The following is a 52,709-nucleotide window of genomic DNA, read 5'->3' as shown; positions in this document are numbered from 1 at the left end:
ATTTTTAGACATTTAAATATTTGTGTAATGGAAAATGATATGAAAATGAATGCATGAATATTTCAATTTTTCCTCTAAAAGATGAGAAACTTGGAAGTATAGAAGACTTGAACATAAAATATATATATATATATATATATTTATATATGGCCATAGATTTTTTAGACATTTAAATATTTGTGTAATGGAAAATAATATGAAATGAATGCATTAATATTCATTCCTCTAAAAGATGGGAAGAGTTGGAAGTATTAGAAGATTTGACCATTAAAAAAAATATGGTTATAGATTTTTTAGACATTTAAATGTTGTGTAATGGAAAATAATATGAAAATGAATGCATTAATATCCAATTTTTTTCTCTAAAAAATGGCAAGACTTGAAAGTATTAGAAGACTTGATCATAAAAAAATATGGTTATAGATTTTTAGACATTTAAATATTTGTGTAATGGAAAATGATATGAAAATGAATGCATGAATATTTCAATTTTTCCTCTAAAAGATGAGAAAATTGGAAGTATTAGAAGACTTGAACATAATATATATATATATATATATTATGGCCATAGATTTTTTAGACATTAAATATTTGTGTAATGGAAAATAATATGAAGATGAATGCATTAATATTCATTCCTCTAAAAGATGGAAGAGTTGGAAATATTAGAAGATTTGACCATTAAAAAAAAATATGGTTATAGATTTTTTAGACATTTAAATGTTGGTGTAATGGAAAATAATATGAAAATGAATGCATTAATATCCCAATTTTTTCTCTCTAAAAAATGGCAAGACTTGAAAAGTATTAGAGACTTGATCATAAAAAAATATGGTTATAGATTTTTAGACATTTAAATATTTGTGTAATGGAAAATGATATGAAAATGAATGCATGATATTTCAATTTTTCCTCTAAAAGATGAGAAAACTTGGAAGTATTAGAGACTTGAACATAAAATATATATATATATATATATATATATGGCCATAGATTTTTTAGACATTTAAATATTTGTGTAATGGAAAATAATATGAAGATGAATGCATTAATATTCATTCCTCTAAAAGATGGGAAGAGTTGGAAGTATTAGAAGATTTGACCATTAAAAAAAAATATGGTTATAGATTTTTTAGACATTTAAATGTTGGTGTAATGGAATAATATGAAATGAATGCATTAATATCCCAATTTTTTTCTCTAAAAATGGCAAGACTTGAAAGTATTAGAAGACTTGATCATAAAAAATATGGTTATAGATTTTAGACATTAAATATTTGTGTAATGGAAAATGATATGAAAATGAATACATTAATATTCTAATTTTTTTCTCTAAAGAAGGGAAGACTTGGAAGTATTAGAAGACTTGATCATAAAAAATATATGGTTATAGATTTTTTAGACATTTAAATGTTTGTGTACTTTTTGTTTTTCCAATATTTTCTAATAAACACTTTACTTGTAATCATTTTCATTTTTTTTTTTTTTTATTTGCCAACAATGATTTTTCATTTTTCACAACTTATGTACATTATGACCATGTAACCTAAATAATAAAGACTTGATTTCCCCTCAAACAAATAGTGATGACGTACGGTTTCATTTTGAAAATTTCTTTTTTGTTATATCAAATATAATATAATTTGAATTTGAGAGGAGGTATGATTTTGTGGTGTGTTTGGAGTAAATATAGTGAATGAATGCCACATTTCTACAATAGTGTGTTTTTGCCCACCTATGTTATATTCGTGTGTGTTTAAAATGTTTTTTCCAAGTGTTTAAAATGTATCGATTAAAGAAGAAAACATAAATATTAAATTAATACGTAGTTGCGCACTACGGATGAGTAAAATAACTTGATTTATGATCACTTATTATCATTAAGCACCTGTTTTAACTAGTAAAAGGGTTGCATCAGTTTAACTAGAAGTCACCTTCAATTGAGAATCTTAATTGAGAATCTCTTCTACCAAAGGAAACTGAAAGAGACGATAAGAATGGAAGCTTTATGTTGGGTTCCATTATAAGCTAAAAGATTGAAATATTGTCAATAACAGTGCAACCATTTGAGTACTCATCACAGTAGCTTAAGAAAGTTAGTTAAAAATTTGATTTAATTTAAAATATAAGATCCTAGTATACTTTGTCTCTAGTATTTATTTATTTTGCTCTCAAATAACCTTATAATCATTGCACATTTAAGGAATTTCTATCAAATTATAGTTCCAATGCATATATGATTAGTAATGATATTTAAGAAAAATAATATTTATTTATTACAAATAACTAAACTAATTTTCTTAATATTTATAAATTAATTATCTAACATTCTTATATTAAGAATATGAGGTAGTGTATTGATTTGATCATTCAAAGCTAAAATAAAAAATATATTTGTTTTATGTGTGAATTATTTGCAAACATTCTCGTTGGGAATTAAAACATCACCAAAACTTTAAAAAAAAACAGAGAGAGAGAGAAGAAATATCATCACCAAAATGATTGTTTTTCAAGATTTATATGATTGTGTGTAGTTTCTTGGGACACCACATGTCATTGATGTTGTTACCAATATATGAACTGAACATAAAGCTGAACATAAAGGTCTAAATAATAATTTATAGGATATTTTTCTTATTTTAAAAGCTAAAAGTTGTATTCACAGAAAAATCTCTTATTGAATTGGAAAAAAATTAATTTATTGCTTATGTGTCTGGTGTCTATTGAATGTGCTTAAACGATTTGTTGTGGCCAGAAATTGAAAAAATGATATGAAAATGAATATATTAACATTTCAAATTTTTCTCGATCAAAAAGATGGAAAGACTTTGGAAGTATTAGAAGACTTGTTTATATATGATTATAGATTTTTTAGCCATATAAATGTTTATGTACGTTTGATTTTTCCAATATTTTCATTAATTAGTGGAGACTGAACTTGAGTATGTTTTGGGAGAAGACTTTACATTAGCGTTTTGAATGGGCCAATGTCTTTATCAATTTGCGGGTCACCATAAAACATCACATGTCGTTTCAAGATTATTTGCAAACTAAACATCCTAAAATGGGTGTTTGGATGAAATCAAACCATGATTTTAAGAGTGATTTTATAATATATAAAATAAATATGTGGAGAAGTTTATCTCAATTTAAGAAAATGTGCTTTTAGAAAGCACTTTTAAACATGTTAAAACGCCTTGTTATAATATGAACTGAACACAAAAAGTTTAAATGATAATTTATAAGATATTTGTCTTAATTAAAAGCTAAAAGTTGCATTCCTAGAAAACATCTAATTGAATGAAAAAAAATCCTCTAATTTATTCCTTACAATTTGGTTGTAGAAATTGGAAAGAAGATAAGAATGGAAAATGATATGAAAATGAATGCTATTAATATTCAATTTTTCTTCTAAAAGATGTGAAGGCTTGGAAGTATTGGAAGACTTGACCATAAAAAAAATATATGGCTATAGATTTTTTAGACATTTAAATGATTGGGTAATGAAAAATGATATGAAAATGAATGCATTAATATTTCAATTTTCGCTAAAAGTTGGAAAGCTTGCAAGATTAGAAAATGACCATAAAAAAAAAAAGGTTATAGATTTTTAGACATTAAATGTTTGTGTAATGAAAAATGATATGAAAATGAATGTATTAATATTCTAATTTTTCTCTCTAAAAGATGAGAAGACTGGAAGTATTAGAAGACTTGACCATTAAAATATATATATATATATATATATATATATGGCTATAGATTTTTGAGACATTTAAATATTTTGTGTAATGAAAATGAATGCATTAATATTCATTCCTCTAAAAGATGGGAAGAGTTGGAAGTATTAGAAGACTTGACCATAAAAAAAAAATATATGGTTATAGATTTTTAGACATTTATGTGTTTGTGTAACAGAAAATAATATGAAAATGAATGCTTAAATGAGTTTTTAACGGGTGCGGACTAGCCCGTACCTGTTTAAAGTTAAATGGGTGGGCTACGGGATGACCCCTAGGCGCCCAACCCGCCGGTTACTCACCTTGACTAAAATTTTGTCCAAATTTTATTTATAAAAGTCAAATTTTGGAGCACAAATATTTATTGAAATTTCAATGATATGAATTAATTTATTCATTTCCGGACCAAAATAAAATTGAATAAAATTAGTTCACTCTGACTCAATACTTGGGTAAGTGTACTCCTTTATTAATTAAAAACAAAATTTATAATAATTCATTTTATTTTTAAGTCATAAAATAGTACTGATTATTCTATTAAGTTGCATGCCACTCATGGAGTCCATATAGGATTTGTTTTGTTTGCAAACATTTTTAAAATAAAAAAATACCGAGCCATTGGCCTTCAATATTTTCATACATAATTGTCTCCAGTTTTTCCCTAACACCTACTAACTTTAGAAGGATCTGAATATATGATAGATGATAAGAGATGATAAAAAAATCTTTTGCCAAAGAAAATTGAAAGAGATGATAAGAGTGAAAGCTCCGGTAAAATTATTAATGAGTAAAGGACTAAAACTGAGTATAATTTGAAGCGAAGACTTTTAAAAGTGTTATGTGGACAAGACAATCTCTTCAACATGTCACATACATTCTTTTTTTCTTTAATTTTTCAATCACCTTTTTACGGAGAAAAATGTTAAATAAAAGTAAAATACAATAACATCATCAGCAAACTGTAGGTTGAGGTGATAGTAGCCTCACCTCTGTAAGAAAAAGAACACAAGTTCAAATCTCGGGAAGCGCACTTGTTGAGAGGCCTATTCCTTAATCGCTTCAGGTCTGAAAGGGATTAGACTCAAGTTTAATGTGACTTGGAAATATCCTTATTTCATGGAGAAAAAAAATACAATGACATCCTTTCACTAATTTACTAAAGGTCACCTCTATTTTCAAAAGAAACACTCTCTAGTCCAATTTTTAATACCTTCAAGAATATTTCATTAAAAATTCCAAAATACTTAATTTCACCATTTGTCATAATGTAAACATTTTAAATTTATTAATCTAAACCTACAATCTTTTTTTTTTACGCATAAGTATCCTTTTATTAGATATAATCCTATTTAAGGCACTGTCTGCCACTAAATGTAGACCTTCTCTTAATAGATTTGAATATTAGTTTGTCACGTTTTGAAGGACTAGCCTCTTCCGCTAAACCCAGCCTATTGGATGACCTTATAATCTAATTGTGTCTTCTCTGTTGTATTTTTTTAAATCTTTGATGTTTGGAAAAGTTATATGCAATTTTTTTTTGAAAAGTAGACGTAAACTTAAATTTTAGGTCACACTCAAAGATTTGCAAATTTTCTATCCGCGTCTTAGCTCCAAAAACTTTCTACTTAAAATAGACTTTATGATGCAAAAACGAATATTTATTTCAAGATATTATATATATTTATATATATAGCTGAAATCAAGATATAGAGAATACATTAATTTGATCATTTTATAGCTAAAATAATAAAAAAAATTTGCCTTATGTGTGAATTATTTGCAAACACTCTTGTTTGAAATTAAAAACATCCCCAAAACAATCGTTTCAAGATTTATATGATTGTGTGCAGTTTCTCTATAACACCACATGTCACGTTGTTATGGTATGAATTGAACATAAAAGTCTAAATAATATTTATAGTATATTTTTCTTATTTTAAAGGCTCAAAGTTGCATTCGATGAAAACCCCTAATTGGATGGAAAAAATCGTGTAATTTATTGCTTAAGGGACTTTTATCTTTGAAATGTTCAAACAATTTGGTTGCGGAAATTGAATATGAATGGAAAATGATATGAAAATAGATGTATTAATATTCCATTTTTTTTTTAGAAAGATGGGAATACTTGAAAGTATTAGAAGACTTGACTAAAAAAAAATATGGTTGTAGATTTTTTATCCATTTTTATTTTTTTTTCAATATTTTCTCATAAACAATTTATTTGTGATGATTTTCATTTTTCACAACTTATATATGTACTTCGTGACCATGTAATCTAACTAAAGACTTAATTGAATTAATTCTGCTCAAATAAATCATGATGACAGGTTCATTTTGAAAATTTCATTTGCTTTGTTATTTCAACGTACAATGTAATTCGAATTTTAGAGCTCTGATTTTGTGGTGTGTTTGGAGTAAAGATAATGAATGAATGCAAACTTTCTACAGTATTTTTTCATGCAAACCTAAATTATACTCCTCCGGTCCTTAATATAAAACGTATTTAACTAATTTAATTAGATTAAAAAAGTTAAGTAAGTTAGTTAATTATAAAAAATATAACATTTTTTTCTAAAACACTGTAATAATCTTTCTTAATATCCTTCCTTCTTTTTTTACTTGATTATGGTTGAGAAAGTATCTATAGGGATAAATATGAGAAAAATGTCTAATATTTAGGATCAAAATCAACTTAATAATTAAGTCCTATATTAAGGACCAGAGGAGTATAACTATAATGTATTCAAATTAAACACAGTTCAAGAAAACATAAATGATAAAATCTAGACGCCAGTCAAATGTTTTGCATATAGGATCAATTTTTAATTGAACCTATTAAAGCCTGAATTTATATTAAATTTTGGCTAAGGCATTTAGTTTTGTTATGAATGTACGTGTCGTGTATTTGGAAGGCATGTGAATAGGAAGGAAAGGAGTAATCAGCAAGCAATAAATAAGCTAAATAGAATTACGGCAAAAAAAAAAAAGAAGCTAAAAAGAATAAAAAGGAAAAGTTGGAGTCCGAACGGAATTATTATGATTTTTTGGGTTATATTAAATTTTATAAGAAAAGGTTTATCATTTTCCGGTCATACTAAAATTTTGTCGAATTTTTTATCCAAGAAAATCAAACTTCAGAGCAAAATATTTATTCAAATTTTGATTATCTGAATTAATTTATTCACTTCTGGACTAAAACAAAAATAAATAAAATTAATTCGCTTTGAGTTCATTACGTGAGTGCGTGTTTGTATACTCCTTATACTCCTTTTATAATTAATAATAATATAAAATGCAAAATTTGTCATAAGTTATTTTATTTATAAGTCATAAAATAGTGATGATGATTCTTTAATCTCCATGTGGAGCCCATGTAGGATTTGTTTTGTTTTCAAACATTTTAAAAATAAAATAAAATCATTGAGCTATTAGCCTTCAATATTTTTGCGCATAATTTTCTCCAGTTTTTCCCTAACGCCTGCTAACTTTAAAAGGATCTAAATATGTCATATATTATATCTGTGGTATTTTCTTATTCATGACACGATTTTGTATTGAAAAGACGGGAAGACTTAAAAATATTAGTAGACTTGATAATAAGAAATATCATGTGGTTATCAATTTTTTAAGGCATTTAAGTTTTTGTTTACTTTAGATTTTCCAGTATACGCGTGTGTGTCTATAAACATTCACACACACACACAAAATGTAAAGACTTCATTGAGGCCATCATACTCGAACTCACTTACCACAATGGCGAGCTTCGCTTCACAAATATCTTTTCTTTTGTTGTTTCTGTTATTTGCAACAACATTCAACAGGGTGATCAGTTGCAATAAAAATGATGAAAGGCTGCTTTTAATCTTCAAACAAGGAGTGGTTGGTCCAAACAACAAACTCCCTTCTTGGACTGCCAAAGAAGATTGCTGTTTATGGGAGGGAGTTCACTGCGACAACATCACCGGAAGAGTCACAGAGCTTTCTCTTTCCGGCAATGGTTTAGAAGGTGAGATTAATCTGTGTGCGCTTCAACTTGAATTTCTCAACCACTTGGACTTGAGCTACAATGTCTTCAAAACTGTGAGTATGCCACCATGCCAAATCTCCAAACCTCCCTTTGATGCTCACAAATTTCACAACCAATCACTTGCTACTCCTTCCAATCACTCAGCAAGTTTCTCTGTTGCTCTGCTTTATCTTGACTTTTCATATAATTATGATTTAGTCATAAATGACCTTCATTGGCTTTCCCAACTTTCTTCTTTAAAATATCTTAACCTTAGTCGCAGTGACATTGGAAATGATACCAAATGGCTCCAGCATATAGCCATGCTTCCTTCACTCTCTAAGTTACACTTGAGTGGTTGTGGATTAAGAGATTTTCCTTCCCTCGATTATGCCAATTTTACGTCACTTGAAGTTCTTGATCTTGCTCACAACTGTGACATGATGAAGTCAAAATTACCTGATTCATTCTTTAATATCACCAATCACATCTATCATCTTGACCTTTATGAATGCAATTTCTACGGACAATTGCCGAAGTCTTTGCTCAATCTTCAAAATCTCAAGTATTTAGATTTAGGGTATAATAATTTCGAAGGATCAATTCTAGATTGGTTAGGCCAATTTGAACAGTTGCAACACTTTGACATCCATCACAATTTGTTCCATGGCATAATTCCATCGTCTCTTGGAAATATTTCTTCCTTGCTCTACTTAGACTTGTCCGACAATCAATTGAACGGCAATATTCCAGTAACCTTGGGACAACTCCATAATCTAATTGTTTTAGACATTGGGCACAATTTCTTGGTTGGTGTTCTTATAGAAAATTTTTTTGCCGGTCTCTCAAGTTTAAAATCAATGGACTTAAGGTCAAATAGTTTCAAATTTCACTTTGATCCTAAATGGGTACCATCATTTCAACTTGAGAGATTGAATATGGCTAACACAAGCATAGGTCCTAATGTTCCGCCATGGCTATATACACAACAGTCTTTAAGGTTACTATATATTTCTAAATCAGGGATTTCAACAATTGATAAGGATATATTTTGGAACTTTGTAGCAGGAATAGAAGATGTTGATATCTCAGATAACTTAATTAGTGATGACATATCCGGTGTCACACTATCAACAAATGTCTCTTATTTTTATGCATCACATAACTCCTTATCGGGATCTATTTTCTCATTATTGTACCAATTAGAGGGTAACGGAGAAAGCAACTTGGTTGAATTGTACTTGTCAAATAATCATTTGAGTGGAGCACTTCCTGATTGTTGGACCAATCGGAAATCATTGGAATTCCTTAGTTTGGGGAGTAACAAGCTAATAGGTAAAGTTCCTCCCTCATTTGCTTCATTGGGACTTCAATTGTTGGATTTGAGTGATAATAGTTTCTCTGACGAATTTTCATCAGGCATGCTTAATTGGACAAATTTGCAAATCCTCATTTTAGAGAAAAATAATTTTTCTGGAAGTTTGCCAAATCCGTATATGGCACGATCTTTGGAAGTTCTTAAAGTAAGGACCGACCAATTTATGGGTAATATTCCACTAGGAATATGCATGCTCTCTTCTTTGCGGATACTAGATCTTGCTGATAATAAGCTTTTTGGATCTATACCTTCTTGCTTATGCAACATCACAAATCCAAATAACACCACCCTATATTTGTTTCTTCGTGAAATGATGCGCATATTTACTAAGGGAAGAGAGTTAGACTACCAACCTTATCCATATTTTAGACGTGGTGTTATCGATCTTTCTGCTAATAGCTTATCTGGAGAAATTCCTGAAGAATTATTCAGTATTACTCTATTGTGGTCCTTAAACCTGTCTCAAAACCATTTGATTGGAAAGATTTCTAAAGAAATTGGAGCCCTGGAAAACTTAGAATCTCTGGATCTCAGCTACAACAGACTTTCTGGAGAAATTCCTTCTACCATATCTAATTTGTCTTTTCTTGCTTGTTTGAACCTCTCATACAACAATCTCATCGGACAAATTCCACTGGGAACCCAAATTCAAAGTTTTGATTCCTGGAGTTTTGTTGGCAATCGTGAACTTTGTGGAGATCCTCTTCCAAAGAAGTGCAACCAAAAAGAAGAAATTCATGACGACTCAAAGCCAGCTGAAAGAGATGAAGACGACGGCTTTCTGAAGTCATTGTATCTTGGCATGGGGGTTGGATTTGCGGCGGGCTTCTGGGGAATTTGTGGTTCTCTCTTCCTCATCAGAGCATGGAGACACAGATTTTTCCGATGGTTTGATCACTTGAAAGATCAACTTTATGTTGCCTTCACCCTCTGGCTCAAAAGATTCGGTCGAATATTAAAAACAGATCTCCCTTGAGGTAATAAATTAGCTACGCCTTAACTTTTCAAATATTGTTAGTATTTTCCTTTTTCCTTTTAATTTCTTCTATTTCCTAAAAAAATTCTGTTCTTAGCTGATTATGTTTTATCTTGTTTGTTTTTCAATATGGGATGCAAGTGAAATAGCAGCTTTGCCTACTCTGATCGTTCCTCTGATTCAAATACTGAGTTCTGCCTCAAGGAATAAGGAGCTTTGCTGCTGTTTCGCATGGTCAAGGACTCCGATAGCGTGGCCTACTGAATGCCCTTTTGTTATCTTAGATTTAGTGAATTGTGAGAAGAGAACATTTTGTAATAATAGTTACTTGTGTGTCTGGGTGTCTCATGTTGTTAAGGAACCTTTGATGAAAATAGTCTTGAATGTGATATATGATTGTTACTCTAAAGTTCGATCATGAGTTTGAACCAAATAAAAAGATATTATGCGTCTGTATTTGAGATTTCAGGTGTAAGCGTAACAATCAAAACGAAAAGGCATGTGAGTGTTGTAGTCTGTAAGATAAGATTTATATTATGTTAACGTGTTGGATATTAATTTGTAACTTGCTGCTAATTTGTGGAAGATTGGAGGATCTTATAACATTGTATTTCGAAGCTTCAGATGCTCTGCTCCATTTTGGTTTATTTGAGTAGCTTCAAATAACAGAATCATGCCATGTTTGGCTAGATATTCAAATAACATCTAGATATTCAAATAACATCTTAGTTACTTCTAGGATTCATTTTATAATATAATTTATAATAAAATAAATCTTATGTTTAGGACCAGAGAAATATTAATACAATAAACATTAAATAACAAAGTTCCCTCAGATAATCAGATGCAGAGCAACACGGGCATGTTTCTAATGCCTACTTAACATCAGCTCATTTCAAGTACTCCATCCCATATTTTCTACAACGTCACATTAACTCATTTTCTAAGATGACGAAAAATATTTAAATTAGTTAAATATATAAATTGAGGGTAAAAGAGATCAAAAGAAATTTTGAAATTAATTATAAATATTTCATTGAATTTAATTTAGGATTAGTGAATAGAGTGTTATGATACGGACTGGAACCAATATTATTAGTGATGCAAATTAAAGTCAGTCATTCTTTCTTTTTCATTATGTATATGTATCCTATTATTGGAAGCAATCTTATTTGAGACATTGTTGAGCATTAAATATGGTCATCTCTTTCAACGGAATTCGAATCTTAGTTAACCATGTTATGAGGAATTAGCTCTTTTTGCTTGACTCAACTCCTATTGATAAAGTTGATCAATTTTGTGTTAATACATATGTTAATGTGTTTTCTGTAACTAAAATGGTCCCCCTTTCTTCACCCAGTAAACAATCCACCATGACGTCCTATTATTAGTTGAAAAGGTGGCTTCAATATTTAGAAAATTATATATATATATATATATATGACTGTGTAAATAAAGAGGAGATGTTATGGATGGGAAATTTTGGTGTTAGATTGTATAACTGAAGGGGTAGAATAAAAATTAAAAAAAATTATTCTTAATGTTCCTAATGTTCTCACAATAAATCTTGTCGAGTTGGAAATGAGGGACCCGAAGAGGATTTTACATCAAATCCAAAACTTGGCCTATATAGCATGTGAGGTATTCCCCCCCCCCCTCATTACAAGTCGGTCCTCCTCTATGTTCAGCAAAAAATTACAATATGAAAAGAAAAGCATGAAAATATAAATCCTCGTTTGATTCAATCTATGACTCTATTGATTAGGATAATTAATACATCCAATTTTTAATATAAGAGTTACTTAACTAATTTGATTTAATTAAAAAATTTAAATAAATTAGTTAATTATAACAAACATTCTGTAAAACATTAAATTATAGGTTACAGAAATTAATTGGAAGAAAAATAATAGATATAAGATATAAAGTATATTCAGATCTTATATTTATGATCAAATTCAATCTCCAAGCTAGTTTTTATATTAATGTAAAAATTCTGTTTATAAATATTTCATTATTTTAAGAGTAAAATATATTACCTACTCTTCTATTTTACTTAAATTACAGAAACCTCTCTTTTGTTTTGAAAAAATATATAAACTTCCCTTCAAGTTAAGATATATATTACACAAAGCTCCCTTATATTTTTAAGATTCAATTTTCATCCATCCAACTACTAGTTGACCATTAAATTTGACATTTAAATTTTTATTTTGACCAAAATATCCCTCTCCAACATAAATATTATTTAAACATTTATATTTAAAAAAAATAATTTTTGATACAACAAAAAATAATTATAATACATGTATTTTCAAGATTTTTAATATGTTATAAAATTTTTAATTTCAATTATATTATAGAATTATATAATTTTAGTTCCTCATCAAATATTAAAACTTAAGATTTTTTTTAAGTGGCTAAAAAAATATTTTGAATGCATATTTTCTTATCACATAATATAAATTATACAAGTTTGGAAACTTATATAAATCATTTAAATTTATGTTTGCATTAACTAAGTTACTTAATTTTTTGGCCCAATACGATAAAAAGAATAAACAAACAACAATTTTTAAAAATAAAAAAATAAAATTAAGGTAAAGGATAAAATCTTAAATTCTTTGATATAGTTTTAATCAAGATTGTGGAATTTAGTATTATGAAGGATAATTTAGCAAATAGAAAGTATTTCAAGATAAATTTGAATTAAAAAAAATCTTTTTGAAATATTCTTAACGGAGTTAAAAGTTTGGATTTGAGTGTATGTTTTCAAAATAGAAAAAAAAACATGTGTAATTAAGACAAAATACAAGGGAGGTTAGAGTATTTTACTCTTATTTTAATTAAGGACTAGTGAGTAGAGAGTTATGATACAGACTGGGCCCAATACTATTAGTGATACACATTAAAGTCGGTTATTTTTTTCTTTTTGCTACGCATATGTACCCTTTTATTGGATATAATTTTATTCGAGATATTATCGAACATTAAATGTGAACATCTCTTTTGATGAGGATTCAAATTTTAGTTCACCATGTTATGAGAGACTAATTTATTCTACTGAACTTCACTCCTATTAGTAACGTTAGTCAATTTTGTGTTAATGCATACGCTGATTTGTCTTTTGTGAACAAAATTGTCCCTCTTTCTTCACCCAATAAACAATCCACCATGGCGTCCGATTATTAGTTGAAAAGACGACTTCAATATTTAGACAATTATATATATAAAGAGGAGATGATATAGATGGGAAATTTTGATGTTAAATTGTATAACTGAATGGATAGAATAAAAATTAATAAAAAATTGTTCCTAATGTTCTCACAATAAATCTTGCCAAGCTGAAAAGGAGGGACCCGAAGAGGATTTTCCATCAAATCGAAAACTTGAACTATATAGCATGTGAGTTATTTTTTCCCCCCCTTATTACAAGTCCGTCCTCCTCTATGTTCAGAAAACAAATTACAATATGAAAGAAAAGCATGAAAATATAAATCTTGGTATGATTCAATCTATGACTCTGTTGATTAGGATAATTAATACATCCAATCTTTAATATAAGACCTACTTAAATAATTTGATTTAATTAAAAAAATCAAATAAATTAGTTAATTATAACAAACATTCTGTAAAACATTAAATTATAAGTTACAGAAATTAATTGGAAGAAAAATAATAAATATAAGATATAAAGTATATTAAGATATAATACTCATGATCAAATTTAATCTCCAAACTAGTTTTTATATTAATGTAAAAATTCTCTTTAATCTAAAATTAATGTAAGATTAACAGTCAATATTAATGTGGTGAGACAGGGGGCGATACTTTAATGATTTTGACTCTTAAATGGGCAATATTGCTTTGCTAATAGTTCATGCTAATAATTAATGCTACCCGCGAAATAGTCCAAAGGCAAATGTCCTTTAATTCTTAAAATAATTAGAGAGGACATTTTTTTTGGGGGGGGGGGTAAAAGTAAATTACACGCTGAGGGGAAAAATTCATGTTATTGGGATAGTATAGTTGATGACTTCCATAACTTTCTTAATTAATTATTAATGTTAATAAATAAAACATCACATTATTTGGTCATTGCGTGTTTCCCCCACTCACTATGGTGAGGTTAATCAACTTCTAAGACCTTCCTGACAATTTTTAAAATTAACTTTAGTTTAGCTTTCGGATTACATTTCCCAAGAGACAAAAGCTGCCATTAAAAAAATTAGAAGACGATGAAAAAGAATATACCATCCCACTAAGTTGATGAATTAATTTTTTTCCACCAGCGTGTAATTTACTTTCCTTCTCTTTTATTCCCTTATCTTTTTATTGTTTTTCTTTTTAATGGGTCGTTGAAAAGCAATGGCAGCTCCGGTCTCTTCAGAAATTCATTAATTCAAAAGCTAATTATTTGCAAACATTCTCGTTTGAAATTAAAAACATCCCACAAATAATCGTTTCAAGATTTATATGATTGTGTGCAGTTTCTCTGTAACGCCACAAGTCATTGATGTTGTTATAATGTGAACTAAACATAAAAAGTCTAAATGATAATTTAAAGGATATTTTTCTTATTTCAAAAGCTAAAAGATGTATTTCTAGAAAACCTCTAATTGAATTGTAAAAAAAATCCTTTAATTGGTTGCTTAAGCGACTTTTATCTTTTTGAAGCGTTTCGAACGATTTGGCTGTGGAAATTGAATAAGAATGAAAAATGATATGAAAATGAATGTATTAATATTCCAGTTTTTTCTCAAAAAGATGGGAAGACTTGGAAGTATTAGAAGACTTGATCATAAAAAAAAAATGGTTATAGATTTTTTTAGCCATTTAAATGTTTGTGTGCTTTTTCCAATATTTTCTAATAACCACTTTTTTTGTAATGATTTTCATTTTTCACAATTTATGTACATCGCGACCATGTAATATAAATAAACCATGATGACGGTTTCATTTTGAAAATTTCATTTGTTTTGTTATTTTAACATATAATCTAATTTGAATTTGAGAGGTATATAATTTTGTTGTGTGTTTGGACTAGAGATAATGAATGAATGCTTTCTACAATATTTATTTTGGGACAACCTACATTATGTGTATGTATATAATTTATTTGAAATAGAGTTGAAGAAAACATAAATGATTAAATTTATACGTCAGTTCAATATTTTGTATATAAGATCAATTTCCCTTTGGACCTATAAAAGCCTAAATGTACAGTAAGTTTTAAAGGTAAGGTATTTAATTTTATTTATATATATCCACTCACGTGTATTTGGAAGGCATGTGAATAGGAAAGGAAAGGAAAGGAGAAATAACTAGCAATAAATAAGCTAAAAAGGGGGAAAAAATAAAGAAGAAGAAGGAATACAACATTTATATCAAATTACTTATATTCATTAGGTCAAGTGCCCAAATCATATATAGTCATATGTCTTATTTTTAAAATATTAGCATTTAATATTTAATTATAAATTTACAAGAAACAAAAATAGACACATGTCCATGTATAATTTGAGAACTTTATATAATAGACATAAACAACTTGACCTAGTTGTTCACAAATAGCACAAAATATGGGGTTCAAAGAGCCATATGTAATTAATTTTATGGATTTCACATGGAATTTTTGTGATTTTTTTGGCTTATATTAAATCTGATTAAAAAAATGATATATAGGGTTTTATTATTTTCGGGTCATACTAAAATTTTGTCCAATTTCTTATGTGTAAAAATCAAACTTCAGAGCACAAATTTTTATTCAAATTTCAATGATCTGAATTAAGTTATTCATTTCGGGACTAAAATAAATAAATAAAATTAATTTACTTTGACTTCAAGACGTGAGTGAGTGTGTCTGAGTATAATCATTCAATAATTAACAATGATATAAAATAAATGATAATAAGTTATTTTATTTATAAGTCATAATATAGGGTTTGGTTTGTTTACGAAAACATTTTTACAATAAAAAATCACTGAGCTCTTGGCCCTCAATATTTTTATACGTAATTGCCCCCAGTTTTTCCCTAACACCTACCAAATTTAAAAGGATCTAAGCACATAACAGATTATATCTGGTATTTTCTTATTCACAATGTTAAAAGAAAAGATGTAGTTAAAAATATCCAGTAATTCAACTTGGTTTTGGAAATTGAAAAAAATAAGAAAACAAGGCAGGAAACATGTTGTGGAGAAATTGGATTCATGGCACGATTTCTATTGAAGAAATCACGTGTTGTGCCGGTGTGCCGGGGGGGGGGGGAGCGAAACACGTGGGACGGAGGAGGGAGCCTGTCGGAAAGGGAGGACCAAAGACAAACGGCGGCTAAGCCGATTAGTCTCCCTTTCCCACTTGCAATAAATACGCCACCCATGGCACAATAAGACAGGAAGACTTGGAAATATTATTAGTAGACTTGACAATAAGAAAGCAAATTACACGCCAGTGGAAAACATTTGAAAATTAAAACGAAGGACATATGGAACGTAGTATTTATTTTTATAAAAAAGAATATATTATTACTTGAGAAATTTGTCCGCGTAAAGAAATTTCCATATAAATCAAACTTATGATGCTTGACCGGAAAAAAACTTATGATGCAAAAATAATGGATATTTATTCCAAGATTATATATAATTAATTAATTTGTTCATTTCATAGCTAAAATAAAAAATAATACTAATTATTTTTATTTCAATAAATAAATATTTGAGTTGCCTTTCAATAATTTGCAAAAATTCTCGTTTTGAAATGAAAAAACATGCCCCCAAACTATTGATGAATTTCAAGATATATATTATTGTGTGCAGTATCTCCACGACACGTTGTCATTGATGTTGTTAATAATAATATGAACTGAACACAACATGTCTAATTAACAATTTATAGGATGTATTTTTTTAAAATTTTAAATAGCTAAAAGTTGTATTCGCATATCACCTCTAAGTGAATGGTCTATTTATATTATATGTCATGGAAAAAAAAAATCTTTATTTTGTTGTTTAAGAAACTTTTACTTTGGTTGTGAAAAATGAATTTATTAATGTTTCAACTTTTCTTTGGAAAGATGCAAAGACCTAGAAGTATTAGAAGACCTGACTAAAAAAAAGATGTGGTTATTTTGATTTTCCAATATTTTTTAAGCTGCAGTTTGTTTGCAATACTTGTCACAACTTATAAACATCCTGACCTTCTAAATAAAGGCTTAATTGAGTTCATTCTACAGAAGCAAATCAGGATGACAGTTTCGTTTTGCAACTTTCATTTGTTTTGTTGTTTCAACCTATAATATGACTTGAATTAGAGAGGTATGACTTTAATTTGTGGTGTGTTTGGCGCCAAATTTTGTCCAATTTCTTATATAAAAAAAATCAAACTACAGCGCATGTATAGTTATTCAAATTTCAATGATCTCAATTAATTTATTCATATCTGGAGTAAAACGAAAAAAAATAAAATTAATTCACTTTCACTTCAATATGTGTCTGTATATATGCTCCTTTCGGTAATTAATACAAGTATAAAATATAATAATTAAGCTCCATGCCATTCATTGAGCCCAAAAAGGATTTGTTTTGTTTGCAAGCATTTTTAGATTAAAAAAGAACTAAGCTATTGGACTTCAGAATGAAAATCATGCGGTTATAAATTTTTAAGCATTTAAATTTTTGTCTATTACTTCAGATTTTCCGGTATATATAGGTATATCATATATAGGCTTCATTAGGCCATTATACTCAAACTTAGCACAATGGCGAGCTTCGCTTCACAAATATCTTTTCTTTTGTTGTTTCTGTTATTTGCAACAACATTAAACAGGGTAATCAGTTGCGATGAAAATGATCAAAGTCTGCTTTTCATCTTCAAACAAGGAGTGGTCGATCCAACCAACCAACTCTCATCTTGGAGTGTTGAAGAAGACTGCTGTTTATGGGAGGGAGTTCACTGCCACAACATCACCGGAAGAGTCACAGAGCTTTCTCTCTTCAATCATTCATTAGGAGGTGAGATTAATATGTGTGTGCTTCAACTTAAATTTCTCAACCACGTGGACTTGAGCGACAATGACTTTGAAACTGTGAGTATGCCACCATGCCAAATCTCCAAACCTCCCTTTGATGCTCACAAATTTCACAACCAATCACTTGCTACTCCTTCCAATCACTCAGCAAGTTTCTCTGTTGCTCTGTGTTATCTTAATTTTTCGCATAATTATGAGTTAGTCATAAATGACCTTCATTGGCTTTCCCAACTTTCTTCTTTAAAATATCTTGACCTTAGTTACAGTGATATTGGAGATGATACCAAATGGCTCCAGCATATAGTCATGCTTCCTTCACTCTCTGGGTTACACTTGAGTCAATGCGGATTAAGAGATTTTCCTTCCCTCGATTATGCCAATTTTACGTCACTTGAAGTTCTTGATCTTTCTTTCAACTATGACATGATGAAGTCAAAATTACCTGATTCATTCTTTAATATCACCAATCACATCTATGATCTTGACCTTCGTGGATGCAATTTCTATGGACCATTGCCAAAGTCTTTGCTCAATCTTCAAAATCTCAAGCTTTTATATTTAGCGTCTAATAATCTCGAAGGATCAATTCCAGATTGGTTAGGCCAATATGAACACTTGCAATACTTGGATTTCTATTGGAATTTGTTCCATGGCATAATTCCATCATCTCTTGGAAATATTTCTTCCTTGCTCTACTTAGAATTGTCCCACAATCAATTGAACGGGGATCTTCCAGAAACCTTGGGACAACTCCGTAAATTATATCATTTAGGCATCAGTGACAATTCGTGGATAGGTGTTCTTTCTGAAATGAATTTTACCAATTTCTCAAATTTAACATCATTGGACTTAAGCTCAACAAGTTTTGAATTTGACTTTGATCCTAAATGGGTCCCACCATTTCAACTTGAGGCGTTGGATTTGAGCAACACAAGCATAGGTCCTAATGTTCCATCATGGCTATACACACAACGGTCTTTAAGACTGCTAGATATTTCGAGATCTGGGATTTCAAAAATTGATGCAGATATATTTTGGAGCTTTGTTGTAGGAATCGATCATATTGATATCTCAAACAACTGGATTAGTGATGACATATCCAACGTCTCACTATCAGTAAATATCTCTTACTTTGACGCATCTCACAACTTTTTGTCAGGATCTATTTTCTCATTATTGTGCCAACTAGAGAGCAAGGGAGAGAGCGTGTTGCGATACTTAGACTTATCATATAATCATTTGGGCGGAGCACTTCCTGATTGCTTGGCCAATTGGAAACAATTGGCTTACCTTAATTTAGGGAGTAATAAGCTGATAGGTGAAGTTCCTCCCTCACTGGCTTCATTGAATCTTCATTTGTTGGATTTGGGTAATAATAGTTTCTTCGGCAAATTTTCGTTAGACATGCTGAATTGGACCTATATGAATTACCTCATTTTAGAACAAAATAAATTTTCTGGAAGTTTGCCAAATCCCATGGCGCAATATTTGGTAGTTATTAAATTGAGGGCCAATCAATTCGTAGGCAATATTCCAGTCCAATTATGCAACATTTCTGGTTTGCAAATATTTGATCTGGCTGAAAATAAGCTTTCAGGATCCATACCTCATTGCCTACTTAGCAGGACGTCTCCACCTGATTTTGACTTGTTGCCTAATGAAATCATGAAAATATTTATGAAAGGAAGAGAATTTGACTACCGATCATTTGAACGTCTTCTATATTCTACGAGTGGCGTTATTGATTTTTCTGCTAATAGTTTGAGTGGAGAAATTCCTGAAGAACTAATTAGTAACAGTCAAATACAATCCTTGAACTTGTCTCGAAACTATTTGACTGGGAAAATTCCCAAAGAAATTGGAGGCATGAAAGTGGAATCTCTTGATCTTAGCTACAACAAACTTTCTGGAGAAATTCCTTCAACAATATCCAATTTGTCTTTTCTTGAATATTTGAACCTCTCATACAACAATTTCGTTGGACAAATTCCATTGGGAACCCAAATTCAGAGTTTTGATTCTTGGAGTTTTGTTGGCAATCCTGAACTTTGTGGAGATCCTCTTCCAAATAAGTGCAATAATAAAGAAGAAACTCATGACTCAAAGCTAGCCGAAGGAGATGAAGATGACGGCTTTCTAAAGTCATTGTATCGTGGTATGGGGGTTGGATATGCAGCAGGTTTTTGGGGAGCTTGTGCTTCTTTCTTCCTCGTCAGAGCATGGAGATACAAATTTTTCTGATGGTATGATCACTTGGCGGATCAACTTTATGTTGCCTGGGCTCTCTTCTTCAAAGTTTCAGCTGAGTATTAGTAACAGATATCCCTTGAGGTAATAAATGAGCTTCTTTGATTTTTCAAGTGTTATTATTTAAATTAGCTTCCTTTACTTAAAAAATATTGTTCTTTAGCTGATTATGTTATATCTTGTTTACTTTTCAATATGGTTTGCCTATCGGATGCAAGTGGAATAGCTATCACCACTCTGATCGTTATTCAAATACCGAGTTCTGCTTCAAGGAATAATGAGTTCTGCTGCAGCGAAGCATGATCAAACCTATCAGTTGTCCTGTTGTTATCTGAACTTTAGTGAATTGTGAGAAGAGAACATGTTGTAATAACAATTATGTGTGTCTCATATTGTTAAGAAACCTTTTGATGAATGGTGTTCCGTGTGATATATGAATGTACACAATAGAAAGATATTATATGTCTCTGTATTTAAAGATTTCAGGTATCAAAGCTTGAAACTTGGAACACAGTGAATCAAATCAAATATCAAATATCAAACAATCTAATAACAACATTCTGTTTTGACATTTGAGGTGCTCTGCTCCATTGTGGTATATACTGTTTGAAATAACAGAGAGTCATGCCTTGGTAGGTTACTTAATCAAATAATATAATCTCTCAGCTATTAAACATAATAAACATTAAATAACAAACTTGGCTCAAATCATATGCACAGCAACACGCGAGTATGATGAATTGGTGAGATTGTCTCAAATTCAGGTCTCATGTTTTGCTTCAGGGAATAACTAGGTTGCTATGCTGCAGTTACAACATCTGGCTAAGAGCTCTGATGTTTCCTTCTAATTAATGCCCTTTCTTTATCTTAAATTTAGTGATATAGTGATAGAATAAGAGCTTGTAACAATGGTTTATTAGAATACCCGTGTGTACTTATGTCACTTTCTTTTTCAATGGAATATCCTTTAAGTGGTCATTAAATGCGAGTTATTGCAACATTATTTTTTGTAAGAACACCAACCAAGAAATTGTGCCCAATGTCTAATTGATTTAAGCTAATGAAGTTGTCCCAAGGTTTCTGGAAGATTGCCGTTCAATTGATTGTTGGACAAGCCTAAGTGGAGCAGGGAAGAAATATTTCCAAGAGATGATGGAATTACACCATAAAACAAATTACTTCCAATATCCAAGTATTGTAACCGCTCATATTGGCCTAACCAGTCTGGAATTGATCCGTTGAGATTATTATATCTCAAATCTAAATACTTGAGGTTCTGAAGATGGAGCAAGGACTTTGTTAATTGGCCATAGAGATTGCAATAAGTAAGGTCAAGATAATAGATGCGATGGGTGATATTAAAAAATGAATCAGGTAACTTTGACTTCACCATATAATTATTATTAGAAAGATCAAGAACTTCAAGTGATGTAAAATTGGCATAATCAGTGAGTCTACAATCCCACAAGCGTAACTCAGAAAGTGAAGGAAGCATGGCTATATGTTAGAGCCATTTGGTATCATTTCCAATGTAACTATGACTCAGGTCAAGATATTTTAAGGAAGAAAGTTGGGAAAGCCAATGAAGGTCATTTATGACTAAACCATAATTATATGACAAGTCAAGATAACGCAAAGCAACAGAGAAACTTCTTGAGTGATTGGAAAGAGTAGGAAGTGATTGGTTGTGAGATTTGTGAGCATCAAAAGGAGATTTGGAGATTTGGCGTGGTGGCATACTCACAGTTTTGAAGTCATTGTGGCTTAGGTCTAAGTGGTTGAGGAATTCAAGTTGAAGTACACACAGATTAATGTCACCTCACAATGTATGATTGAAAAGAGAAAGCTCTGTGACTCTTCCGGTCATGTTGTTGCAGTAAACTCCCTCCCATAAACAGCAATCTTCTTCGGTATTCCAAGAAGAGAGTTGGTTTTTTGGATCAACCACTCCTTGTTTGAAGATTAAAAGCAGCCTTTCATCACTTTCATTGCAACTGATCACACAGTTGAATGTTGTTGTAAATAGCAGAAACAACAAAACAGAGGAAATTTGTGAAGCGAAGCTAGCCATTGTGGTAAGTTTGAGCATAGTGGCCTGAGAAGTCTTTGCATCATATATATATATATATATATTGGAAAATCAGAAACTACGTGGTAAATCTGCTGCAAGTCCTCTCATTCTCCTTTAAATTTTATGAAAAAAAATATTATTTATAAAGCATGAATCTTATACTATGAATTTTGCAATATGTCTATATGATGGGTAAGGGAGAAGTGAAGCATTGAGTGGCGTGTTGCAAGTGGGAAAGGGAGACTGATCGGCTTAACCGCCGTTTGTCTTTGGTCCTCCCTTTCCCACAGGCTCCCTCCTCCGTCCCACGTGTTTCGCCTTCTTTTGTTTTTTTTTCGTCGACAACACGTGATTTAATAGCGTAAAAGAGACAATCCACTCTACAAGGTCAAGCATACTAATTAGAATTTTGTATGAATATACTCCTCCGGTCTTTAATATAAGACTCATTTAACTAATTTGATTAGATTAAGGAAGTTAGGTAAGTTAGTTAATTATAAGAAAAGTGATACATTTTTCCTAAAATACCATAATCATCTTTCTTAATACCCCTCTCCCTCTTCTATTTGATTATGGTTGAGGGAGTATCCATAGGGGTAATTTAGAAAAAATTGATAAATATGATAAATGGGTCTTATATGTAAGATCAAAACCAACTCAAGAATTAGGTCCTATATTAAGAACCGGAGGAGTATAATTTTTTCCGGTGTAAACATACATATAATTTCTTTAAATTATATTAATTTTAATAATATATCTTAAAATATTTTTTTCAGTAATACCCTGTATTCTGAAATAATTTTTTTTGGTACACTCAACATTCTACAATATTTTTTTAGTAATACTTAGTATCCCAAAAATATACTTAGCACAGTGTTACTAAAACCTAAAATTATTTTAAGATATTGAATGTTTCTAGAAAAATCTTTCAGGGTGCTGACTGGACCAGACGCACACTGGTGACCATTATTACAACATATTCTCTTCTCACAATTCACCACTAACTATTCTGTGCCACACACTCCTATGCCGCTTGTTTCGAAACACACACCAAACAAGTCAATCAGAGTGACGACGAACAGAAGAAACCGGAGGATTAATATAGATTTCAGCAGCTTATGAATTAACTGGAGCAATAATTATTACTAATAATCATATCCAAGTCTCTCTTATCAGCAATTCTGGCCTCATGTTGAACTTTGAAGTAATCCTTATCAGCAATTCCATTGAAAAAGAAACTGGCATAAGTACACACAGTCACAGATGTTCTGATAAACCATTATTACAAACTCTTATTTTGTCGCTATTTCACTGAATTTAAAATAAAGAAAGGGCATTAATTAGAAGGAAACATTAAAGCTCTTAGCCAAGGGTAACTGCAGCAAAGCTTCCTGGCTATAATTCCCCGAAGCAGAATATGAGACTTGAATTTGGGACAAAGGCACTGGAAAAGTTGTAGATATATAGATCAGTCTTCAAAGCGTCGCACCCACTGCTTCATACTACAGTTGCGTCCCAAAGACAAAACATATCGAACAATAAAGAACATAAGAAAAAACCAGTTAAGAACTAAATTTGTTTAACTAAAAGAAGATAAACTTTCATGCAAATAAATGAGAGAGACGACTTTTTTTTTTTTTTTTGAAATATATGATAGTTAATCCATTGCCTCAATAGCAACTTAATTTGTCCCAAATATTCGACCGAAAATGTTTAAGCATCAGGGCCACATTGACATAAAGTTGATGAAACAAACTGTCAAATAATCGGAAAAATCTATGTCTGCATGCTCTAATGAGAAAGAGAGAACCACAAACTCTCCAAAAGCCTGCTGCAAATCCAACTCCCATCCCAAGATACAATGTCTAGAGAAAGGTGTCATCTTCATTTTCTTCGACCGCCTTTAAGTTGTGAACTTCTTCTTTCTTGTTACACTTACTTGGAAGAGGGTCTCCACAAAGTTGAAGATTGCCAACAAAACACCAAGAATCAATACTCTGAATTTGAGTCCCTAAAGGGATTTATCCCTAAAGAATCATTTATTCACAAGTGATAATTATGTGAAAGATCTGGTTGAAGCAGAGAAGAAGATTCGCAGACATGGCGTCGAGGAATACTCACGGAGTCAAATCGATTATGGCTCTGCAACTCTGCCATTGACATCACACAGAACTCCGGACCACAAACAACAATCTTCATGACTAGTCCATGAAGAGAGTTTGTTTAAAGTATCCACCACTCCTTGTTGGAAGATCAAGAGTGGTCCTTGATCATTCTCGTTGCAACGACTCGCATTGTTGGTCTTACATATGCCTCTATCGAATGTTGTTGCAAGCAAAAGAAACAAGAAAACAAATGAAGTTTTTGAAGTGAAGCTGACCATCATGGTTGGAGTTTTTTTTTGGGTTAAAAACTTGGACCAATTTACTCTGGACTAAAACTAAACAAAAATCTCGACTAAGAAGCCATTTGTTTTTTTGGGCTAATTTTTATATTGCAAACACCATATTAAAACCTCCACTTACGCCACCAACGGGTTGGATTTAGCGAAAGGGACTAGTCTCCTACAATGTGGTGAACCAAGATTCGAATCTCTACTGGGAGAGGTGTCCATATTTAGTGCCTGACAATGCCTCAAATAGGATTACTTCCAATAAGAGAATACTTATGCTTTAGCAAAAAAAAAAAAATTTCCAATTACGCCTAAATTTAGACACGTTCAATTGTAAATCACAAAATTTTAGTTTTAAATTTGCACTAAGAACCAGTTGTAAATATAATCCCATAAAAATGTCATTCTCCTCTTATATTTACAGTCGGCGCTCATCAGATTGTGTAGGAAATAAGATTGACCAATACAATGCTAATTGCTAATTTTTGTTTTCAAGGAGAGATTAGGCAGGAAATATTAAAATTTGTGTTTTATATTGATATTAATCTCCCTTACTGTGCCCAAACAAGCAAGTAATTGTGCCATGTAATTGGAACAATCAATCTTAGAGGTTTAATAAATTATAGGAAATGCTAATAATGTAATTCTTTTTACCGATTTTCCCGTTCAAGAAGAGATAAGGTAGGGAATATATCTTAAGTTTTGTTTTTATTACTCATTTTGACCAGTTGATAGCTACATCTACTTGTTAACTACAAAATTAATTACTTGTACCAAAAAAAAAAAAAACAACGCACTGTTATGCTACATTGTTTAATAGTGGGACCGATTATCATGTAGAACGGCCAAGTCCAAAAACTAATCAATACAAGAGTTCAAGTGTAATTAAGGGATCTCTCAAACCCTATTATCTGTTAATGACTCTGTTATTTCGTACAGAATAACCCAATATGAAACAGAGCATCTCAAGTATGTCAAACAGAGCAATCCACATGAAACACTATTTATCAAAAGTTTCTTAACAATATGAGACGCACATACTCTACTCAGTAACAACTATTATGACAGCATATTCTCTTCCCACAATTCACTAAATTTAAAATAACAAAAGGTCATTCAATAGGCAACATCTGAGTCCTAGACACGCGTAACAGCACTCCTCAGCTTATTCCTTGAATCAGAACTCAATATTTGAATGAGAGGAACGATCAGAGTAGTGATAGCTATTTCACTTGCATCCCATATTGAAAAATAAACACGATAGAATAAAATCAGCTAAGAATAAATTGTTTTGGTAAGTAGAAAAGGATGCAATGGAAAAAGGAAAATGAAATTTCATTAAAATAATAACAATGGTTAAAAAATCAGGGCAGCTAATTTATTACCTCGAGGAAAATTTGTTGTTGATATTCAACCATGATGAGAGTTGGTTGGTTGGATCGACCACTCCTTGTTTGATGATGAAAAGCAGACTTCGATTATTTTCATTGCAACTGATTGCCCTGTTTAATGTTGGAGCAAATAACAGAAACAACAAAAGAAAAGATATTTGTGAAGCGAAGCTCGCCATTGTGGTAAGTGAGTTCGAGTATGATGGCCTCAATGAAGTCTTTACATTTTATATGTGTGTGTGTGTGTGAATGTTTATAGACACACACGCGTTGAAATGGTGGGACCCATTTCAATTTGTCTGGAGAAATTCCAAAGGAATTAATGAGAGAGACTAAATACTAAATATACTCAGCTAAGGGCAAAATAGAAGGGAAAAAAGTAATAAATGCTTAAGCAAACACAAAAAATAAAGCTTATATTTTGAACCAAACTCATCTCCAAAAGTGAAACTTATATATAGGACGGGAGGAAGTACTTCATTGTAATTCGATTCCAACGAAGGGCAAAATTGAAAAATCACGTTTTGTTTTAACAAGAAGATCAACTACCACTTCAACAATGGTGAAATTAGTTTTGACCCAAAAAAAAAAAAAAGGTAATGGTGAAATTAGTTAACTTTTCCCTTTAATTTTACTGAAGGACGTACCTGCTGGGTGCGTAACAAAGGCCTGAGTCGAAAATAACTCCAAAATGAAAAGGAACAAAAGAAGAGGAGATAATTGACTCCAAAATGAAAAGGAACAAAAGAAGAGGAGATGAAGTTAAGCCTTTGTTTTTTTTTGGCTCACTCCATTTGGCTTTCTATTATCAAAAAGAAGATTCTCCTTTGGTGTGAATCTAATGTCATCAACAATCAATCAAAAGATTTTGCTCAAAAAAAACAATCAATCAAAAGATATTGACAATGATGGATTCCTGTAGTGTAGAGTAGCATTGTGGAAAATTATGTGGATTTGGTTCCAGTTTTACTGAGGGGGAGGAGGCTCTTCCACGCAAAGCATTGGGTCAGGCTATAGTTTGTGACAGGGTGGTTCCAAACCTCTTCCACGCCAATGATTTACAAAGGAAGTTTCCAGTTTCCTCACCTGTCATCAGTCACGCTATCACAAATAACATATAAATAAAAAACCCGGTGCAATACTTTGGTTTTTGCTGTTGTGTTTTTCAATCAAATTACAACACAGGATTTTTTTTTTTTTTTTTAAATATATAACTTAGCAGTGAATAGAGAAAAAACATTACACATAGCACCTAAACACGAATTGACACCAACATGTAAATTATCTATGCATTGGCAATCAAGGACTTAGCAGTGAATAGAGAAAAACATGACACATAGCACCTAAATATGAATTGACACTAACATGTAAATAATCTATGCATTAGCAATCAGGGATTTGCACCTTCAACTGACAAGACCAACCACAGGAACAGCAATATAGCCATAAGTAAGTGAATGCACCGCTGATGCCAAAGTGTGACCATTATCTCCAGCACATAGTCTCAATTATTTCAATGGAGACACTTGATAAATGAAATGGAAAGATGCAACTGAAGAACTATAAAGGTATATTTGTACAAACAAACGGTTAGTGAAGATTGAGGAAAGGTCAAGAAGTACTGATCATGAAATGACAAGATGGATTCCCATTTGTAAATAACTAATTGATAATATATGTGTATTTGGGTGTCTGTGTGTGTCTGTGTGTCCGTGTGTTCATGTATAATGAAATGGTAACATGTGATTATGCTGCAAAAGCAAGCAAATCTAATGCTAACATTGGTAACTATGACAAAGATGAACTTGTAAATAAGGGACATACTGAAAATTTGAACAAGATACCACATACGAAACAACATATTTCAAGAATGAAATACAAAAAATTTCTAAACATCAGGAAGCTGAAACAAAGGAAAGGGGGCAAAAGAGCTTGTTGCACTTGGTTCACATTGACATACATAAATATTCTTTAATGTGTTTGCCTTTGGCAAATAATTGTAGATATGCATCATTTGCAGAGAGCAATAACTTGGGTTGTGCTAATTAAGAACCATTATCGAACTTCACATATGATTGGAAACAAGGTTTCCTTCCTAGTCTACTCGCGGTTTATACTTTTGATATTATTAGTACTCAGTTCCATTAACTGTCTCTTGAAGGAGGCAGAATAGGATTTTTGCTCAATGGTTTTCTCTCTGTTTTTTTTCCCTGTTTCCTTCATTCCCATAAAACACTCCATACAGAGTTGTCTCATTTCTCTTTTATTAAAAAATTTTCTTCTTCAAAACAGAAGTCAAAAGATAATAATAAACAGGGAAAATTACAATGCACCTAAGAAAAGCTACGTATCATAAGAAGCAAACCTGTCGAACAACAAATGGCTCCCTGGCAAGACTAAACGGTTCGGTCAAAATAGTAAGAAACCCATTTCGATTGCCATAAACAATGTCAGTGAAGGGCCGATCACCCACCTGCCACAATATACTCATGCTGGGACAAGAATTCTCAAAATATGAAACAAAACTAAGTGACAATGAAGTATTCTAAATTTTTCTTTACCATGATTAGTTGTGAGGACTCAACCAAAATGCTTTTCAATTTCATCGGCTGATCCAGCTGGTTTCTTCACCCCTAAGGCATGCAAATATATAAAGACATCAACACCAACAATACTTTATTACTGACAATCCAAATGAATATTTCACGTCTAACGTTTAAAGACAGGAGACATGTCCCAAAAGAAACACTTACTGTGCCTTATGACTCTAATCCCAATTGCCTCCTCAAGCGCCTTAGCTTTGAAACCATCATGATCATACTCATGAAGTCCTAATTCATCAGACACAAGTAACATAACAGAAGTCCTGTAAGCAACATGCCCGTACCGAAGAATTCAGAACAAATTGCTTCATGCCTAAAAGCACCAATATTGACACTGATACAGACAGGAAATGGAAGACGCACTTCAAACAACAAAATATAAGTGTTTTAGATACGTATTGGCTTAGAGGTACCAGCACTCCAAGATCCACAGGATGAAATATACGGTGTTTATAAATAATCTAAGTACCATATCTATTTGACAACAAGATTCTTTCTTTGAAGTATAGCTACAGCTACTTCATAGCTTATAGAATACCTTACAGCTCCAATTCTGAACTAGCTTCATACTACACTTACCAGCAGAGTTACTGAAGACAGCAATATCAGGATCAAACGCCGATTTACAACCTTCCATCGAAGAAGCAAGAGGAGGCCAAAGGGTCAAACAGTAAGGAGCAGTAATGGTATTATCCTTATCAAACACGACCTCTTCGAAACCCGTTATTCGCAGCTCACCCCAATCGATGTACCTCAAGTCCGGAACAGAAACATGAGGCAGTGCTAATTTGGGGTCTTTCACAAACAACAACCACAGCATGCATGGAGGAGACCAAGATGTGGCATTGGGAGTCATTATTTGTTAGGTAAATTAATTCTTATTTTTTGTTCATGTCAATTTAATTATTATTTATTATTAATTTTATAAAAATTAATTATTACTTATTTTCTTTAATCACTTTTTAATTAATGTAATATATTACTATTATCATTACATAATGATTAACTCATTATTCTAATGATATGATCATTATTAAAATTCTTGTAGGGGTATTTGTGTGGTGAGAGATTGGAAAGAAGTTGTTCAAAGGCTGATGAAGTTTAAAAGTTATTCATACCAAAATGAAGTTCAATTGCACACGAAACAACATTTATTGAAGAAATTGTTCTTATTTAGATGATCTTTAGAAGTTGTTCAAGCCAAGAACAACTTTGACGGTAGTTTTTGGGGAAATAATTCCACTATATAGCATTTGAAGAAATTCTTTCATTGTTTGTAGTCTATTGATAAAAATTTCTTGCAAAAAGATTATCACTAAATTATTGCTACTTATAATCTTTAATATATGAGCTAGCTAGAGATTCAATTTAAATCTAAATATAAGACCCTAATCCTTTTTGTCTATAATGTTATTTATCCATTTTATCTTTAAATAATTCTCATAGCGTGGTTGCACATAAGGAGCCTGTATCACTAAGTATTTTTAACGCACATAATTAACAGAGATATTTTAAGAAGAATAACAGCTATTTATTATAAATAACTAACATAATTAATTTTTTTGATATTCATAAACTAGTTATCTAGTTCTTATATTAAAAATCAAAAGTATTATTTGTTAAGGTTTGCTTGCCACATTAACATCTGTTAGTTATATTTGCGTAATCATCTTTTCAAATAAAATTTCAAATGATAGTGTTTAGATTTGTATATGTGCCTATATATAATAATAACAAAATAATCAGAGCGAATGCTATCATATATATGTGACATGAAAAAATTTTCAACAAAGGCTTCTTAGTTGTTATCAGTTGGAGAAAATACCATGCGCTAACGACTAGTATCACAAAATCCTATATCCTCACTATCCCCAGAATCTAAGATAATGAAAGGACATTCACCAATAGGAAACATTAGAGTCCCAAGCCATGTGTCTGCTTATTGCTTGAAGCAGACATGAGATTTCAGTTCCAGAGAAAGTCATTGGAGAGAAGTAGTACATCGATAAAAACCAGACATGGAGAGGTTGGTTAAGTTAAACAATCATTGCATTAATATGCATTCATAAAATTACCAAAACAATCCTTCCTCTATTGCTGACCGTTGATGTCAAGTTATTTTCGATGATGATGATTTAGCCACGGTTCTCCTTGATCCATCATACGTGGCACCATTATTACGGTGTTTTTTACACTGTTGTGTCATTCTGCTAATATAATAAGTCGACACTGGGACCTTTCTAAAATGTTGTAGATTCCTTAAGGCCTGTTTGGTTTGAGGGGAGTGAGGGGTAGGGGAGGGGAGGGAAGGTTTTATCCTTACTTTGTTTGGTTTGATTAAAAAGGAAGGGAGGGGAGAATATTTAATGGTCCCTTGTTTGGTTCAAAGAAGGGAGGGGAGAGATAGTAATAATTAATTTACCATTTTATTCTTACATGTTAGTTTATATTTTTTATTGATATATTATATAAATTAATTTATATCTTAATTTAAATTATATAATTTAATAAAAATTCAGTCTTATCATGTTAATATGTGCATTAAAAAATTGGTACAGTAATTTTTTATTCTAATTAATATAATAATATAATTAAAATAATCAAATTAAAAAATTTTATATGCTCTAAGAAAAATGAAATTTTATTCTCTTTGGGCTATCCTTTTTTTAGCTTTAAAATATATTTAATAAATAATATATTTATTAAAAAATTAATTTTATAATATTATAATTTTTTATTTAAATAATTTTTAATTTTTAAATATTTTTTATAATATTTTTTTAATTATAATAATTTATATTTTTTATTTTTTACTTAGGATAATATATTTTTTATTTAAAATAAATATTATAATAATATTTTATAGGTAGAAGTGGAATATTAAAAAAATTATACGGGTATAATGGTCCAAAAATTTAGCTCCCCTTCAAAAACCCCTAATTTAGAGGGGAGCTAAAATGGGGGAGGGAGGGGAGGGGAGGGGACATTTTGACTTCCCTCCCCTCTAAAATTTTTAACCAAATGGGTCTTATATTTAGGACCAAAACCAACTCAACAATTAGGTCCTATATTAAGGACCGGAGGAGTAATATTTATCAGAATATCTGTGTCTGTTGTCATGTCTCAGAAAAGCCTTTCTGTGAATATCGTTGTACTCCAAAACTTTGATTATTTTCTCTTTCAATGATGAAAAGTTCAAGTATGCTTTTGGAATTGAAAATTGATGATCTCTGTATTTGAGTTAACACTCCACATATGGAAGAGCATATGGAGGATATAGCATGCTCATCACAGCTCAAGTCACAGTTTGAGAGAACTTGGTATGAGTAAATGCAGTGATCAATTTGACTTGATTATTATTCACTCATTGCTTAATTTATTTAGCAAATCAACAGTGCACTAAAAAATTCATTTATAAATGAATGTGTGACTTCATAGGCAGAAATTCATTTCCTTACACTGCATTGCAGAGATGTGTATATTTTTGTTGCAAAGTGATGATTAATTATACACAGTATATTTTTGAAACCCAAGACAACAGCGTTCACGACTTATGTTTGAAAAAATTGGCAATATCTCGAAAAAATGGGAAGACTTAGAAGTCTTGACCATAAAAAATACATACATTTTTTAAACAATACTTCGTTATCTTTTGAATTTCCGCTCACGTCTTTGGAACTGGAAGGCATTTGAATAGGAAAGGAGAAAAAGCCACTAACAATTTCTTTTTATGGAAGTTGTACTCAATTTTTATTTTTTTTTGGTTATATTAAATTTATAAGAATTGTACATAAACTTTGTTATTTTTCGGTCATACTAAACTCTTGTCCAATTTCTTATACATGATAATCAAACTTCGGCACACAAATTTTTATTCAAATTTCAAAGAGCTCATTGAATTATTTATTCATTTCTAGACTAAAAGAAAAATGAAAAAAATTAATTCAAATATTGAGTTCTGCTTCGCATACATCGTTTATATTTCAAATGATTAAAATTAAAAATCTGTATGCAAACACGGACACAGACACAAAATTTGAGTAGTGTAACCAGAAGAACAATTAATAAACTCAACACCAATGGGGCTTGGGTTTAGCAAAAAGGGTTAGTCCCTCATAACATGATGAATTAAGGTTCGAATCTCTGTTAAGAAAGATACCCACATTTAATGCCCAACAATACCTCAAATAGAATTGCTTGTGTGCTTTAGCAAAAAAAAAAATAATAATAATAAACTCAACTAGTCATATAAGAGTAAGACTGCTTGGTTTTTGAAATATATTAGATATAGCTATAATATTGATGAACCCTAAGGAAACAGGCAAAGGAAACAGTTCAAGATAAGAGGATCTAACGACGTTCTGTTTGACATTTGAGTTTCTCTTCCATTACGCTTTATACTGTTTCAAATAACAGAGTCATCAATGATGTGTACTGCATGCTTTGGGTAGGTTACGACTTGCGTATTGGAAGAACTCAGTTATTGAGTAACAAATATTAATTAAATTATTACTAGTACTTAAGTTCCCTGGAGGATGGCCATTGCTTCTGTTATGAGCCTTGATTTTTGGGGAACCAGACCCATCGAAAAATTTGAACTTAGCCTTAGGTCACATCAGTTCATTTTGATTGATGTTTGACGAAATTGGCAATATCTCTTTCATCAAGGGAAATTGATGAAGATGGCAATGGAGGAAGCTTAACGCTGCGTGGGTTCTATTGGTCAGAATGAAATTCAGTATAATTATGGACGAAGAACTTTACAAGCGTCATAAATGGATCCCTACACTGTTTTGAATTGGGACTTCATGTGTTGATTTTTGAAGCCCATGACAACAAGGTTTAAGATTTATGTTTTGACCAAATTGGCAATATCTCTTTCATCAAAGCAAACAGAGAAGGATGATAAGAGAAAACATAAGCTCCTCTGTGGGTTCCTTTCAATAATGACTGACTTTACTGAAATTGAGTGTCATTTGGGAGGAAAGACTACTTTAAGCATAATAGAAAGGGGATTAATCAGAATGAATAAATGAGATTATGAAATTTTAATTAATGAATGAATAAATCATATACGTGAACGCATGGGGTGTGTGCGTGTGTGCGTGTGTGTGTTAATCATAATGAATTAATCATTTGAAATTCAACTTGCATAAAAAAGATAAAAGCGGCAGGCAAGGACGTCGAAACTGCTGATTTTTCTTTTTTACTTTTTGGGGGTTGGGGGATGGCGGGGGCATATGTAATGTTTCCACAAATTCATATGTTGTTGCACTGTTTTTCCCTAAGAAAGTGTCATTTATGTTAATAGGAAGCCAATGTGGATGAAAATAAAAGGACGTAAATGACAAAACGGACCATATATTATATACATGTAATAAATGCAACATGCATGGTTATACTCTTCTTTAGGCATTCAAGTTTTCGTTTAATTCAGATTTTCCAACATTTCTTTTGGCTTTCACTTTCCGAAATTACTATGTATAGATACACACATGCCATGATGATTTCATTCAACTCAAGTTAAACATGATGGCGAGTTTCACATCACAAGTTTCATCTGTTCTGCTCTTTCTGCTATTTGCAGCAACATTCGAATGAAGCAAATGTGGCACAAACAGTTCAATTCGTTGCAACAATAATGATCAAAGACTCCTTTTGATCTCCAGGGAAGGAGTTGTAGATCCTTCAAACAAACTCACCTCATGGACTGGTGAAGAAGATTGCTGTTCATGGGTTGGAGTTCTCTGTAACAACGACACAGGTAGAGTCACAGGGCTTCATCTTGCTGGCCAAGGATTACGAGGTGAGATTAATCTGTGTTTGCTTCAACTTGAATTCCTCAGCAGCCTGCACTTATTTCACAATAATTTACAACTGTGAGTACACCATCAGCCAATTCTTTGCTGCCCTAAAATACCTTGACTTTGCAATGAATCCAGAGTTGACCATAAATGATCTTCATTGGCTTTCTCAACTTTCTTCCTTGGAATATCTTGACCTGAGTTACATTGATATTGGAAATGAAACCAAATGGCTCCGCCATATAGGGCTATGCTTCCTTCACCATCTGAATCACACTTGAGAGGTTGTGGTCTGAGAGATTTTCCATTCCTCAACCATGTCAATTTTACAAAGCTCGTGAGTCTTGATCTTTCTGGCAATCTTATCAACCCTTTAGATAATTCGTTCTTTAATTTCACAAGAGATATCTTTGATCTTGACCTCAGCAGAAACAACTTGCATGGGCAAGTGTCAGTAGCCTCGTTTAAGCTTCGACAATTAAGCAGCTTAAGGCTGAACCATGCTAAGCTTAACGGATCAATTCCAGACTGGTTAGGCCAGAATGAAAGTTTCGATGGAATTTGATATCTCTAATAATTTGTTTTCTAATTCAATTCCATCATTTATTTGGAAACATTTCTTCCTTAGATTACTTAGATATGTCATACAATCAACTGGGTGGCAATCTTCCAATAAGGCTTGGGCAACTCAATGGCCTACTTAAACTATACATTGGAGGCAATTCCTTGGGCGGTGTTGTTTCATAAAAGAATTTTGCTAATCTCTCAAACTTGTTCCATTTAAACTTGTGTTCAAATGCTTTCAGATATGTTTTTGATCCTGATTGGGTCCCACAATTTCTACTCAAGGGTTTGGATATGAGTAACACAAGCATAGGTCCTGATGTTCTGACATGGCTATATTCACAGTGATCTCTACAATATCTAGACATTTCAAGATCAGGGATTTCAACAATTGATGCAAATGTATTTTGGAGCTTTTTAACAGGAATTGATGTTGTTGATATGTCAAACAACTTGATTGGTGATGACATATCCAATGTCACACTATCAGCAAATGTCTCCTACTTCTATGTATTTCATAACTCTGTCAGAATCTATTTTCTCATTATTCTGCGATCTAGACTGTAATAGGGAAGCAAGTTAGGTGATTCGGACTTATCATATAATCATTTGAGTGGAGAACTTCCTGATTGTTGGGCCAATTGGAAACAGTTAGAATACTTTAAATTGGAGAGTAATAAGCTAACAAGTTAAGTTCCTCCTTCATTGGCTTCATTGAATCTTCTATTGTTACATTTGAGTTATAATAGTTTCTTTGGCAAATTTTCATTGAACTTGTTAAATTGGACAGATTTCCAATACCTCATTTTAGATCAAAACAAATTTTTTGGAAGTTTGCCATATCCGGTGGCACAAAATTTGATAGTTATTATCTTCTTTGATGATACTAGATCTTGCTAATAATAACCTTTCTGCATCCATACCTCATTGCCTACACAACATCACGAATTTATTTTATATCACATATAAGTCTAGTGAAATAATGCGCATATTTACTAAAGGAAGAGAATTAGACTACCAACATCATCCTCCATCTTCTCTGAGTGTTATTATTGATGTTTCGGCTAACTGCTTGCCTAGAGAAATCCCTAGGGAATTGTTCAGTATCTATCCATTATGGTCTTTAAACTTCTCTAGAAACCATTTAAATGGAAAGATTCTCAAAGAAATTGGAGGCATGAAAAACTTGGAATCTCTTGATCTCAGCTGCAATAGACTTTATAAAGAAATTCCTTCAACAATCTCCAATTTATCTTTTCTTACTCATCTAAACGTCTCATACAATAATTTTATGGGACAAATTCCACTGCGAACCCAAATTCTAAGTTTTGAGTCTTGGAGTTTTGTTGTCAATCATGAACTTTGCGGAGATCCTCTTCCAAAGAAGTGCAACAAAAAAGAAGAAACCCACAACTCAAAAAATGAAGACGAAAACTTTCTGAAGTCATTGTATCTTGGTACGAGGGTTGGATTTGCAGTGGGCTTCTAGGAAATTTGTGATTCTCTCTTCTTCATTAGAGCATGGAGATACAGTCTTTTCCAATGGTTTGATCACTTGGTAGATCAACTTTATGTTGCCTGGGCCCCCTGTTTCAAAAGCTTAGCTGAGTATCAATGACAAATATCTCTTCAGGTAATAAATTAGCTTCCTTGATTTTTCAAGTACTGTTATCATTTAAATTAGTTGCCTTTATTTAAAAACTACTCTGATCGTTATTCAAATACTGAGTTCTGCTTCAACGAATAAGGAGTTCTGCTACTGTTACGCACTGTCAAGGACTCTATTGTTGTCTATTGAATGTCCTTTGGTTATCTTTAGTGAATTGTGAGGAGAGAACATGTTGTAAAAATAGCCATTACTGCGCATGTGTCCCATGTTGTGAAGAAACCTTTTATGAATAGTGTTCCATGTGATGTGTGATTTTACGTTAAACTTTGATCATGTGTTATGAGTTAAAACCAAGTAAAAATGCAAACGAAAGGGCATATGAATGTTGTAATCTGTAAGATTTACAGGCTTGGTGGCTTACAGGATATTAATTTGGATGTTGAAGATAGCAAAATTTGGAGCTTGCAACACAGTGAATTGCCATAAAGCTGGTGGCTTAGACGATCTAATAATAACATTCTGTTTGGACACTGGAGATGCTCTGTTCCGCTGTGGTTTACACACACACACACACACACACACACACACACAATGAAGGAAATTATACGACTAATAGTCTCTAAAATGATTAAAGATATGAGACTAAAAGAGCGAAGTAAATTTCACGCTGAGAGGAAAATTCATCTCATTGGGTTGGTATAGTTGATGACTACCTTAAAAAAAAAAAATAATCACATAATCCCAGAAGAGAAAATCACATAACAAAGTAAAATTCTGAATTAAGTGTTTGTGCAGAATCACGAAATATTGAGCAACTTGATTTAGTGCCTCTTTTAAAAGGTGTGAATGATTTTTTTTTTTGGTTAAAAAAAAAATCTCCCAGACAAGTTTCGCCAATGGGTCTTTATAATAAGAGACTTTTAGTGATGTGCATGTTAGAAATATCATCATAAAATAATTAAAATGTGTCGTTCTACATAAAATATTTTCCAAAGTTTCTTCAATAAGCTATGATGAATGATAGTGCACTTAGAGAATCTGATGTTTCAATTACTTCCACAATATATTACATTACTCCCCTTCCTTGCAAAGCAGTTACAGGCTATGGATGAGTAAAATGACTTCATTTATGATCACTTATTATCATTGAGCATCTCTTTTAACAGGTAAAAGGGTTTTATCAGTTTAGCTAAAGGTCACTTGCAGTTGAGGATCTCTTTTATCAAAGGAACCGAAAGAGATGATAACAATGGAAGTTTTATGGTGGGTTCCATTAATGAGCAAAAAGATTGAAATTGAGGATAGTTTGGGACAAAGACTTTACAAGCGTCATGGATGGGGCAATATCTTCAATATGCTACATCTTTTCTCGCATAATCCAAATTAGTATTGGTCCCAATAAATTCTACAGTTGAAAGTTGTGAAGTTTCTTGGAAAAGAACTAAAGACTTTACAAGTGTCATGAATGGGGTAATCGCTCTTGGACTGGTCAATGCAATTTGGTAGAAAATGATGTTTGAAAAAATTGGCAAAATCTCTTTCCCTAAAGGAAATCAAGAGGGATGACAACAATGGAAGCTCCTTGGTGGGTTTCATTAATGAGCGGAGACTGAATTTGAGTACAGTTTGGAATGAATACTTTACAAGCATTCTGGATGGGACAATATCTTGATCAATACGTCAAATTTGGCTTGATCTCAATTAGTCTAGATTCCAGTAACTTTTGACATGAAAGTTGTGAAGTTTCTTGAAAGAGGACTGAAAGACTAGGAACATCATTGTACCATGTGTGAATTATTTGCAAACACTAGTTTGAAATTAAAAACATCCCACAGACAATCGTGTCAGTTTCAAGATTTATAGGATTGTGTGTGGTTTCTTGGCAACACCACAAGTCATTGATGTTGTTAAAATATGAACTGAACATAAAAGGTCTAAATGATAATTTATAGGATATTTTTCTTACTTCAAAAGACAAAAGTTGTATTCCAAGAAAACCTCTAATTGAATGGGAAAAAAATCCTTTAATTTGTTGCTTAAGAATTTTATCTTGTTGAAGTGTTTCAAACGATTTGGCTATGGAAATTGAATAAGAATGGAAAATGATATGAAAATGAATGTATTAATACTCTAATTTGATGAGAAGACTTGGGAGTATTAGAAGACTTGACTATTAAAAAAAATATATGGTTATTTTTTTTTGGCCATTTAAATGTTTGTTTGCTTTTTCTAATATTTTCTAATAACCACTTTATTTGTAATGATTTTCATTTTTCACAATTTATGTACATCCTGACCGTGTAATCTAAATAAATCATGATAACGGTTTCATTTTGAAAATTTCATTTGTTTTGTTACGTGAACATATAATATAATTTGAATTTGAGAGGTATATAATTTTGTGGTGTGTTTGGACTAAAGATAATGAATGAATGCTTTCTACAATTTTTTTTTGGCCAACCTACATTATGTGTGTATATATAATTTATTCGAAATAGAGTTGAAGAAGACATAAATGATTAAAATTATACGTCAGTTAAATATTTTGTGTATAAGATCAATTTTCCTTTGGACCTATAAAAGCCTGAATCTATAGTAAATTTTAAAGGTAAGGTATTTAATTTTATTTATATATATTTATATATATATATCCACCCACGTGTATTTGGAAGGCATGTGAATAGGAAAGGAAAGAAGAATAATTAGCCTGATCAAAAAAAAAAAGAAGAAGAATAATTAGCAATAAATAAGCTAAAAAGGAAAAAGAAAATTTGGAGCTCAAAGAGCCATATGTAGTTTTATGGAATTTCACACGCAATTTTTGTGATTTTTGGGTTTATATTAAATTTGATAAGAAATCGTATATAAGGTTTATTATTCTCGGGTCATACTAAAATTTTGTCCAACTTCTTTTGCGTAAAAATCAAACTTCAGAGCACAAATATTTATTCCAATTTCAATGATCTGAATCAAGTTATTCATTTCTGGACTAAAAAAAATAAATGAAATTAATTTACTTTGACTACGTGACTGAGTGTGTCTGTGTATAAAATAAATTATAATAAGTTATTTTATTTATAAGTCATTGCATAGGATTTGTTTTGTTTGCGAAAACATTTTTAAAATAAAGAAATCACTGAGCAATTGGCCTTCTATATTTTTATACGTAATTGCTTCCAGTTTTTCCCTAACAAGTACCAAATTTAAAAGGATTTAAGCAAACAACAGATTATATCTGTGGTATTTTCTTATTCACAATGTTAAACGAAAAGATGTAGTTAAAAAGATTCGGTACTAATTCAACTTGGTTTTGGAAATTGAAAAGATAAGAATATAAGGCAGGTAACATGATGTGGAGAAATTGGATTCATGACACGATTTCCATTGAAAAGACGGGAAGATTTGTAAATATTAGTAGGAGACTTGACAATAAGAAATATCATGTGTGGCTATCAATTTTTCAAGGCATTTAAATTTTTGCTTGCTACAGAGATCAACGCATGATATATAATTGATGTTATAATATGAGCTGAACATAGAAGGTCTATATGATAATGTATGGGATATTTTTCTTAATTTAAAATTGCATTCCCAGAAAACATCTAATTGAAGGGGGAAAAAATCCTCTGATTTATTCCTTACAATTTGGTTGTAGAAATTGGAAAAGAAGATAAGAATGGAAAATGGTATGAAAATGAATGCATTAATATTCCAATTTTTCCTCTAGAAGATAGGGAGACTTGGAAGTATTGGAAGACTTGACCATAAAAAAAATATGGTTATAGATTTCTTAGACATTTAAATGTTAGTGTAATGGAAAATGATATGAAAATGAATGCATTAATATTCCAAATTTTCCTCTAAAAGATGGGAAGACTTGGAAGTATTAGAAGACTTGACCATTAAAAAAAAATATGGTCATATATTTTTTAGACATTTAAATGCTTGTGCAATGGAAAATGATATGAAAATGAATGCATTAATATTCCTATTTTTCCTCTAAAATGATGGGAAGACTTGGAAGTATTAGAAGACTTGACTAAAAAAAAATATATGGTTATAGATTTTTTAGATATTTAAATGTTTGTGTACTTTTTGTTTTTCCAATATTTTCTAGTAAACACTTTATTTGTAATGATTTTCATTTTTTTTATTTGCCAACGATGATTTTCATTTTTCGCAACTTATGTACATCGTGACCATGTAATCTAAATAATAAAGACTTGATTTCTCCTCAAATAAATCGTGATGACGTTTTCATTTTGAAATTTTCATTTGTTTTGTTATTTCAAATTACAACTTGTTTCTGCCAACCTATATTATATGTGTGTGTGTGTAAAATGTATTCGAATTGAGTAGAGTTGAAGAAAACATAAATAATTAAATTTATATATCAGTTAAATATTTTGTATATAAAATCAATTTTCCTTTGAATCTATAAAAGCCTGAATGTATAGTAAATTTTAAGGGTAAGTATTTGATTTTGTTATAGACACACACTCTCACATATATTTATCCACTCACTTGTATTTGGAAGGCATGTGAATAGGAAAGGAAAGAAGCAATTAGCAATAATTTTTTTTGGGTTATATTCAATTTGATAAGAAATCGTATATAGGGTTTATTATTTTCGGGTCAGTAAAATTTTGTCCAATTCCTTATGCATACAAATCAAAATTCAGACCACAAATATTTATTCAAGTTTCAATGATCTGAATTAATTTATTCATTTCTGGACTAAAACAAAAATAAATAAAATTAATTCACTTTGATTTCAATACGTGAGTACGTGTGATGTCTTTGTATATTCCTTGTATAATTTACAATAATATAAAATATAAATTTATAATAATTTATTTTATTTATGATTCATAAAATAGTGTTGATTATTCTTTAAGCTCACCATGCCATTCATGGGGCCCATATATAGGATTTGTTATGTTTTCAAACATTTTTAAAATAAAAAAAATCACTTAGCTATAGGCCTTCAATAATATTTTCATACATAATTGTTTCCAGCTTTTACCAACCACCTACTAACTTTAAAAGGATCTAAATGTATAATATATTATATTATATCTGTGGTATTTTCTTATTCATAATATTTTAAAAAAGATGTAGTTAAAAATATACAGTAATTCAATTTGGTTTTGGAAATTGAAAAGGATAAGAAAATAAGTAAACATGATGTGGAGTAATTGGAGTACGTCGGATGCATTCGTGACATGATTTCTATTGAAAAGAGGGGAAGATTTGGAATATTATTAGTAGACTTGACAATAAGAAAAATCATGTGTGGTTATCAATTTTTCAAGGCATTTAAACTTTTGCTTGCTTCAGAGATCAACATATGATATATAATTTATAGCAACTTAGCGAGTCATGTTATTCTCATGTTAAGAACACAGCAGTTCTTTTTCTTGTTTATATCATATGGTGCAGGCTATGATATAATTTTGATACTATATGAATGAATACTGTGTTGATACCGAAGGACCCAACAAAAAATATGTACGTCTTTTGCTATTTATCTACTTCTCCTTTTCCCCCCTTGACAACGGTTATCGGGTTTCATAAATCATTTATAGAAGAGGTAAGTTTAAATCTGGAAATCTAATACAATTTGAGTCTCTTTCAATGAAACGAGGACGTTTTGTCTTTGAGGCTTTCAAGGTTTTTGTATGCTTGGAGCCTTGGACAACCCTTGGACCTCCGGCGTTACCAATGAAGCAACTTAACATTGCCTTCCTAAGACACAACCCGTTGGACGATAGTTTTTTCCCTTCAAAATTTCTTTAATTTACTCACATATTAACCCTTTTTCTCTTCTTGTTTTTTTTTGCTACGCATAATTATCTTCTTATTAAAAAATTATTAGGTACTAAATATGAGTACTTTTTTCATATATTTAAATTTTAGTTTGTCATGTTGAGAGAGACTATTTTTTTGGTGATCTCCTTGATTTTTCCCTCTTTTCTGTTTGGTGTGAAAGCATCAAGAACCAACATACATGGGCGCTGAAAGGCCCTCTCTTGTTCTACAGCCTACAGAAGTATAAATGATGGCCTCACCGCAGAAGAGAAAATCACACAACAAAGTAGAATTTTGAATTGGGCACTTGGCCAAAAAAGAATTAGTTGTGCAGAATTTTGATTTAGTGCCTCTTTCAAAAGGTGTGAATGATTTTTTTTCTCTGAAAAAAATATCCCAGACAAGTTTCGCCGACAGGCCTTTATAATAAGAGACATTTGGTTACGTGCATGATAGAAAAATCATCATAAAATAATTAAAATGTGTCGTTCATCACTATACATCAAATATTTTCCAAAGTTGCTCCAGTGAGCTATGATGAATTGGCGATGGACTTCAAGAATCTGTTGTTTCAATTACTGCCACAGTATATTACATTACTTTCCTTCCTTTCGATTTCCGTTATTATCATTGAGCATCTGTGTTTTAACTGGTAAATTGCACCAGTACCAATTTAACTAGAGGTGAGAATCTCTTTTACCAAAGGAAACTGAAAGAGATGATAAGAATGGAAGGCTTATGGTGGGTTCCATTAATGAGTAGAAAGATTGAAATTGAGTATAGCTTGGGACAAAGACTTTACAAGCGTCATGAATGGGGCAATTTTTTCAATAAGTTTAGGTGTAGGATTTTGCTATTAAAGATACCCTTAATATTTGGTCGCAGCACAAAGCGGAAGTCATCGTATACCATCCCACCAAGATAATGAATTTTTTTTTTTTCCCCATCAGCGTGTAATTTACTTTCCTTCTCTTTTTCCCCAATGAATTGTTCATTTAGAAAATTAAAACGAATCACCTATAGAGCATAATATTTATTGTTATAAAAGAGAGCATAACATTTCTTGAGAATGACCATAAAAATTATAATTATTTACAAAAACTAAATTAAAATATAAATTTAAAAATACTAAATTGCTACCAATCAATCTTCCTATGTTATTCTTCCCTACCTTCAGAATTTGTTTAAAGAAAATAAATTAAAACTGTCCATTACATACGTAACTATAATTTTTTTTTAAAAAAAAAGTTCTTATTTTCTACAGTGGACGTCATTCTTGCTGATAGCAACTCTTTCGTTGCGTTTTCCCCTCCATTTTGGGAGAGCATGTCTACTTCTACATATCCCGACTTTGTTATTTTCGAAAGTTATGTGCAATTTTTCTTTGAAAAAGTATATCAATTAAACTTAATTTTTAGGCCGCACTAAAAGATTATATACAAAATTGATTAATTTTTTCATTTCCTAGCTAAAGTAAAAACAAAAAATAATTATTTTTATTTCAATGAATAAATCGTTGATTTACGTTTGAATAACTTGCAAACATTCTTGTTTTGAAATAAAAAAAATCCCCCCAAACTATTGAATTTCAAGATTTATATGATCGTGCGTCGTATCCCTGTAACACCTTGTCCCTGATGTTGTTAATATGAACTGAACATAAAAAGTCTAACCTTCAGTGAATGGTTGTATTATATGTCATGGAAAAATAAAATGTTTAACTTGTTGTTTAAGAAACTTTTACTTTTTGAAGCATTCAAATGATTTGACTGTGGAAATTTAAAAAGAAGATGAGTTGTTAAAATGAATTTATTAATGTTTCAACTTTTCTTTGAAAAGATGGAAAGACTTGGAAGTATTAGAAGAGCTAAGACCATCTAAAAGAAGTGGTTACAAGAAAAATAAACAAAATGAATTCACTTTCACTTCAATATGTGTCTGTATATATGCTCCTTCAATAAATAATAAAAACATTGTAATAATTAAACTCCATGCCATTCGTGGTGCGATTTGTTTTCTTTGCAAGCATTTTTAAAATAAAAAAACAAATCACTAGCTATCGGCCTTCACAATGAATATCATGTGGTTATAAATTTTTAAGCATTTAAACTTTTGTTTACTTCAGATTTTCCAGTATATATACACACATATATATCATGTAAAGGCTTCATTAGGCCATTATACTCAAACTTACCACAATGGCCAGCATCGCTTCACGAATTTCTTTTGTTTTGTTGTTTCTGCTATTTGCAACAACATTCAACAGAAAGATGGCTATGTCAAACAGGTTGATGCGTTGCAATGAAAATGACAAAAGGCTACTTTTAATCTTCAAACAAGGAGTGGTTGATCCAGACAACAAACTCTCTTCTTGGACAGTTGAAGAAGATTGCTGTTTATGGGAGGGAGTTCACTGCGACAACATCACCGGAAGAGTCACAGAGCTTTCTCTTTCCACCACTTACACATTAGGAGGTGACATTAATCTGTGTGTGCTTCAACTTGAATTTCTCAACAGCTTGGACTTGAGCAAAAATGACTTCAAAACTGTGAGTATGCCACCATGCCAAATCTCCAAATCTCTCTTTGATGCTCACAAATTTCACAACCAATCACTCGCTGCTCTTTCCAATCACTCAGCAAGTTTCTCTGTTGCTCTTCGTTATCTTGACATTTCAGATAATGATGACTTATTCATAAATGACCTTCATTGGCTTTCTCAACTTTCTTCCATAAAATATCTTGACCTAAGTTATGTTGATATAGGAAATGATACCAAATGGCTCCAGCATATAGCCATGCTTCCTTCACTCTCTGAGTTAAACTTGATGTCTTGTGGACTCACAAATTTTCCGTCTGGTGATTATGTCAATTTTACGTCACTTACAGTTCTTGTTCTTTCTTTTAATCATATGGTGAAGTTACCTGATTCATTGTTTAATATCACCCATCACATCTACCATCTTGACCTTAGGGGTTGCAATTTCCATGGCCAATTACCAAAGTCCTTGTTCAATCTTCAGAACCTCAAGCTTTTAGATTTTAGTTCTAATAATCTTGAAGGATCAATTCCATATTGGTTTGGCCAATATGAACAGTTGCAATGGTTGGGTATCAGTCAGAATTTGTTCCATGGCGTAATTCCATCATCTCTTGGAAATATTTCTTCCTTGTCCATGTTAGACTTGTCCCACAATCAATTGAATGGCGATCTTTCTGAAAAGAACTTGGCCAATCTTTCAAGTTTAACATATTTGGACTTAAGTTCAACAAGTTTCAAACTTCACTTTGATCCTAAATGGGTCCCACCATTTCAACTTGAGACATTGCAGGTGAGTAACACAAGCATAGGTCCTAATATTCCACCATGGCTATATACACAGCAGTCTTTACGTTGTTTGGATATTTCCGCATCAGGAATTTCAAACATTGATGCAGATGTGTTTTGGAGCTTTATATCAAGAATTGATAGTGTTGATATTTCAAAAAACTTGATTGGTGGTCATAACATATCCAAGATCATACTATCAGCAAATATCTCCCACTTTGGTGCATCTTACAACTCTTTGTCAGGATCTATTTTCTCATTATTGTGCCATCAAGAGAGTGAAAACTTGGAGGTGTTGGATTTATCATATAATAATTTGAGTGGAACACTTCCTGATTGCTGGGGCAATTGGAAAAAATTAAGATACCTTAGTTTGGGGAGTAACAAGCTAACAGGTAAAGTCCCTCCCTCCTTGACTTCATTGAATCTTGAAATGTTGGATTTAAGTGACAATGGTTTCTTTGGAAAATTTTCATTAGACAATCTAACTTGGACAAATTTGGAATACTTGCTTTTAGAGCGAAATAAGTTTTCTGGAAGTTTGCCAATTCCCATGGCGGAGCATTTGGTAGTTATTAAATTGAGGACCAATCAATTTAGTGGCAATATTCCAACAATCTTGTGCAAATTTTCTTATTTGAATATACTCGATCTTGCTGAAAATAAGCTTTCTGGATCCATACCTCACTGCCTACACAACATCGCAGATTCAACTTATATGATAGATGCGTCTGATGAAATAGTGCACATATCTACTAAAGGAAAAAAAATTAGACTATCAAGTTGATAGTTTTCTAAGTTTTGAACAAGGCATTGTTGATCTTTCTGCTAATAGCTTGTCTGGAGAAATTCCTGAAGAACTGGTTAGTATGAGTAAAATATTATCCTTGAACTTGTCTCGAAACTATTTGACTGGAAAAATTCCCAAAGAAATTGGAGGCATGAAAAACTTAGAATCTCTTGATCTCAGCTACAATAAACTTCTCGGAGAAATTCCTTCAACCATCTCTAATGTGTCATTTCTTGCTTATTTGAACCTCTCATACAACAATTTCATCGGACAAATTCCATCGGGAACCCAAATTCAAAGTTTTGATTCTTGGAGTTTTCTTGGCAATCCCGAACTTTGTGGAGATCCTCTGCCAAAGAAGTGTAACAAAAAGGAAGAAACTCATGGCTCAAAGCTAGCTGAAGAAGATGAAGATGACAGCTTTCTAAAGTCATTGTATCTTGGTATGGGGGTTGGATTTGCAGTGGGCTTTTGGGGAGTTTGTGGTTCTCTCTTCCTGGTTAGAGCATGGAGGCACAAATTTTTCCGATGGATTGGTCACTTGGCAGATCAACTTTATGTTGCCTTGGCCCTCTATTTAAAAAGCTTTGGTTGAATATCTATAACAAGTTTCCCTTGAGGTAATAAATTAAACTAGCTGCCTTAATTTTTCAAGTATTATATTGTTGTCATTCAGATTAGGTTTTACTTTTCTTTTGCTTATATCTTCTTCTACTTGCTAAAAATTTTTGTTCTTAGCTGATTATGTTTTATCTCGTTTATTTTTCAATATGGGATGCAAGTGAAATAGCTATCACTACTCTGATCGCTCCTCTCATTCAAATATTGAGTTTTGCTTCAAGGAATAAGGAGTTTTGCTGCTGTTACGCATGTTCAAGGACTCAGATGTTGCCTATTGATCAATGTCCTTTTGTTATCTTAAATATAATGAATTGTAAGAATGGAACATGTTGTAATAGTGTTTCATATTAAGAAACTTTTGATAAATAGTGTTTCATGTGATTACTCTATTCCACATACTAGAGATGCTCTGTTTCATTTTGGGTTATCCTGTATGAAATAACAGTCAACTGTTGTATTAATTAGTTTTTGGACTTAGCCATTCTCTATTTTGATTTGTAGAATTTTCGAGAAATCCCATTTACAAGGGAGATTTTGTCAAAATTTCTACAAAAAGCTGGTGACTTTATTTTATGAAATATTTTCCAAGACTTTATATTTTGTATTGTAAGTCAGTCTAGATATACGAATCAAGAAGTTTATTCATATCAGGCCTAAAGAATATGGTCTTCTCATATTTCAGCCGGTCACACCTTATCTTTTGAATTGTGAGTGTGACATCTATCTTGGTTTGTTCAGTGTTTTTTTCAAAAAAATGCTGCTATAGCAAGAAACGAGTAACAAAATTATACGTAATAATAAGATTATATGGGATATTATTTGTAAAACTGTCCGGCAAAAAAATTTATTGGTAAAACTGTTGCTTGGTTCCTCTAATTGACATTATTGAGGCAAAATGATTGGTGGGACAGCACAGCATTAATATAAATATAAAATACTACCTTCTATTTTAAATATATGAGGTTTATATTTAGGACCGAAACTAATAATATAAGCATTATAATCAGTCCCACTATTAAACAATGTTGAATAACAGTGCATTTTTTTTGGGGTAAAGTAATTAATTTTGTAGTTAACAAGCAGACACATGATGGTCAGCTGCACTTCAAAAACTTCATTTGTTTTCTTGTTTCTTTTGCTTGCAATAACGTTCGATAGAGGCATATGTAAAACAAACAATGTGATTGTTGCAACGAGAATGATCGAGGACCACTCCTGATCTTCAAACAAGAAGTGGTGGATCCTTTAAACAAACTCTCTTCATGGACTAGTCATGAAGATTGTTGTTTGTGGTCTGGAGTTCTGTGTGATATCAATGGCAGAGTTGCAGAGCTTGATCACTTCTCATTCACTTGGACTTGAGCCATAATCGATTTAAATCTGTGAGTATTCCGCAACGCCAAGTCTCCAAATCTTCTCCTCTGCTTCACCTAGATTGTTCACATAATTATCATTTGCGAATAAATGATCCTCATTGGATTTCTCAACTTTCTTTCTTAAAATATTTGGACCTCAGTTACTCTAATGTTGGAAATGAAACCAACAGGCTCCAATATATCTCCTTGATGCTTTCACTTTTTGAGTTACACCTGAGCAGTTATGACTTGAGACATTTTCCATCCCTCAACTACGTCAATTTTACATCATTGGTAACTCTTGATCTTTCTCACTACATACTCAACTCAGAATTACATAGTTCACTCTTTGATTTCACCCAAAAACTATCTCATCTTGATCTTTGTGACAACGATTTCTATGGTCAAGTACCAAAGAACCTGTTGAAGCTTCCAAATCTTAAAAGTTTAAGGCTGAGCTTTAACAACCTTAGAGGTTCAATTCCTGATTGGTTTTGCCGACATGAACAGATGCAGTATTTTGAAATCTATGGTAATTTGTTCAACGGCTCTATTCCATCATGTCTTGGAAATATTTCTTCCTTGATTTCCTTAGATTTGTCCCATAATCATTTCAGTGGAAATCTTCCCAAAAACCTTGGAGAGCTCCATAACTTAGAATCTTTCGGCATTGGTGGCAATCATCAAGTGGGAGTTATTTCAAAAAGAAATTTTACCAGACTCTCAAAATTGACATGGTTAGACTTGAGTTCAAGTGGTTTCAAATTTAACTTTGATCCTAAATAGGTCCCACCATTCCGACTTGCGCATTTGAATTTGAGTAACACAAATAGGGGCCGAATATTCTAACATGGCTATATACACAGTAGTCTCTAGAATATCAGACATTTCTAAATGAGGAATTTCAATAATTGATGCTGATGTATTTTGGAGCTTTGTAGCAGGAATTCATTATGTTGATTTGTCAAACAACATGATTAGTGATGACATATCCAATGTCACACTGTCAACAAATATCTCTTACTTTGATGTATCTCACAATTCTTTGTCAGGCTCTATTTTCTTGTGATTGTGCCAACTAGACAGTGACAAGAAAGCATACTGTCTTATTTGGACTTATCACATAGTCATTCAAGTGGAGTAATTCCTGACTGTTGGGTTAATCGGAAACGATTAGAATACCTTAATTTGAGGGGTAATGAGCTCGAGGGTAAAGTTCCTGCTTCCATGGCCTCATTGAATCCTTGGATATTGGATTTACCTGATAACAATTTCTTTGGCTAATTTTCATTAGACATATCAGATTAGACAAATTTGCAATACCGTCTTTTGGAGGGAAAGGAATTCTCTGGAACCTTGCCAACTACAATGCCTCCACGTGTGGTAGTTTTCAAGTTGAGGGCCAACCCATATATTGGCGAGATTCCATTACAATTGTGCAATCTCACTTCTCTTATTATACTAGATCTCAATGATAACAAGCTTTTTGGATCCATACCTCATTGCCTATATAACATCGTGGATTCAACTCATCAGTTTTTGTGGGCAGAAACGGAAGAGAAGCAGATTATGCTGACATTTTGCTTTTGTGAATAATCGATCTTTCCTCTAACAATTTGTCTAGAGAAATTCCTATGGAACTGTTTAGTATGATCAAATGCAGTCCTTAAACTTGTCTTAAACCATTTGAGTGCAAAGATTCCCAAAGAAATTGGAGGTATGAAAAACTTGGAATCTCTTGATCTCAGCCACAATAGACTTTATGGAGAAATTCCTTCAACCATCTCTAATATATCTTTTCCTGCTTACTTGAGCCTCTCATACAACAATTTCACTGGACAAATCCTTTAGGGACTCATTCAGAGTTTCGATTCTTGGTGTTTTGTTGGCAATCTTTAACTTTGTGGAGACCCTCTTCCAGATAAGTGTAACAAGGAAGAAGTTCACAACTTGAAGCGGGCTGAAGAAAATGAAGACGATGTCTTTCTCGAGTCATTGTATCTTGGAATGGGAGTTGGATTCGTAGCAGGCTTTTGGGGAGCTTGTGGTTCTCTCTTTCTCATTAGATTAGAGCATGGAGACATAGATTTTTCCGATTATTTGACAGTGTGGTTGATCAACTTTATGTCAACGTGGCCCTCATGCTTAAACATTTCGGTCTAGTATTTGGAACAAATTAAGTTGCCATTGAGGTAATGGATTAACTATCATATATTTCAAAAAAAAGTCGTATCTCTCCTTTATTTGCATGAAAGTTTTTCTTCTTTTTTCTTCTTTTAGTTAAACAAATTTAGTTCTTTACTGGTTTTTTCTTATGTCGTATATTATTCAGCATGCTTTGTCTACGGGACGCAAGAGCAGCAGATGAGGCAGTGGGTGCAGCCTCTTTGAAGGCAGATCTGATCTATATAGTCCAATGCCTTTGTCTCAAACTCGAGTCTCATATTCTGCTTCAGGGAATAGCTAGGATGCTTTGCTGCAGTTACGCTTGGCTAGGAGCTCCAATGTTTCCTTCTAATTAATGTTCTTTGTAATAATGGTTTATCAGAATATCTGTGTGTACTTATGTCTGTTTCTTTCTCCATGGACTATCCTTTTAAGTAGTGATTGTAAAAGTCCTCATGTTGACTTATATTAATAGAATAATGACCCGACAGTGTCGATCACATGACGATAATTAATGGTGCCACCTATGATGGATGAAGGAGAACCACGGCTGAATCGTCATCTTCGACAATAACTCGACATCAACGGTCAGCAATAGAGGGAGGGTTGTTTTGGTAATTTCATGAGCGCATGTGCTCATGGGCTGTTTGGAAATTTCAGAACTAATACTGCCAAGCCTCCGTTATCAACACAAACTTATTGAACGTTAAAGTAGTCATTGCACTTTGATGGTCTTATAAACTGGCTTTGAGAGCGAAACAGGTCCTGCAAATGAGTTTCTGGAGAGAAGGAAAAGGCAGTGTATAAAGAGGATCAAGTATAAGGATTACTTCAAAGTTCAACATGAGGCCTAGAATTGCTGATAAGAGAGACTTGGATATGATTATTAACAATAATTAATGCTCCAATTAATTCATTAGCTGATGAAATCTATATTAATCCTCCAGTTTCTTCTGGTTGTCATCATTCTGATTAACTCGTTTGATATTTGTTTCGGAACAAGCGGCATAGGAGTGTGTGGCACAGAATAGAGGTGAATTGTGAGAAGAGAACATGTAATAATGGTCACTAGTGTGCGTGTGTGCCCCATGTCATTAGGAAACTTTTTGATCTGATTTTGATGAATAGTGTTCCACGTGATTGCTCTCTGTTCCATTTTGGTTTATACTGTTTGGAATAGCAGAGTCAAGTCTTGGTTATTAAATAACGAAGTTTGCTCATTTGATTGATCCAATTACATTATTGAGGCACAATCATTTGCATGTTTCTGCACTGTAGGGGGCATTAATATCACTATAGAATAGTATAAAAAGCTTATATTCCCTACCTATTCTTTCCATGAAAAAAAAAAAAAAAAGTATCAGCAGCCACATTGAATTATTGATGATTCACATTATATCCACACCGATCTTAAATAATCCCCGTCTTTTTTATGCGTCTTCCTTTGGCTGCCTTTTCTGTCCAAAACTACCTTGTTTTCGGTGGAAAGAATGGAGCATTCAATGGGTTTTTAGAAGCAAAACCCAGTATCCTAATAATTTTCTAATAGCACTCAGCATCTTATCCTAAAATATAGTCGGCACCCCAAAATACTTTTTTTAAGAGCATCTACTATTCTAAAATAATTTTTGACAACACCATAAAATATTTTTTCAGTAGCACCCAATATTCTAAAAATATACTCAACACTCTTAAATATTTTTCAAGAGCACCCAATATCTTAAAATAACTTTTGGTGCAGCACTTTGAAATGTTTTTCAGAAACATATAGTATCCAAAAATAATTTTAGGTTTGGGTAACACTGTGTGCTAAGTGTATTTTTAAGG

General features: G+C 31.9%; 2 protein-coding genes and 1 pseudogene across 2 annotated transcripts; 2 read left to right on the top strand and 1 right to left on the bottom strand.

Annotated features, from left to right (window-relative positions):
• The first annotated feature begins 7,493 nt into the window (after positions 1–7,493).
• On the top strand, positions 7,494–20,371 carry LOC114725930 (receptor-like protein EIX2). Its single transcript, XM_028912490.1, has 2 exons — positions 7,494–8,559; positions 18,927–20,371. Exons 1-2 carry the CDS (start codon positions 7,494–7,496, stop codon positions 20,369–20,371), a joined length of 2,511 nt encoding a protein of 836 aa, XP_028768323.1.
• Positions 20,372–27,132: 6,761 nt separating this feature from the next.
• On the bottom strand, positions 27,133–29,690 carry LOC114725929 (uncharacterized; annotated as a pseudogene).
• Positions 29,691–44,892: 15,202 nt separating this feature from the next.
• LOC114725931 (receptor-like protein EIX1) lies at positions 44,893–47,335 on the top strand. Its single transcript, XM_028912491.1, has 2 exons — positions 44,893–46,345; positions 46,761–47,335. The coding sequence occupies exons 1-2, from the start codon at positions 44,893–44,895 to the stop codon at positions 47,333–47,335; spliced, it is 2,028 nt and encodes a 675-aa protein (XP_028768324.1).
• The last annotated feature ends 5,374 nt before the right edge of the window (positions 47,336–52,709 follow it).

This window comes from Neltuma alba, unplaced genomic scaffold, assembly GCF_004799145.2.
Source record: "Neltuma alba isolate B1F8T4 unplaced genomic scaffold, ASM479914v2 tig00012309_pilon, whole genome shotgun sequence".
NCBI lineage: Eukaryota > Viridiplantae > Streptophyta > Magnoliopsida > Fabales > Fabaceae > Neltuma > Neltuma alba.
The sequence above is the reverse complement of the archived record's forward strand: the minus strand, read 5'-3'. Positions and strand labels throughout refer to the sequence as shown.

Coding starts and splice junctions, on each gene's coding strand:
- LOC114725930 (XM_028912490.1), top strand. CDS start 7,494: ATGGCGAGCTTCGCTTCACAAATATCTTTTCTTTTGTTGTTTCTGTTA. Junction 8,560..18,926: donor TGGGCACAATTTCTTGGTTG/GTGTTCTTATAG, acceptor ATTCGTGGATAG/GTGTTCTTTCTGAAATGAAT.
- LOC114725931 (XM_028912491.1), top strand. CDS start 44,893: ATGGCTATGTCAAACAGGTTGATGCGTTGCAATGAAAATGACAAAAGG. Junction 46,346..46,760: donor GGGGAGTAACAAGCTAACAG/GTAAAGTCCCTC, acceptor GTTTTGAACAAG/GCATTGTTGATCTTTCTGCT.